The sequence below is a fragment of the Rhopalosiphum padi genome, chromosome 3, assembly GCF_020882245.1.
Source record: "Rhopalosiphum padi isolate XX-2018 chromosome 3, ASM2088224v1, whole genome shotgun sequence".
NCBI lineage: Eukaryota > Metazoa > Arthropoda > Insecta > Hemiptera > Aphididae > Rhopalosiphum > Rhopalosiphum padi.
The window spans coordinates 2,059,577-2,131,665 of record NC_083599.1 but is presented as its reverse complement, the minus strand read 5'-3'; the positions used below and the strand labels follow the sequence as shown (position 1 = coordinate 2,131,665).

Genomic DNA, 72,089 nt, shown 5'->3' with positions numbered 1-72,089 from the left:
AATAATGCAGTGTAATTTCTTAAGTAAATATAATTTTTGTAAATATTATGCTAATATATCTCCAAATGAAATACCTAATATTAAATTCCAAATGTTTTCATCGTAGGTGCAGAATAATGGTGTTCAAAAATAAGATAACAAAGCCATATTATGAACTTCACAAGTATTAATTTTTTTTTTTATTTTACTAATTTTGGTTAATAAATGTATAAAAATTAAAATTAATAAAACACTTTTAAATTAATGGATATATTCTTATTATTTTAAAATTTGCCCTTGGTTTTTTTACATAATGCATATTTGTAGTGCATAATTTAAAAATGTTAGGGCTTATAAATGCATATTTCCAAACTTTTTAGTGCTTATTTATGCATTTTTTAGTGCATGAACTTACGAGCCCTGCATTAAGCATTAAAATCTTCTATCAATTTAACTGCCCTTTCTGCAGTATCATTGGTTATTGTTAGTGAATTTATTATATTTTTTCCATTTATGAAAGTAGTATTTGATTCCCAAGATGTTGGATCGTTTTTTAGGAATCCATCGTCAATTTTAAATTGAGAAAATAGTTTCAAGCTACTTCTTGATATAAATGCATCAATATTTTTTTCTGAAAGGAAGGACAATTGATTGTTTATTGCTTTATATTAATTTTTAAATCTATTTAATAAACTAAAGGTTTTACTTACCTAAAAATGTATCATCGATTTGGTTTGTTTGAATAATCAATCGTTTGGTTGGATTTTTGGATGGTTTTTTTTTTAAAGCTTTTACCATTTCACGCTTTATCTCATGTGGTATAGAATCGTCAAAAAAAGACAATGCAACAGTTTCTTCGGTTAAGTACCATAAATGGTAACATATTTTTTTTGTCGATACTTTAGATATGTCTTTATCCATTGTTTCCAATCTTTTATAAATTGTAAATCTTGATTAGGAGCTTTTGCTGGTAATGAGCAATTAAACCAAGCTTTAACATAAAATAAAAAAAACACAAATCTCTCCAAGTGCTTTTTTAGTAGACTAGGCAATATTATAATAATTTCTAAACAAAAATATTTTCAAGCAATAAATTGCCCGTGCCATCCACCGAGCTTGATGCATAGCACCAGGAGGATGAATTGTAATATTGTATTTCAAATCACCACCAAGAAACATTGGTACTAATTCTAAAAATTCACGGTAATCTCCACGAGAGTGATTAATTTTTAGTTTAACTTGGACAAAATTGAGAATATCTTCCCTCACATTTTCTAAAATAGCACCACATGCTTGATCTTCAATCCCACTATTATATTTATTAATATGTATTTCGTTCCATTGTTTTTGGAAGTTTTTACATAATGGAATACTTGAGCTTGTTGTAACTTGAGGTATTTTAATTTCAAAAACGGCTCTTAAAATAAGTTCGTAAATATGATGTCTACACGGAAGATATAGTAGGTCTCTACCTAATTTTTTTTCAATTAAAATACACGCTCCATTTATACGACCTGTATTGGACGCAGTTGTGTCACAATACAAAGCTTCAACAATATCGCATAGCCCCCAATCTCGTAATGCATTACACACAGCTGCAGCTTGTTCTTCGCCTGTTGATCGCTCAAGTTTTGGAACTCCTAAAATTTGTTCTATATTTAATAAATAATATATGATACTTTTTAATATAGTTTGGTTCGAGTGATATTTTTTTTTTTTGTGAACATGTCTGATTTACGGCAATGTTCCCGCGAATTTCTCGCAGAATTCATTTAACTGTATAAAAGTTTTCCTTGTTTATGGCAAGTTAAAAACAAGGATTACAGTGATAAGCATAAAAAAATTTGGCTTATGAGGAACTTATTAAAAAATTTCAAGAAGTTGATTCTTCGGCAAACAAAGAAACAGTTAGTAAAAAGATTAATTCCTTGAGAACAGTTTATAAGAAGCAGCTTGCTAAATTAAAAAATCAGCCTCCTCTGGAGCTGGAGAGGATGATATGTACAAACCGGTCTTATGGTATTTTGATCTCTTCAATTTTTTAAATGATCAAGACATTTCAAGAACACCTCGCGAAACAATTGATGACGAAGACGCTGTGTCTGTTGGAATAGACCAAGAGGTAAGTGAACGATTTAATATTTAGTAAATAAGCAATGTATTGTCTAAAGACAGATGACACTTTATTTTTATGATACAATTTTAGAAACATGAATATCATTAAGTAATCTTCATTTAATTTCTTTCCAAAAAATAGTTTAATTTAACATCTCTAATTTATGATCACATTGAACACAGTTTAGAGGGAACATTGAATGAATAAATCATGGTGTATATACTATATAAACATAATAAAATGCATAAAAAATTATTATGATTATAATTAAATTTTAATATTTTAAATTATACCTTTAATAGTCACTGTTATTTTATATTATAAAATATCGTATAGCGTATAGTTATGATTGCATAAAAAACGATATTTATACATCAACTTCTAAAGAATATAAATTAATAATAATGCTAATACAATATAAGTATGAAGATTTGTATTATTATACATTTTTTATTATTTATTCAAATTAATTAATTATTGCATATTTATATATAAAGAGTATACTCAAAAGAATGTAACAAAACTTAGGTTGCAAATTAGGAATAAAAATAAAAATACAAGTAATCATTATAATACACCATTAATATTTGTAGAAAACTGCTAAACAGAAACACTTTTTTCTTGCCATGCTACGGATCCTTCTTGATTAAAATACTTAGTAAAGTTCTCTCTCACAATCTTGGCACTTTTTAATTGTTGGCCCCTCATATTACGTTGTAGGTTATACATCCTTTCATGATCACATCTTTCTCCTAATTCCACACAATGGTCCATAATATTTTCACTGTCCATACTTCCAGGAGGGGTTTAACTTTGGGGCGATATTTTACGCAAGAAATTGTGCAAAGCACAACATGCTAGAACGACAGTCTCTATGTTTTCTACTTTCAAATTAATCGATGTGTGAAAGATGCGAAATCTTGAAGCTAAAATTCCGAAAGTGTTCTCAACTACACGGCGCGCCCTAGACAAACGGTAGTTGAAAATTCTTCTTTCCTTATTTAGAGAATTTCGGTTATAAGGTTTGAGAAGATCTGATCGCATCGCTAAAGCCTCATCACTTACGAAAACATACTCAAGAACCCGATTTGATTGTGAAAGCTGTGTAGGTTCTGGAATTTTCAAGTCGTTGTTAATGAGTTTTTCATAAAACTTTGTACGATTTAGTACACAAACATCAGAAATACGACCTACACTGTAGTAAATAAATTCACAGTTTGCATTTGCTATAGCCATCAAGACTATACTATGAGTTTTTTTATAATTGAAATAGTAAGACCCACTATCCTCGGGGGAAATTATTTGAACATGTTTCCCGTCAATTGCGCCTAAGCAATGAGGGAACTGCCACTTGTTGTCGAAATCAGCTGCAATGTCCTTAGAACTTTTAGGAAACTACAAAATAATAAAATGGTATATGTATAGGTATAGTAGGTATAGGTATTTAATTCCAATTTTAATGAACACCTAATATGTGTCTACATTTAAGGAAAACATTATACGGAATTGTTTAAAAGTAAAATAATATAAATTATTTTTTAATTTTGAAATTTCCTTTTTTTACCAACAAATATTTAAAATAACAAATATTTCTGTACGTAATGATACGACGTTTTATAGAAAAATAAGGAGGTAGTAACCAATATGTTTTTGCAAATAATGTTTTTATTTTTCAAGTGTGATGAAGTTGAGAATCAAAGTTATGAAGAAGATACTGACAATCCATCTATTCCAGCAGAAAGTTCAGCCAATTGGAGTACTTCGTCGTCTAGTGCGTATCATTCACGGGGATCATCTCGAAAGAAGCAAGCACGTATGACTAATGAAAAAGTGGAGGATGTGTTGACAAAGGCGGAGAAGCGATTAGAGTCTATCACTTCTGATGATTTATTTGACCGATATGGCAAACACATCGCTGATCGACTTAGACAGATCAGTCCGAATCAAATAAAATTTGTTCAAAAGTTGATAGGTGATGTTTTATTTGAAGGTGAAATGGAATCCCTTAATATAAACTGCAAAGTAGTTGATACGGGGGAGAAAGAGTCTCACTCCCGTCCATCTATACCTATACAGCACACTTTTCCACCTCGATTTGAACAGAATCAGTTTTCACAGTTTAATTATGTACCTCAGACATTTCAATATCAACATACTACAAACCAACTCGAAACAGGATCAGCCGTAACTAACACACCACCAGCATCATTTCAATATCAACAACCACAAACTGAATTTCCTCGTCAAGTTGTATATCCACATCTTCATACCGGAGCATTTCAACAAACTACAAAGCAACATGAAAGGATCATCCATCAATAACACACCACCAGCTACACTTGCTTCTGGTTCAGCCTTGGCAGAATATGTAACCATTTTTTCAGGTGGAAATGACTAAGGCTACTACTTTTTTGCTATGATAATATCAGGAAATATTTGTCTTACTATTATACGACCATCTAAGTATTTTTTTTTTTTTGATAAAAAATTGAATTTACTTGTAATTTGTTATTAAAAAATTAAAGTTAATACTTCTAAAGAATAAAATGTTTAGTATTTACTAACCTTTAAGTAATCTTTTTTTAGAACCTGATAGATTGCATTACATGTTTCAGGAATTTTTTTGCTTAAACTTGATTTAGATACAATGGTAGTGAACTTCAAGTCTTTATAGCTTCTCCCTGTAGCAAGGAATCTTAAAGTTGCTGAAAGCCTTTCTTGTGGTGAAATAGCTTTTCTCATACAAGTGTCATCTTTCCTTATGTATGGCGTTACCAGTTCCAACAATCGAGTGTAAGTCATAGCGTCCATACGCAAACAATTGCGCCAGTCATTATCCATAGATTCAATACTCAATTCCTTCAGTAAATTGATATGGGAGTACTGACTTCTTTTTAAAAGCCATTTCCTTGACCACTTTCTTCTATTTCTCTTTTTTTTCTTCGTAAGCTGATGCATCTGTACTAGGGATATTATGGTAAAAAACCACAACAGTGCTTCTTCCATATCGTCATAACTGAAATACAGTTGAAACTGAGATGGAAAACGATAAAACGTACAATAAGTCGTTACGTGTAAACCGTCCTTAATGCTTAAATTACTAGGCCATTCGAAATTTTGAAAAACTTCATCATTTTATTAAAATTTGAATTAATAGTTATACCTTGTTCATAATTTATATTTACATTAATATTTCTAGACATTTCTTGTTCGTAATCAAGACTTAGAACGGAATAATTTTCATTTTCATTCAAAGAGGAAGTACTAGTAGGAAGCAATGGGACATCAATTTTACATTGCAATTCTACTGTATTTGGATTATTTTCTTTTGAAGGTTTTAAAAATTTTTGAAACACACCAGTTTGACATTTCATGAACTTTTCTTTTAATTTTTGACTACCAGATTCGAATTTTCTGAATTTATCTCGATCACGACCCATTATGGCGAAATAAACTGTTGAAACAGAAACGTAAAATATATAACAATACAAATTTACGCCTCAACATGCACATTTTATTTCAAATTTGATTAAAAAAACTAATAAATAAATAAAATTGTGTGTTACAATACATTAAATTTATGTACTCATGTGTATAGATGTACAATCGTATAGTATTATCATTGACTAATGACTATATAAATTATATAATTTATACACATATATTTAATGTATATGGTATATTTACGTACAGTGAAAACTCTTTTTAACGAATTTGAAGGGACCAAGAAATTTTTTTCATTATACAGTTTTCGTAATAAATAGTTTAAAAATCAAAATTTTTATTATTAATGTATAAAGGTATGTAGGTACCTATGTATTATCATTGATTATAAATACTATAGATCGCTCACTGCAATACAAAATACGTTGCGCGGAAATTATTTCCGATAGAGAGCGTTAAGGTATTTGTCTGCAATAAAATTAAATAATTAAGTATTATGTAGGTACTTAGAATTTGAACAATCGGAATGTAAAGATCACCACATATTTATGCTGAAATTGCTTCTTGTCACTGGAATATACAAAGGATGTAAATATTTGAGTAATGATGAAAAAACCTATAAGCAAACTAATAAAATCCTAGCAAAATTAAGAATTTTAACCAATAGGTAAAATTATATGATTTTATTGATTATATCATTATATAAATATAATATCGTGTATTGTTTATTATAATATGTAATTTTTTAGTTTTAGTATTTATTTTGTGACTCAATACGAAAATATTTGATAATTCATCGGAAAATTAATTTAATGTAAAAAGTGTATAAATAATATGTTGTTTTTAATATTGTATTATATTTAAAATAATGAAATTGGTATATTGCTAGTGTACCAATAAGAATTTCAGTAATAATATTTCAGAAATAACAGTATTTATTTACTATTTGATCATAATTCAAATAGTACTCAATTTATTGCTCTTATTTTTGTACAACGGACTTAATTAACCGATTTTGAAAGAGGATAAGTTCGATTGAAACTCAATTTATCTACGCCAAAGAATTTTACTGTTATTACGTCCATAGTTATCAGTTATCACTGTTAGCGATCCACGATGATTATATATTTTTTTAAATATTGTTGGATTCGATGGTTGACGAATATGTGCGTATACTGCGAATGTGCGACGGCGGTCGACGACAATGACGATGCGGTTACGATACTAGCGCTCGGAGAGAAATCCGTCAGAACTAGGCAGGTGACGATAGCGCTGCATAGCCACTTGACGCGCAGCGTATTTTGTATTGCAGTGAGCGATCTATAGTATTTATAATCAATGGTATTATTAATTATTATTTATCATACACTTTATTATTTTTACATTACACGAGTAGTTAATTACATATTATTTATTATTTTATTAAATTATTATAAGATACGTATTTTATTTTATACAATAATTTAAATCTTTGTTTAAACTTATTTAGTCTGCCAATATTTTTTTATAAACGGTATTATTACGATGACACAAGTAGATAATGAAAGATATAATCGTAATTGTAAATTTCGGCATTTATGTCGATTTATATACTTTATAATTTATATTAGGAATTAGGATAACACGTAAATTATAATATGAAACATAAAATATTTATTAATATTTTTCTTAAAATGCCGATAAAAAAAATTTGGCTGTCCAAAAAATCTTTAAAATTTAATACAAGGTGTATTATAAGTTGTACTTATCGTAGTAAAAAAAAAAAATCAAAAATCGTTAGTCACAATTTTTGTTTATAAGCATTTAAAGTTCAAATGTTTACGAAAAAAATATCAAAATCACGAAAATTTGCAAGGAGTTTAAAATTCATAACATTTATACTTAGGTTCAAAAATCCAATACAAGGTTATCTATAAGTTTTCCTTCAAGTAACTGTAAAAATAAAATTCCAGCGTCAATATAGAAAACATTTTATGAGCGTATGAAATTTAATTTATAACACAACGCATAACGCTATTCACTACTATGGCATTTTATATAAAACTTTTTTAATTTGTATAATCATTTGTTTAGGTGAAGTTTTTAATTTTAAATCTCCATCAGTTAATGACCCTGAAAAGATAAAAAAAAAATAAATAAATAAATTAGTTATTTATGAATTTTATTTAAGATTACCATTTTTTTATGCCGGTACAGTTCATTTGGTGCATGAAAGGTCATCGAACAGTGACAAATGTTTGGTTTTTTCCGGTGTGTATCCTATTGTCATGGTCTTTTAATTGTCCACTATCACCTAGATATTTACTGCATTTCCAACAAATCAATTTTTTACATTTGCATTGTGTTGTGTGTCAATGTGATGTTTTAAATTAAACTTCAATGAAAATGATTGCCCACACTCTTCACAATCGTAGTTTTTTCCACCGAAATGTGTAATAAAATGTTGCTTTAAGTTATCATTCATCTTAAACAATTTTGGACAGTATTGACATTGGAATCATTCAATGACATCATGTGTCGATTTATGGTAATTAAACCATGATTTAAATTTGAATTTTTTTTTGACAAATGTCACATATGTAACATTTATTATAAATAGCATCTGTATTGGTATGGAAGTATTATCATCATCGTCGTCATAATCATCATCATTCGTTCCTGATTTTTGTTGTCCATGGTTTGTCGATGTTGAAAGTGATTCGGCATGAATACTAAAAACTTTAATACAAATATATTGTTATCAATGTATTTAAAACAAAGCTAGAAGTTAAATAATTTGAAATTAACGTGATGTATAAAAACGTTAGAAAAGTAATATGTTATAATATATGACGTTTTATTTATATTTATATTAAATATGTGTATGGAGTATATTATAATGGCTGAAGGTAATAATACTATTATATAAACAAAAACATAATTTTAATTTACCATATGAGTAATAATTAATGGGACAAAATTAAAAAAACAACATATAAATGAAATAGTCAAAACCACCATTCTTATATGTTCATTTAGTTTGCATGTGCGAGAAAGGCATTCACAGTTATCTATGCCTAAATAATGGCTACCATAAAACACATTTAACTCTTGGCCTTTGTGGATAGTTGATATTGCTTTGACACAGGATTCGGTCTTGGATCTACTATGCCATTGGACGTTGGGATTACAATCATGGTTAATAAAACTGATAGGACCGAGTAACGTAGTCAGTGGCGGATGATTACCTATTAGGCTCGTGAGGCTCGAGCCTAAGACGGCAAATTGTTTCATGTTATTTTATTTTTATGAACAAAAAAAAAAAAATAAAGGAATTCAAATGGGGTACTCATAATTTTTGGTATCTGAAGAAATTAATGGCTACTTGTTTCTTGTTATAACTTGCGTTATTACACAATACGCAGCCGCTAAATAAGAATAATGCAAAATTAATATCGATTTAATTTATAAACTGATCGACGTTGGCGATTCCGCGAGTAAATATAAATAAATTTATCGGCGGAAATGTTTGAATGTTCGACGTTTGACAAAAAGATAAGATTATTTCCAAACCGTATTATACAATATACATCTATACTTGACACGGCGACAATCGTAATCTTTATGACATTATTTTATAAAGTATTATTTTTTTTTTTTTGACATAAACAATCTATACAGTTTTGCACAATAAGTTTATATGATGAAAGTAATTAAAAGACATGAAAGTTGTGAATTAAGCAGCCACCCATTAGTAACTCTTGGCTATTGATTAGTTAGTTATTATTATTATTATTTTTTTTTTTTTGCCAGATACGTTAGAGTCTAACGGTTAGACATTAAAGTTTTGTAAAAGGTCACGGCACCATTTCCTTTTTAATCGGCGGTTAGGATTTCCTGGGAGAGTAAGGATGGAAAGATCTTTTATGAGAGGGTTAGGATGAGTTTGGAGTCGTTTATGAAATCGTGTGTAAAAAATGCGTGCCTCCTCGACTATTGTTTTCATATGGAGATCATTATGAAGAGCGTGGTTAGAAATATAGGGAGGAGCATTGGATAATCGTCGGAATGATATGTTTTGGAACGTTTGGATTCTATTAGTGTTGGATTTTTTTGCTGCACCCCACAGTTGAAGTCCATACGTCCAGATTGGTTTGAGAAGCGATTTGTACATTATTAGTTTGGTGTTTAGAGTGGAGAACTTATTCCTAATTAGCAGTGGTTTAAGCATACGCATGCGATTGTTTAGGGTTAGTCGTTTGGTTTTGGAGGTGTTTTTTCCATGTGAGTCTTTTGTCAAGAAATAGCCCTAAATATTTTACTGTGTCGGATTTGGGAATTATTACATTGTTAAGAGTAATGTTAGGACATATTCCTTGTTTGAGTGTGAATGTTGTGTGTATAGATTTGTTTTGATTTATTTGCACTCGCCATTTATCATACCACTCGGACAAGTGGTTAAGATGTACTTGTAAGTTTGATGAGGCAATTATAGGATCTTTATTTATAGATAAAATGACTTTGTCATCGGCATAATCCGCTACGATGGTTTGTTGCATGGTGGGTTGGTCTGCTACATAGATGTTAAACAGAAAAGGGGAAAGTATACCACCTTGTGGTACACCCGCTTTGATTGGTGCAATTTCTGATGTCGACGAATTAAATTGTACTTGAAAGTGTCTTATCAGTTAAATAAGATTTAATTAATAAGTATAGTGGGGAAGGAAGAAATTTTTTAAGTTTGAATTGGAGGCCTTCATGCCAAACCCGCTCAAACGCTTGTGCAACGTCCAGAAAAATACAAGAACAATAAAGCTTTTTTTCAAGGGATGTAGAAATAACATCAACAACTCGATGTAATTAATGTATTGTGTTATGTGAGTTGCGGAACCCGAACTGAGTATTTGGAAGTATATTGTTAGTGATAATATGTGGTATTATGCGTCTTAAAATAAGTATTTCTAAAACTTTTGAAAGGAAAGGCAAGAGACTTATTGGTCTGAATGAGGTTGGGGTATCTAGTGGTTTGTCAGGTTTAGAAAATGGAACTATTTTAGAGAATTTCCATAACATCGGAAAATATGACAATTTGAGAATAAATAGCATTAAATATATATGTTAATAGTACTATGGCTTTTTTAGGAAGGCACCTAGCTACTTCGGCCGTAATCAGATCAAAACCTGGTGACTTTTTTAGTGAGTATTTTTGGATGGTCTGTTTAACTTCATTCGGGGTGAAATATTTTTCAGGTTGATTTATTGAAGATGGTAGGTTTAGATAGGTGTTTACCTCTTCAATGTGTTCAGGTGTAAGTATATCATGATGCGGTTGAAACGTTTCGTGGAGATGAGCTTTAAAAACTTCGGCCTTATCGTCGTCAGAAAAGGCAAATGAATTATCTGGTTTTTTAAGTGGGACTGAGGGGCGTTTATATTGAAGTAATTTTTTGGTTTCGCGCCATAAGCTCCCGTCAACAGAGGAGAGTGAGGTCAGTTTTTGTTCGTACATATCAGCTTTTTTTTTAGCCAACAGTTTTTTTAACGAATTTGCTAATTTATTATATGCAATTTTATGTGAGGGTAACCGTGTGATTTGATAACATGCTCTTGCTCTACGCTTTTCGACTATTAATGAGCGGAATTGCTCAGAAACAAAAGCGTGATTATGTACTGAGTTTTTGGTGGTATTTAGGGTGTTAGACTTGGAAGCCGCTGATTGAATAAGCGTTGTCAAGTCATTAACTGCATCGTCGATCTCTTGAGCAGATTTTAAGCTTATTTTTAGGTTAATTTCTTCAGCTATGATGTTGTGAAATTTAAGTCGATTAGTCGCTGCCGTAAAAAGTTTGGGACTTGATTGTACGCGCTTGAGGAGTGACATCGATATTGAGAATGACGGACGAATGGTCGGAATTAAGATCCAGAATATTATTAATAGAATAATGTAAGTTACTAGGAATTTTTGTGACAAAGATGTCTAGGATGTCAGGTTTTTTCCTTACTGAGGTTGGCCAATATGTTGGCCCAGGAGGTGCAAGGATTTTTTCATATTGGTGAAATTATAAAGCAAGTTTCCACATTGGTGACTCGGCAACCCCAACTTTGGTGTTTCGCGTTATAATCACCACCGATAATAAAGTTATTGGCCGTTGAGTCAAAAAAGTCGGTAACGTTATCAATAGTTAGATTATGTTTAGGTGGACTATAGATTGCAGCGATAGTAACAGGGATATTATTAATTATTTATTTATTTATTTTATTTGTTAACGGGCTGGGCCCTATTCAACAGTTTAACATAATACAATAATACATAATTTAAAATAATTAATACAATGACATAATTAAATTTAAATAAGATAATAATTACAGAATAATAAGTATAATAATGATAATAAAACAAATATAAAAATATATAATAATAAATGTATCAGTTTTGATGAACGCACCGTCATTGGCCAGCCGCATCATGCGGTCTAACGGATTATTTCTGCCATAATTGGTAGCGTGCGCAGGAACAACGAAAGGAGCATGGTATCTAGTAGTTCGGGAAGGAACTTTGAAATTGACTATCGAGAGAAGTGAAGGAGCATCTATACGGCCATCAACCAGTTTATTCAGAAACTCTATGTTAGCGTTAACTCGCCTGTCGGCCAGTGAAATGAGGCTGAGTTCCTGCATAACTAAGAAATAGTCGTGGGGAGGATAATTTATTTTTAAGACAAAAGCTGCGCAAGATAAGAACCGTTTCTGAACACGTTCTAATTGACATGAGTCAGATACCGTATAAGGGTCCCATAGGACCGATGCATACTCTAAAAGTGAACGGACCAATGAGCAGTATATAGTTTTTAATGAAGAAGATAGATTGAACTCCTTTGATATGCGCATTACAAACCCAATCGTTTTTAAGGCTTTGCAGCATATCACTTCAGTGTGGGATTGAAAATTGAGATCGGAATTAAAGATAATACCTAGGTCTTTCTTACTACAAACCGATGTTACACTTGAACCATTGATGGAGTAAGTATAGTTAATAGGGGAGCGGTGTTTTAAAAATGACATGGAATGACATTTATTTACATTAAACTGAAGACCAATATTATTAAACCAGGAGACCAGGTTGTTGAGATCATTCTGGAGCGTAGAGCAGTCAGATAAGTTATCAATTTTCCTAAGTCGTCGGCAAACATGAGTAGTTCACAGTTTTTGACAATTTCCTTGATGCCATTTACATACAAAGAAAACAATATTGGAGATAAATGTCCTCCTTGAGGAACTCCAGAAGAGACCTTTGAGTTGGATGATTTGCATCCGAACATTTTTACCCACTGGACTCTGTCTGACAAATAAGATTTGAACCAAGACAACAATGGTTCACCGAACCCAGTTTTGTATAGGGTCTCGATTAGGCGGCCATGGTCGACTCTATCGAAGGCTTTAGTAAAGTCTGTGAAAATAACATCAACTTGGATGTGCTTCTCGACAGCCTTCATAACAAAATTGTTAAAAACGAGTAAATTAGTAGTGGTCGAGCGACCAGGTCTAAACCCATGTTGCTCGTCGATTAGAATAGAGTTAATTGGCGATTGAATACTTCTCAATACTAGAAGTTCAAACAGTTTGGATATGTGGCTCAAAATAGAGACAGGTCTATAATTTTTGACATCAGCTTTATCACCAGATTTAAAAATAGGAGTGACAGAGCTAATCTTGAAAGAAGAGGGAAAAACTCCGCTATCGATTGAACGCTTAAAAAGCAGCCACAGTGGAAAACATAATGAAGATTTCACTTTGTATAAGAATATACCTGACAAGCCGTCGGGGCCTACGGACTTAATATTTTTTAGTGCGTCTAAACCAGCGTCAACATCATCGATGTCGAATGAACAAGTGCTAGGTAGGTCATGGAACAAAAAAGGAGACGAATGGTCATTAGACAAAGGAGGAACATAGACTGTATTGAAGTAATGGGAAAATAAGTTAGAGACAGACTCTGTACCCGAGCTTTGTAAATTCTCAAAATGTACTGAGTGGGGAATTTCGTTGCTAGATTTATTAACTCGGACAAAGTCCCAAAACGACCTGGGGTTAGATTTTAGCATAGACTCAGTGCGAGACAGGTAGACAGTATGACATCTCTTGTATTCTGCCTTGTAGGAGGCACGAAGTGCGGAAAATTCCGCATAATCAAGGGGACAGCGTGAAGCTTTAAACTTGGTATGCGCCCTTTTCTTGCTTAAAACAATATGCTTAAGATTTTTTGAAAACCATTTCGGGAATGTCGAAGGTATATAAGACACTTCCGGAACAAAGTTTAAAATGCAAAAGTGCAAGGCGTCATAAATTGCCTTAGCCGCTTCATCAACGTCGAGAGATATTATGGTCTCCAACCAATTAAATGGATTTAGGAATTCGCATATTTTTGAATAGGGAGCACGGCGGAAGTCATAATAATTATGGGAACGATCAAGTAAAGGGGAGAGTTTATCCAACTTTATCATAATATCAAGAGCCGGGTGGTACGGATCACAAGGTACTGCTGAAGTTACGGCTTTAGAGATATAGATTCTGTTATCATTGGAGAATACAAGGTCCATGACTACACCAAAAGAGTTTTGAATATCATTTAGTTGGAAAAAGTTAAAGAACGCAAATGCATCAGGGATACATTGAACTCTGGGATTAGAAACCGTATTGTAAAGTAAACCAAAATCATCGTTGGACCATATAATATCTGGCAAATTGAAGTCACCACAAAAAATGAATACACATTCTGGATGAAGGAGAAGAACAGATTGTACAGCGGAAATAAAAGACTCATAAGCAGAAAGCGGGCAATTAGTAGGAAAGTACACTGAGCACACTACTTAGTTGATGTTATTATAACTAAGTTTAACAAATAGATGTTCAACATTGGTAGCTGGAGTGTAAATTAAATTAGATACTATGTCACTACGAATGGCAATGAGAGCGCCGCCACCTCTAGAAAAATTACTTGTTAAACTATTTCTATCACATCTATAAATGATGTAGTTGGATAGACCAAGTTCACTATCATAGAAGCTGTCACATAGCCATGTTTCAGTGAAACAGATAAAAACATAATCAAAAACAGCGACATTACATTTTAAATTACTTAGTTTGGTTCTTAACCCGCGGCAATTTTGATAAAAACCTAAGAGAATATGGTTACAAGTACATAAATCACTACATAAACAATAATCCTTACTATTATAATTATAAGCGTGTATATCAACAGGAGGATCACAGATAGGCGTACATGAAGAAATTAGTTTTTTGGAGTGTCGCTTAGAATCATCTCGGGCGTAAGACGACCCCAAAAGCGTTTGACCATTACGCCATCAGGCCAGAATGTAGGTTCGAGGACTTCATCAAGCTTCTCCGCAGGCAGGCGCACATGGAATGAAGAATATGATGGGTATTTTGTCACTAATTTATTTATGGTCACATCTGAGTAGCTATTGGACAATTCAGATTCAAGCATAGTGGTCGTTACACGTGGCTCAAGTCTTGAGACAAAGATATCAATATGCCTCCGCACTGGCACTGAAGACAACTTGGAGGATACACTTTTATGAGAGCCAACGATAAATTTTGATTTTATGGACGCGGATAAACTAGTAGTCGATTGGATTGCAGGCTGTCTAGAATGAGTATCCGCATTCGGCTTGGAGAGTAAAGTAGCTGGTAGATTGTTTGAACCAGTATTTAAATTAGGAGAAGTGGTAACCTTAGCAGTCGTATTGAGACGGTTTAGCTTATCATGTAACTTAGAGTTACTAAGTGCTACAGATTTGAGCTCATCGACAACAGATTGAAGAATAGTGGCCACATTTAATGAGTTCTCAGAAGATAGCGATGTAGGGTTAGAAGAAGATCCTTTTAAGAATGTTGACAATTCCTCACTCAATTTCACCCCAGTAGGCAGTGGCGTATTTTGTATGCTTTTTAGGGGGGTGTCCAGTTAATATAGGTAATAGGTATATACTTATTTGTTAATTGGTGGCAATATTTCTCTGTTTTACGTCTAATACTACTAAGTTCATAATATACTCATCAAATATTGTAATGAAACATTTTTTATTTATTTAATTAAAAGTAGTAAATAGTAAGTTAATAAAAATAAAAGCAAATAAAAATAATTTTTAAAATAGAAAATAATAAATACACTTAAAATTATTATATAAATTAATATTTAAATAATAAATTCAAGACGCCTTTTTTTTAAGCTCAATTCCTTCATAACATCATCAGTAGTAATTTGTTCATTTCTGTGAATCGATAACATGGCCAAACCATTTAATCTCTTCTATAATAACATTTAAAATATATTAGTTTTAAATAAATAAAATAAACTATTCATAAATTATATTTACTTGAGATATCGTGTTTCGTAAGTAAGTCTTTATTCTTTTTAAATTTGAAAAGGTTCTCTCATTCGATGATGAAGAAACTGGTAATGTTGCAAAGATTTGTAGCAATTTAAAAACATTTGGATATATTTCTTGATTGCATAGTATTATTGCTTCCATTGCGTTTTTTGGTAAATTACAAGTCTCAACATTTTTTAAACGTCTTTGCCATAGTTTATATTCTGATAATAAAATAGAATCTTGACATTCACTTAAATCAGTCGTGTAAGTTTTTGCCAACTTCAAAAATGTCGTTTCATTTTGTTCAACAGATATTAGCGATTTAAAATCTAAAATTGTATTTTTGTGGTCGATGAATCTTGATTTTAGTTGTTCGATGAATGTATCTAAATAAGGTATAAATACGCTTATTCGAAAATAGGTTTCTGGTGATTCAGTGACAATATTAACTCTATTTTTTTGTCTGCCTGTTATTCTTGGCATAGATATATCTACATTAAATGTATTTGCTAAACCTTTTGAATCTTCAAAAATAGCATGAAATTCAATATCTACATTTGTTCGTAATGTCTGAAATTCTTTTAAGGTATCTTCGGCAAGGCTCATAGCTTCTACTAAATCTATATTTATCCGTTGTAATTGTTTTGATAATGGCAGTCCAAGACCAAATCCTTTAGCTACAATATGTAAACAGATAATAAATTCACCTTGTAATATGGAAGAACGCAAATTACTCGCTTGTGTAGATGTGTCTGAATCCGCCCAGTTAGAAATTAAGTCCAATGATTTAATAATACACTCAAAAAGTTCTAGAAAATCATTTACAGCATGATACCGTTCTATCCACCGAGTAGAGCATAGTCGTTTTAAAGATTTTTTTGTAATATTATACTCTTTAAATTCTTCAATTGCATTATTTAAAACATCTTTACGCTTCGGATAAATAAAAAAATCTCTAGTTTTTGAAATTGTCCCTAAACAATTCCTTATTCCTTGTACTGAGCAGGAATTAGATACAGAAAGATTTAATACATGTGCTGCGCAATGAATGTACAAGGCAAGTGGATAACTTTTGCGAATTACCGCTTGAACTCCATTGAATGCACCAGACATTGTAGAGGCACCATCGTATCCTTGTCCCCTCATATATTTCAAATCAATTCCAAATGCATGTAAACTATTTAATATTATGTTTGCTAAACCTATACCGGTCATGTCTGTTGTAGGGACAAATTGAAGAAAATCTTCATGGAGTACCTTAGTTTCAATATTTAAATATCTTACACATAAAGAAATCTGTTCTATGCCAGAGATATCTGCTGTTTCATCGGCAAGAATAGTGAAACATTTTTGAGAATTTACTCTTGTGACAATTTTTTTTAAAATAATATGATTGCAAGATTCTATTATTTCATTTTGAATTATAGGACTTATATACTTAATATTACCAGAAGATTCTAAAAATGATTTTAAGTCTGGATCTCCTTGTGCTCTATATCGAAGTATTTCTCGGAAGTTACCTTCATTTTTGTCAAGATGGACATTGTCAGCTTCTTCAATAGTTATTTTCCCTGAATCTCTATGACCTCTAAGGGAAATATTTTGTTTACCACATAATATAATTGTTTGAATTATTGGAATTATATTCTTTCGATTCTTTTCAATTTGATGTACTCTGCCTGTTTCTAATTTAGAAATTATAGATTGAGAAGGATTTTTTTGAACTTCAAGAAAATGATCAGCGCTACATACACAAGTTTTATGATATTCCCGATTTGAGTGTTCTTTGAAATCTTCTATTGCCTTTCTCCAGTTATTATATTTATTTTTTACTAGAGCACCTAATCCCTGAGAATTATGTCCATCAGACTTAGAGAAACTTACACATATTTTACAGTAAGCTCCGTTTTCTTTAGCTGAATATACCAGCCAAGGAAATTTTAAAAGCCAGGAATATTGAAATTTTAAATGTTTTGTTTTATTTTGTACAATGTATGATTTTGATGGAAATTTGTAATCTATTTGTGGAACCCAAATTTGTGTCAATACAATAGCTATTTCTTTTTCGGTTAATGTTCGATTAATATAGAATCCAATATCACGACAATTATAATCAGTATCAATGGTTAATTGGGAATCATAACTTAATGGGTTAATATTTGGAACAGTTAATGATTGTTCATTGGAATCCATTATTTTAGACGACTTTTTAAACTCACTTGATACAGTAGACGGTGATAGTTCTCGTTTGGACTGTATCTTAAAGAAAGAAGTTATAGAATTTTGATTTTTTTGTGACATTTCAATTAATATTTAATTCAATCTCTATTCTCTTTACTTTATATCTGAAATAATTATAATACAAAAATTGTATTTTCTAGGTCATAATAGTTTTATAATTAAAAATGCATGATGGATGGTTATTCTAAGTCTAACGCTCATGTGAATATGTGATCCTAGTCTTAATACTTAAATAATAATAAAGCAACGAGAAAAAATGACTTAAAAATATTACGATTCTATATAATTTAGATAAAGAACATCATATAATATGCCTATTATTAGTTTGAAAAATACTTAATTATAATGTTTTAATTTTAATGAATATTAATTTACGAATTATGTGCACTTGTGAAAAATAAATATTACAAATAATATACTCACCAATGACAATAATATGATAATATTACTATTTCACTGTATATTTTATCTGCATTGTTTCTTCGACGACGATTAAATGAAAAATGATTCAAATTCAATTGATAAATAATAATATGTTTTAAAATAAATGTACATGGACATTTAAAATCCAACGTATTAATATATATTAAAAAAAAACATCATTGTAATATATTTATATCTAAATATACACAAAAAACAAGTAACACAGACGCTTGAAGGCACGGGCCACGGAGCCGCAAGATAAAAATATAAATTGCATGTATAAAAATAACATAATATCATTTAAACATATTAATATACATTAGTACCTATATAGTAATCATCATCGATCACAATAATTTAATAATTATTACTATATATTTTGTTTGTTACATTCGATATCAGTGGTGCTATAAAAATAACAGTTTTATAAATAATTAAAACTATAATAGGATAATAAGTACATTATTTAAAACTAAATTTATTTTTTTCCGAATTAGTTTAGGACTTTATATAATATTAAAATAGTTCATAACGAATCACATATTTTTATTTGTCAAATTCCCTTTAAAATTTATCAAAATTAAAGATTGAATTTTTTTTTTTTTTTTGGTTTGGGGGGTGTCCAGACACCGTGGACACCCCCCCAAAATACGCCACTGCCAGTAGGTAGTGATTGAGTAATAATGAAGTCAACGAGCATGCTTTTTGTCCACTTATTCAGCTCAGTAGAAAGTAGATCATTACTTTGGGCCATTGCGTTAAACAACTAATAGCTTAACTAATAAGCAAATAATCAAAATTAATTAAAATAAAATAAGACGCCTTTGAAAATGTAGATAGGCCAATTAAATTACACCCGTCGCTAAAAGCAGCTATATGTGTTGGCCTTGACACGTGCCGTGTTCTAATCAAGAAAAATTCAGACGCGGGACGCCACTACTTAACGTTAGTCGATAAGCCGTAATTAACTGATAAAGTGAATTTATTTGGTATTACCTTTTCACGTTCACGTAGTATAACAGAATTAAAAAACTAACATTAAGTGAAGAAATATTAGGAAGACTGACTCAACAACGACACCAGTCATTCGCGCGCTTTTTTAAACTTAACGAGCTAAAAAACGTAAAAAACGGTTAATTATTTCCAAAGGAAACAAGAAGCGAACACAGAGCGTAATAGATTATAAACTAATTATGGCATAAATAATTATGATTGAGATGGCGCATGATTGGAAATGATTTTGAGAGTACTTGACAAGTGAGTAGTATTTAAGACTGGATTTTATGAGTATGGCTGCTCCGCCATGAGCTGTACCATCTGTATGGTTGGATTTGATTAGGCTATAACTAGGAATAGAAATGTACGAATACTCAGTGAAATGGGTTTCAGAGATTAGAGCGATGTCTATGCGTTTATCGAATAGCACACTCTGTAGTTGATTTACGTGATTTTTTAAACCATTTGCATTAAATAATAATTGATAATGAATTGTTGGTGTATGAATTATTCATTTTTTTTATTTAGAAGGGAAGTAATTACTTGAGTTAGGAGCGCGATCAACGGATTGATGAGTGACTTAAGTTCGTCCACAAAGGAAGATATGGTTACAGTTAGATCAGAAGGGGGGGTTGAAGGAGAAGACTGTGATGGTTGGCTAGAAGTGGCATGAGCATAAGTTTAAGAGGGGGCAGCTGAATTATTTCCAGATGAGGTTGGTAATGGGTGGTTAGCTTTTACATTATAATTGTTTACATTGTGTTTAATATTATCATATAAAAAGTTACTTTTTGGGGTTGGTGTCTTACGACGTTGTAATTCTTTGAAGACACTGCATCCTCTGTAGTTGGCTAGGTGGTCGCCAGAACATAAGGCACATTTGGCTGCTGTTTCACGAGTTTTGGTACATTCTGAAGATGGATGGAATGCGCTGCAGCGAACACAGCGTACAGGGTATCCGCAGTAAGCTCTTGTGTGGCCATAGTCTTGGCAGTTCAAGCATTGGCTTATTACTTTCGGTTTGTAAGGCTCTTCAACTTTGATTTTCGTATGGAGAAAAGAAGAGAGTTTGAAGATCTCATTTGAGTGGTCAGTGGGCTCGAGATCGACAAAGAACAGAGGTAATGGTGATTTACTGGTCTTATGTAGGACGTTAGTAACCTTTCTTACTTCGAATAGGCGCAATTTGAGTTCGCTTTTTATTAGTTCAGTGGATGTAGTACTGTAGTAGGGTGTAAGTTTCGCAAGACGACACGAGTAGGCTTGTCCTCCCTTAATTGGTACGTGTGAAATTGGGCATTTTGATCTCTCAGAAAATGGATCAATGTTCTATATGCATCGGGATTGGCGGTTTGAATTTTTAGACTATCTGCCAACGATTTGCAGAAAAAGTTGTCGACTCCAATTTTTTCAATTAGTGCTGCACACAGATCTGGAAAGTTCACTATGCCTTTCACAAAAATTGGTGGTGGTGGTTTGATTGGATTGACATAGTTTGGAGTTTCTGAGGTAGAGTTTTGCGTTTCAGTGGTAAGGTTTTGTGTGATTTGAGGTTCGACTTGCAATAGTTCGTACCGATTTTTAGTTATAAATAATTTTTTATTTTTATTTATATTAGGATCAGGAGAGCGTGGATCGGATGAATCTGATAAGTTTCTTTTGTTAGGCATATGTGTCCACTCGCCATTTGAAGTGTCATCTATGTTGTCATAAGGTGAACTCGGGTTGGCGGCATTGAGTGTAATATTATTTATATTATGTTGCTTGTTTAGGCGACCGACCTGTATATTCGCATTTTTATTTTTATTGTTATTTTTGTTTGGAGATTGGGACATGTTTATCAAGGGCAGAGGTCGTGCCACGCCGTTCAACGGCGATAACGCGACGTGTATTATATAACGGCACTGGTGGTTTTGCGCACTGAATTTATTTACATTATGAAAGAAGCGGTTTTTAGACGCACTGAGTTATAACAATTTTGTTAATTAGAGCACTGGTGAATGTGTTTTATTTTTTTCTTTATATATGTATAACATTTAAAATTTTCGGATAAAAAGTCAAAGCGAGATCACAAAAATTTTGCGGAGCGTTATAATACGTGTGCATCGAACAGTGTATTTTATAAAATATAAAAATTAAATTTATTACCACCCTAAAATTATAGGAAAATTAACCTACGCAAGTATCCTTCGACGCTTTTCAGCGAAATCAAGCTGTGCCATATTAAAGTTCAAACGTGCACCGTCACCGAAGAAACAGCTATAGTTTATTTCTTCATTCGTCTTCTTTACGCTTCGGAATGAAATTATTGAAATATTTTATGAAAATGAGAGTACTTGTCATGTACTGAAGGCTGTTGTTTGACGACTGTTCAATAAAATTATTAGAATGGTTAATCGTCTCCTACAAATGACGACGATTGTCGATTGCCACGGATGATAAATATTTTAATAATATGATAGATCATGTGTGTTTTTTTATAGAAGTCTACTATACTGATTTTAAAATAATCAATTTTTTTTTTTTTTTTTTTTATTTAATGATTATCAATCCCTTTTAAGCTAAGCTTGTGTTAGGGATTGAGAGTATACAGTGTTAAAAGAAATTAACAACAATTTTTAAATTATGTACATTAAAAAATTAAAAATAAAATATATACAGTCGAAAAGATTAAGTAATAAAAAACAAAACAAGTTGTCATATATACAATAACAAATTCTTGAGTATAATTACTTACTATTTAACATACAATAAAAATGAGGCATAAATATAAAATCAAATTAAAAATTTAGACTAATTCTAAAAATAACCAGTTATAAATAATATTTTTAACATTACCTTAACTTCCAGTCAAGTGCCACTAGTGGGTGGCTTCTTACTCACGTACTAATGTATTATTGTAACCCTTATCAAATATGCTAATTGTGCAAAATTGTACAGATTGTATATTAATATTGTGTAAAATAATAAAAAGAAAAACATTACCTTGATGTAAGTGAATATTTTTTTTTTGCTTCATATAAGGCATTAAATTAAAATAGGTGGGCCCCAGATAGTCAACAAATGATTGACCAAAAGATTTTTTTGAATACTTAATAGGAATGTCATAGACTCTATTTTCTCTTTTGTGTTATAGAAAGGTATACTGTTTTTTTTTATTAGACGTTTATAAATGAACATAATTACAATTTTTTTAATAAGTGATCGAATATGTAATACGCCCAAATCTAAGTAATTTTGTCTAGTTGATCCTTCCAGAGTACATTTATTTAAACAAATTCGTACTATATTATTTTGATTGACTTGCAACTGTCTTAAAACGCCATCTCCCATTCCACACAATACTAATAGACCATATTGATATATTGATTGATACAAGGCAAAATATATCATACGTATAGTTTTTTTTGGTATCAAGTTTTTGAGTTTATTAAATTTATATGTTATTGCGCGTAGCTTCCCTACAACATTATGTGAATGAAGATTCCATCATAGGTTGTTATCAAAAATAATCCCTAAGTACCTTATTCTTGAGACTTCTTTAATACGTTTGCAAGTGTGTACATTGCATATTTCACTATTAGTGCAACTATGTATTGTTATTGCGTTCATATTTGTAAGAGTTTTATTTATGGAAAAAGTCATGAACATAGTTTTTTCATCATTTAATATTAGATTTTTTTCACTAAGGCATTTATGAACTTCGTTTATATCAATTGTGGCTTTAAAATGAACTCCTTCCCACGTTTTGTTCCTGAAAAGTAGACACGTATCATCAGCATATGAGACTACCCGACCATCCAAATTAAGATCACATACCGAGAAGAGTTTTGTGATTTACTGTATCAAAGGCTTTAGCTATATAAGCTGTGTCGTACTATAAAGGGCGTCATCAGTACCTAAGCCAGGTCTAAAGCCAAATTGGTTATTAGATAACAGTTGATTTTCCTCCAAAAAAGTATTAGTCTAGCTTTAATTAGTTTCTCTAAAATTTTGGAAAAACTAGTCAGGAAGGATATTGGCCTATAATTGTTTATATTTTTACAATCACCACCCTTTAAAAGAGGCTGAACTACCGCAACCTTAAAATAATCAGGAAAAGTACTTTGTTTTATACTTAAGTCATAAATGTAAGCTAGTGGATTTACTATCAAATCAATACTATTTTTTAATAATTTAATTGTTACTCTGTCAAAGCCTGCTGCAGTGTCATCTTTAAAGTTATCGACAATTTTTAGAATATCTGAGTTCTCAATCTTTTTATTAATTAAATTGTCGAAAGAAAAATTGTGATTAACATTTGAAAATTCTTTGCTCAGCCCATAACCGGAGCTCTCAGCTAGTTGTTTTCCGATGTTAATAAAAAATTTATTAAAAATATCTGATACTACTTTCGGCACTATATTTGCATTATATACCTTATCATTACTTATTATAGTTTCAAATTTATCTTTACATTTAGTTATAGACCTCGTTACTTCGTTTATAAGTTGCCATGTCAATTTTGGATTAGAGGAGATATTTTTAAATCTCTTTTCATAGAATTTTTCTTTTGATAGCCTTAAAATGTTTGTGTAATTATTTTTATATTTTTTATAGTGTAATGCCAATTTTAAGTTATTTGGATTTTGTTTACATTTTAATGAGAGAGCTTGCTTGTGACGTGTTGTTGAACCTATAGATTCTAATGGCTAGTAATCATTTACTATCGATAACTTCTATATCCAAATACTTTAAAGAAAACTTAAAACAATTTAAATTTACTCCATGCGAGTATGTCCGGAGATCATAAATTTATGATCAATAATTTTAATTGTCTCTTGTTGTTCTAAAAAAGCTAAACACATAGCCATAAAAATAGAATTTTTATTTTGACCTGCACAATTATCACTGTACATGACAACATGGGTTATATTTGATGGCAAGTTTGCTAAATAATGAAAAACACAAGACCCAATATCATTGGCCCCACGTTTTGCAATGGTCTCATTCCATATATAGCATGATGCATTTGAAGTTAGTATATTATGAACTGTGAGATTGAAGGTCCACAGTTGTCTTTTATAAAATGCAACAGATGATTCCAAACTTGGAGTGGGCAGACATTGTTGTAGGTCAAAAGCTATCACACATTTATTGACATCATTTGTTTTTGAATCTTTTCTTTTGGCTTCATATGTTTCTTCTGCTTCATCATGATGCTTATTCTTTTTTATAAGTAAAGCAGCCTTTTCTTCACTTGAAGAAATATTGTTGGAAATCTGTATTTTAAAACTGTCACAGAGTGCACATGTGTCTTTTTTGGGATTTTTTATTTTTAAGCCGGCTTGTTTAAAATATTTTCTATAAACAGTAATACTAACAGGATCATTAACAGCTTTTACATAATCATCATAAACTAATTTCAAAGTGAAATGAGCTGGTAAGTATTTTTTCGTAGTCTCTTTACGACAATAGTGACTTTCATAAGATGGGAGCATTCTTATATGATCTAAGACTAAATTAATACTGTTTTGACTCTTTTTATTTTTGGCTGTGCTTTTACCTCTTTTATCGGGTGTCATTTTTTGGATGGGTGATTGAACTTTTTGTGTGCAGATTTTTTGAATAAATTTAGGTGTTTCTCCAAATATATTTAAAAAACACAATTTGCAGACAACAATCAATTCATTATTATTAGAAATAAAATATTTGTAAGTAATCTGTCGATTTTTTTGCTTCTCAGGTGTATCAGTTCTTTTCCTATTAGCAACTTTCTTGGTAGAAACTATAAGATTTGCTATGTAAGAAATTCGTCTATCATAAGATTTCAAGGACCAATACGCATCAAATAGAGTTTGTTGTAAATTGCGGTCAATTTTTTGCTTACATTTAGATCTACAGTCAGTTGATGGTTTTAACATCCTTGCTGGAACAAGCTTTCCTTTTTGTGTAATATATTCTTTACCACTATTCCTTTTTGCTTTAATATTTTGTCTAAATTGTCTAGTAATTCCTTTTATGCTAATCCGCTTTTTTTTATCAACACTCATAACAACATCTAAGATTTAAAAAAATATATAATATTAAGACTTACCTAACAACCTTTAAGATTTTCATACTATATTTTTAACATTAATACCTGATTGAACATGTTCAGGTGTTCTAATATAATACTAATATCATCATGATTGTCATGCTGCATTAATACATTATTAAAATCATTATTAATATTACTATAATTATTGCTAGTATTATCAACATCCATAACAGTAACTAGGATTAAAAAAATATGTATTATTTAGACTTACTTAACAATCTTTAAAGGACCATGAAACAAAAAAAAAATGATTTTTTTTTTATACCTTTATATAATATTAGAAATGAAAACTAAATTGTTCGTCTTTTCAAAAAAATTATCCGATCACTCCTTCTGTGTTAATTAGCGATCGTACGTATACGCGTGACGTCACTGGTGCGCACGGATTTGTGCCGCCGTATTATTTCAAGCGGTATTTTACATGGCGTTTTATAAACACTTATTTAAAATGAAAACTACTACTCCTAAAATGGCGAAGAAAATATTAAGTATTAAGTTAACATTTATTGAAATATATTAATGCATTATTACAATGAGTATTTGAGTTTTACAGTTTACATTTAGTATAGACAGAATAGTATAAATTTAAAATGGTGTACTATATTTCAACAATTAAATTATTTAAAAATACTTAACTATTAGTTTATATTTTTAGAATCTTGTGAATTTTTTTTTCATTAAATCGTCGTAACTAGGTTTTGGTTGAAGAACTATATTGTTAGGTAACGCGGGTAAACTGAATTTTTCTGATATTATTGAATTATTTTCTTTCATATGAACATGGACTTCTTGCATAATATTTTTGCGCCACTCATCAGTTTTATTTAATTCATATTTTTTTTTTTATGACATATCTACTGGCTGGTTTGGAAAATACTATTTTCTCTCCGACTTCCTTTTTATTTACATTGTTATTATGATCTAGTATAGCAATGATACTTCTCATATACATACCTTTGTATTTTAAGTGAATACGTTTTGGCATATATTTTAATCGTAAATTGTGATACGACTCTAATCTACCAGTATGTACAAAATGAGTAGCATGTGTCAAATCCTTTAAAAAGTCTTTTGCCATGATAATTTTTTCATAGCGTAATATGATTCGCTTTCTGGGTCTATCCACAGTTTATTTCGTATTTCATTTTCATTTAATTTTTCATGCTCGCATCTCTTTTTTACACCATTATCTTCCCACTCATGCTCATTTGATATGTGTTTTAATATAGATGTAAATTTATCAATGAGTTTTTCTTCATCTCCTTCACATGTCTGTGCTGACCACCAAAGATGATTGTTAATTGACGATTTCCATAAAAAAGCATCAGGGTATTTCTTTTCGAGTGGTTTTAATCATTTCATTAAACTCTTACTTAAATGCCAAATATCGAATTCATGTTTAATATTTGGATGCTGTGTACGGATAAATGCACGTATACCTTTATGTCTATCTGTTAAAAACAACTCGATTTTACAATTACTACTATTAGTTAAATCCATTAGTAATTGTTCACAGGCTTGCCTTTCTAAATCCCCTTTAAATTGGCCCTTTTGAACTAATTTAAAATCTATGATTTTTCCCGTGTTGATATCCATAACTGAATTTATGAAGCACTACGAGTAAATCCAATACAAACAATAAACTATGTGGGAAGAACTGCAATACACCCAAGAAATTGGTGTTTGTGTAAAAAGTGTCCTATTCTGCAAACTGACAAAGAATGTATTTGTTGTTTTGAGTTCGAAAATACATCGAAATTGCATTCTAATATTAAATGCGTGACAGAATTATCATCTTTTAAAAAAATTATTATGGACGAAGAAGTTTTGAACATTACTAGGCAACAAATGATTTTGAAAACTAATGATGTAAAACGAAAAAAAATGCTTTCAACATTAAATCCGGAAAACAAAACTTGGAGATTTATATGTTACAAACAATTTACGCATTGGATAAATTCATGGACTGCAATAGGAAAAGGTAATTTATCTATATTTATTATTAATTAGTAATTATTAATTGTATCGTTAATACTTAATTTTATAGGAAATCGTGTATGTATTCCAGCATGTGTTGTACAAGCTATTCGAAATAAGTACCCTGAAAATAATGGAATATACGTAGGTTTAAAGAAAACTACAGCAAATAAGAAACTTGAATAAATTTGAACTCTAAATTAATTGTAATAAATAAGTTTGAATAAGATTAGTGTAACTCAGTATTCATTTTATACTTTATTATTTTTTATTATTCATAAAAACCTACATTATGATTATGTAAGTACGTCTATAATCACATATAATATACTAATAGGTACTATAGTATATTTAGTTATTTAAAATAATGAATAAATATCTAATACTAAATTTGTATTATATTATAATAGGTACTTTTATTTTTTAATCGATGGTTTATGTAGTTATTAATTATATTTATTTAAATGCTATAGTATTTTAAATCATAAATGAGCATTCAAAACTATTTTATTTATTATAGTTAAGTTATGTTATACTAAAAATAATTAATTTAAATAACTTACCTCTAGCCTCTAATTATAATTTAATAGCAACTAAAAGCAACTGCGAATGACGGCTGAAGAATGACAAATGACAATTAATAATATCCTCTAGATCCTAGTTTGTTATTCATGTTATTAAATAGGAATTATCTAATACGATATAAATAACTTTTAATGTCAATAATAATAAATGATAATGATATTATATCGTTACAGAAATTAATTCAGTCTAATATTTTGTATATTTTAATGCATCATATAAAATATCTACTACGTAAAATAATACGGCCGCACAAATCCGTGCGCACCAGTGACGTCACGCGTATACGTACGATCGCTATTTAACACAGAAGGAGTGATCGGATAATTTTTTTGAAAAGACGAACAATTTAGTTTTCATTTCTAATATTATATAAAGGTATAAAAAAAAAATCATTTTTTTTGTTTCATGGTCCTTTAAGTTATTTATATTTATATTTTTAACATTAATACCTGAACATAAATGTTCATGTGTTCCTAATAAAACACTAATAATATCATTATAGTTCTGTTCTTGTATCACAATCTCATAGTTCTCTCCATTTAGCATTACTACATTATTATTATTTTGACTATTATCAGGATTAGAATCACATTGGTTTACTCATTCCTAGCCACAACAATATATCAAAAGATTATAATTATAACAAGTTAATATTTTCATGTCAAATAAGTTACGGTATAAATGCAGTTTAGTTCTCACTCGATTTTTTCGATTTTTTTTCTTCCTAAAATGTGTGTTTTAAAACACCGAATACAAAAGTCTAATTCAAAAATTCTCGTAAATCATTATTTTGGAAGTTCTTTCTTTCCAAAGTTTACGATTTTACGTATTTACGCATCCATACTCAAAACGCTGTATACTTTGCTTTCCTACGTCTTCGTATTAATATTTATGTTTATTAATACATATTTTAATATTTACCCTGTTACCTAAATGAGGTGGTTTTGCATAACAAGTCGAGGGATATTTTCGATTTGCGCCGAGGAGCGTAGCGACGAGTGCCGATACATGCGTAGTCACTGCCTAGGGATATTGCAGTGGCGTAGCAAGGATTTTTTTCAGGAAGGGCTGATCAATTTTTGGAATTATGTACAATTTAAGTTTTTTGTAATGATTATTTTCATATTTTCATATTAAAAATTAAAATAATTTTTAAATTTTCTTGATATTTCGGGGGGAGGGGGTGCAGCCCCTTCAGCCCACCCCCTAGTTACGCTATTGGGATATCGAGTTGAGATATTGTGTTAATTTGTTATTATTAAGGATTTATTCACGAAAATAAAACATTATTATTTATCAGTCTTATTGCCTTTTGAAAGTCGTTAAATATAATAATCTAAGTATAATCTAAATTTTTCATCAAAACTACTTTAGATAATAATATTATAACAAGAAAAAAATTAATAAGAGCCAAAAGGCGACAATCAAATACGAAAACGTAGGAGAGTAAAGTATACAGCGTTTCGCGCATGCATGCGTAAATGCGTAAAATCGTAAACATTGGTAAGATAAAATTTCCAAAATAATGATTTGCGAGAATTTTTGAATTAGACTTTTGTTATTCAGTGCTTTAAAACAAATATTTTGGGAGAAAAAATCTTAGGGAACTAAACTGCATTTGTTCCTAAGTTACAATCAATAAGTTTCTATTAACCTGTACATATTTTTTTTTTGAAGTATCAATCTCATGACAATTTTCGGTTTGTTTGATGTATTGAATTACATTTTTCTGGTTATAAATAGAACAATAATATTTTGGTTAAAATTTAATCAGCGAAGTTAGATACTTTTATTTTAAAATAAATAACTATTGTTAAAGTACAAGAAATATAAAATGAGAAATCTCACTTTCACATATTCTTGAGAAGTAGCATTAAACTCATTAATTAAATTGCGACGCATTGGCACAGTGACATTTAAAGAATCATTTATATTAACATCTAAAATATAAATAAAAAAATTATAACTTTACTAAATTATGTCTACAAATAAAATATCATATTATGATTATAGTAAATAAAATATTTTAATTTAATATTGGATAGATTACTTTAAATAATATTATTTAAACTAATATTAATATCATTGAATTCAAAACTCTTAACTTACTTTGGGCCATATTTAAAAGTTTTGCAGTTCTTTTAGAAGTCATCTTGCTAGTATTTTGCATCAGTATTATAAAAATTATTATTAATTAAATAATTTTATTATAACCAAAAATTACGTCTATACAAAAAAACCCAATAACACACACAAAATCTACTATAAAATTGACTTATACCCTTTTTCACAAACTTTTTTTTCACATCATGATTTATGTCTTATCACACGTGCAATTTACATAATATTTAAAACATAGAGACTTTTTTCAGGGCCACCATTAGATCCGGCGTGAAATTTCCTACAAAATTGATGCATAATGTCAAAAAGACAAAAAAATGACTTATACCCTTTTTCACGAACGCCGTCCATATAACATTTTAAAGTAAATGTTAATTATTCATGTAATTATGAGTGCTGTGACTTATAAATTATATCCTGATTTGGGTTGTATTTTTTACAAATTATGCAAATATAAATAATAAACTAGATTTATTATCAACATAAACAAGTGTGTTATTTAATTAAAATTATAATTATATCCCAATCAGTTGATAAAAACATGAAACTTAAACTTAAATATGTTATAGGAATATTATAATAAAGAAAAATTAGTATATTATACAATTTTACAAAAGTTTAAAATTCAATTAACATGTAGGTCAGGGCTTAAAACCGTTTTTAAAATAAGAGGAACATTTTTTACTAACCGGTTACCAGTTTTATTGTTCCAAGAAGTGTTGTTAACCAGTTATCGGTTACCTTACGGCTTACACCAGATTAATATAATAGTTACTGGTTACCAATTTTTAACGGTTTATGATATATTTAAATAACCACTTACCGACTTAACCGGTATAAATACCGCTTTTCACAAAACATTATTTTTTTTTTAACTTAACAATTATGAACTATTTATAATGATGTGTTTACACCACAGACTAAGATAAAATATAAATCTCAGTACATAATATTATCTAATCTCTATTCTGTCTTAACTCTTAGTCCGCAGTTTATAATTTTTATACACCTTTTTATAAATTAACAAAAAACAAAAACTGTAAGTACCAATTATAATTTATTATAATTTTATAAAATGTAAATTGTAAATTATACAACATTGAAAATTAGTTATAACTATCTAAATGAGAGGATGTGGATGATCTTAGATCTTTGCAAATAAACTTTAATCCGGAAAATGTCCTTTCTACAGTCACCTATAAAATATACATATACAATGTACATTAAGTATTATTGTTCAATAGGTGTCATAAATTTCATATTATTACCTGCGTACACGGAACAGCCATAACAACTTGTGTTAACTGAAATAATTCTGGTTTTATAATTTTATTCTCTGACCAATATTTTAGAACACAGCTTTTATGATGAAGTCGAGGCACATTATCAAATTCTTCAATTATAACTCTAATTGAACGATTATCATTATTTTCCACTTCAAGGCACAGTGTACTGCTTTTAGAACTTAAAAATATTTCAATTTATCTATTTCACCATTAGTATCATTAATAATTAATTGGTGGTTGTCTCACTAACATCATTATTTACAATTGTTTCAAAAGCAAGTTTCATTGCATTCCATGTTTTGTATAAGTGATTTTTAGCAATTGACTTTTGTTCTATACTGAGCATTCTTTGAAATCGAGGATCTAAAAAAAATTACTGGAAATAAAAGTTGTACATCTTAATTTTTTAAACTATTACTTCCGATAATATTAAAACAGAACAATAACATTACAAACCAGAAAAAAATATAGGTTCTTCAAACAATAATTTACTTCTCCTGTCCATAGAAATTACTATTGCTTGTGATAATGAACTATCTACTTTTTGTAACTTTGATAATATATTCCATCAAATTGCAAAGAAATCCCCAATGATAATATCACTTTTTTGTAAAGAAACAAGCCCTATTTTTGCAGGTTCTAGTGAAGCCACCTGCAACATAATAAAATATTTTATGTTTTTGTAATTTCATTTTACAAAATAATACGAGTAGTTACTCGAAATTGGTTATTAATTGATATTACACAATAATAGACAATATTAATTTTATTACCATTTTTTCAATATTATCCCAATCGGGTAAAGATAGTTTTAAATTGTTCATGGTATCTTGAAATTTTAAACAGAAATCTTTGCGTTCAAGAAGTCTATATAACATGTCATACACAGATGACCATCGGGTTTCCACATCGCGAATGGCTAGTTTTTTATTTTCCTGTTTAAGTAGTCCTGCATAGATTGGAGTTCGTAATTTCTTAACAACCAAAAATTAGTTAATTAATATAAAACAATCAGAAGTTAAATATTTTAAATTAATTACTGTTCTTGCTCGTGCAAGAGCACCACGGATACTTTGAATTTTCAGTCCCTCTTAAATTGCCAAATTTAAAGTTTGTGCTGCACATCTTACTTTTGAAATAATTGCTTCTGGACAAATAGCATCAATTACCTCATTTTTAAGCTCTATTGGTTCATTATCCACTATCAAGTCTTCAGCTAATTCATGAAAAATTGGAAAATAATTTTTATTAAAAAAAAAAAACATATTTCATATAAAATATTATATACATAATATAACAACATAGTATATCCAAATATATAACCTGTACAGGGTACATTATTTATTATGATTGGTATAAAACTTTTAAAAATATCTAAATCATTAAATTACCTATTTCTTGATCTGGATTATGTATAATATTACTTTGACTTATATTTGAATTATTCTTTATGCTTTCAATTTTCGACTAGAAGTATCTTTAGTTTTGTCATTCAGTAATTTCATAATTTTTGATGATGTATCTTCAAACGTATTCATCAAATTTGGGATATTAGGATACAATGTATTGAAATCAATGTCAACCTAGAAAATGCATTATGGTTTTATATGAAGTAACTTAAAAATAAAAATACAATAATAATGAAATTCTGTTAAATAATCAAGTGTACCAGTCTGTATCAAAGAGGTTTTGTGTACCAGTTCCAATTTTCAAGTATGTTACTAGTATTCAAAGCGTTTTGGATTTCATTAAGTCTAAACTTTGTAGTTGCTTTCCAGTTTCTTTCCATGTCAGGAAATGGACAGTTGGTATCATGCCTAATTTGGTCAAGGATATAATTGATATCCGTTTCTGGATCTGTGACAGATTACAAACAATACATTAAACCAAAATAATATGTTATAAATTATAACAATTATAACATAAACAAATTCTTACCAAAATGTGTATTATGTTTTCGATTATTTAATCTCTTAGGAATTCTGATACGTGAACTAGAATATATTAGGCCACTTGATTTTAAAGTTCTCATAGAGTTATAAAACTTTGCATAGAGTTTTCCTTTTGGATTTTTATTCGATTCATATTTCATAAAGTATGTATCCTAAAATTAAGGTTTCAAATAGGTTATTAACAAACGTTATAATTTTTATTTTATAAATTCATTCAAAATGGTACACTAAATACACTAAATTATCATAAACTAACAAATCATATAAAGATATAAAGATATAAAGTCCTATAGTGTTAAATAAAAATAATTGGAGAAATAATTGTGAATTTTAGAGGCAAAAGGGCCAGTGTTATAAAAAAAATATATGAATAAATGATAGTAAATGCGGAGGAAATAATTAAATAAAAGATAGTAATTTTCTTTTACATATATGACGACCTATGGGTATATAAAAATAAATGTATGAATATGGATAGGGAACACGAAAAAGAGACGAGACTAACGATTACAGCGATACTTCGAAGGAAGAAATCGATGATAGCAAAACTAAAGAAATAGGCGTAGAGTTAAATAAAAATAAGAAAAAAATAGATATCGTATTAAATACAGCGGAAGGTCACGAATATACACGGGAATTTATTAAAGAAGAGTATTTAAGTGAAATAAAACAAAAAAATGTATTATATATAACTTTTAGTTCAACTTTAGATAGCAAAAAAAGGGTTATAGGTACGCGCGTAAAAGCAAATAATATAATAAGTACATTCAGAGTTACCGCCACCAACGAGTAAACCTAGAGTAAAAATGGGCGAGGAAAACTCCACGGTGCGTTGTAAGCCTATAATCGAATATGATTTTTAATTAATTTCGAGTTCTGAAAATCTCGAGCGAGCCTGACCATCCGCGTGTGGACAAGCGTCACCGGATGTCATAAGATATGGATTTATCATCGCACGTGCATCCTGAAACGTGTATTAGCATGAGAACGAATGACGCACTTAGGAATAGGCCAGAAGAGACATGGGTAGTAGGCAGTGGCGGCTCGTAGTAGTTTAGCACAGAAGTGCGATGAAAAAATTAAAGAACTAATATATCATACAAAAAATTTAAATGATAAAATAATACAAAATAAAACACGTCGCCGTCCAATTTGAGCGACAAAATTCTCCACACATCATAAGCCGCCACGCCGCCGCGATGATATTATTACTTGTATAATATTATTAAGAGACCGCAACACTCGCATGTTAGGTTAGGTTACAAGTACGTCTTACAAGTACGTAATATAACAAATCTATGCTCAGCAGATCACGTTTAGCTCCGTTAGTTTAAAAATTAGAGTTAATTGACCTACCATGAAACTTGATGGTGAGAACATTATCTGTATTTTTATGTTGGTTTTTTTACGATTATTAAGTTTTTAAGTGAGTTATGAGCATTTTTAATTTACGCTATGTTATATACGCATAAATTTCTAAAAAATTGGACTATCGTAAAAAACCAACATACAAACACAGATAATTTTCTTACCATCAAGTTTCATAATAGGTCGATTCACTCTAATTTTTAAACTGACGGAGCTATAGGTGATCTGCTGAGCATAAATTTGCCATGTTATGCACTTATAAGACAGAGACAACACATGCGGGTGTGACGCCCTCTTAAACCTACAGTTTATAAGGGAAACCGGTATTTTTATGTATGATTCACAATGTCGCACAAGCTCCATATGATCATATTATACCCGTATAATAACATCGCGAGTTCATAACGATATTATAATAAACTATGAAAATAATTTTAATAATAATTAAAAATGTATGATGTATAGGTAATGTTAATGTATAATATACTAAAATATGTAATTATTTATTTTGTAAATATATTAATTATACTACAAATTGTTCATTTCTGTAGGGAGTGCACATATGCACGAGTCGCCATTGGTAGTAGGTCGAGGGGCACTGACTATATAAGGGGGCCCTGGAGAGGACTCCGATAGACGTGATTTACCAGAGTTAGCGCAAGCACCTTCACGTCAGTCTACGTCAGAATTTAATTATTTGGACTTAAAAAAAATTTTCAATTAAAAAAACATTTGGAATATTTTTCAATTAAATTAATAAACGACACTTAGGAATATTTTGGCACTTATATTATTTCGACAACCAGTTGTTGGCCCACTACAATAGCATTAATAATAATAATAATAATAGTGTAACGCCGATAACTTGCAGTTATTGTAGCATATTGATAGTGCTATTTGTTACAGTAGGCAAAGAGATGAGTGCAATAATGTAAATCAGTCGAGAAACGGGCAAACTTCGAACGGAAACGCCGCAACGGCATCCGTTCGATAAGCCAAATAGTAACCGAAAGACGTACTACGGTCTACGACTACCACGGTTTTGGCTCACTATAATATAATATTTTCTATGGTCGTAACGGATCCAGAGAACGCGGTCGGTTTGTTTCGTGCGATCAGCAGTCAACAAAATGAGAACCACTAAAAATTGAACGTATTTGTACATAATTATTACCAAATAATATTATAGTAACGTCGCCGCAGTCCCGCCGACGACACTGTAACCGCCGCCGCCGCCGCCGCCGCCGCAGTACCGCCGACAACACTGTAACCGCCGCCGCCGCCGCCGCCGCCGACTCCCACCATGTAACAGATGGCTTGGAATGCCTGTCTACACAGTACACTTCTACAGCGCTGCAACTACACCAGTCTGGCGTCGATCTTTTGTTCACTTCTTGCTTGTTGTATGTATCGCGTACTGTTGAACGTCCATTTTATGTTCTCACCATTTCCGAGCCCACAGCAAATGTCAGCAATCGCTTTCCGTGGGATTCACCGTCTCGGTCGTCGTAACGTTAATAATAGGTATGTAGTTATAATATATTTTTACTGTTTATAATGTCCATCGACGCAGATGTCGATTTCGCGTCTAGTAAACACATGTGTTAGTGTGCCTATTGTTTATTTTATCTGTCGTTTATGATAGGTGTCGGTCCCATTTTCAGTTCCTACAGGTTTTCGTTTCGATGGTGAGAACTTCTTGATTCATTACTGGGTGATTGTAGAACAGTCTCGTCATGAAAGCCGGAGCGGCTGCGTTGAACACTGATCCCATCCAGAGCAAGGACGATAGTTGTTTGTCGTGCAGAGTATCCGGATCTGTTACTTTCCTACTAGTTGCTGCATATTTTGTTTTGGTTGCAAGCACGTGAAACTCATGTATTACTTTGGAACTCCAAGTATGTATAACACTACATTATACTATTTTTCATGATGTTTGAATGCTTTAAATAGTAGCCTGTGAAAAGATAGGTAATGCAAACTGTTAATGTTTCCATATCATATTGTCAACCTATCAATCATATTCGCAATGTTTTAAATTTATATTTTTTTTTTACAGGTATGATATATCTAGCTGTGGCAAGAGAAATAGATTTGACACCTTTTAGCGGTTAACATTTCAATACCAACTATGTGTTCAGCATTTACATTATGGTTACAAAGATTCACTATTAGGTAAATTGCATAAAGTAGAATACCTATTGTATTTTTATAATACTTTGATCTTGCTATACAATATTGCTTGGATTGTACAATTCAATTAATACAATTGATTTATTTTTACGTATCATGATGTATGATATACATAATTAGGTATCAATTTAGTATTTTTTTAAAGTTTATAGTTATTAATAGATTGTGTTAGAGTTAATGAACCATATTAATTTTAGGTTACTATGTATTCCATAATTATTGTTGTAGAAGTGTGTGTATAACTTAGTAGGACGTTAGTCCAGGGCTCGGAAGTTATAGCACTAAAAAAATTAATTTATAGCGCTTAAATATGCACATAAAAACATTAATATCAGCGCTTTAAATAGCACTAAAAATTGGAAAATATGCAAAATAAAATTTTCAACAAATTTTTTTAAACATGAAATTTAAGATATATTCAATTTTACAGATTTTTAATGTTTTTCATAGAATATGATGGCAGGTATCGATAGGTTAAGGTTAGGTTATCGTTATCAGAAACGAACGAAATTGTCTGATTTAATCGACGATAACAACGGTCTAAGGCCGTTTATTTCGGATGCTTATCATCTTAAAATAAAAAAATTTGTTTTCGTTCACATATTCATAGGTAGCTGTTTAGTAGGTTAACTAAATTTAGTTTTTAAAAATATGCCCATAAACAGCATTTATAACTCCAAATTAGCAATATAGCTCCAATAATATGTATTTATGTGAAAATATACCCAAAAATAGCACTAAAAACTTTAAATTAGCAAAATAGCTGTAAAAACCGTAAATATGCAAAAAATAGCAAAATAAAATTTTGTGTAGACATCAGAGAAATGTGAAACATATTTGAGGGGTTGAGTGCAATAGTGGCCTATTCCATCAAATGGTTAATGTGAGTAATACACGTTTTCAATTTCTCTGAAAATTTGATTAAAAAAATCAATATTTAAAAACGAATTAAATTTAACTATTGTTTCATATTAAATATTAATACATCTAAGACATAATTCTAAGAGTTATTTGGGAACAAAACATACAAAATTCCCCAAATTTTTGTTGGATAGGCCACTTTTGCGCTCATGCATAGTTATATTTTACCATAAAACATGTTCTTAGGCCAGCTGATATTGTAATAAAAATAATTACAATATATAATAATATAATCCAATTTGAACCTTTTGTCAAAATAATATGTTATTACAAATAGGTATCTAATAAATAATAAACAATGTATATTTTTTTATTGTTTTAAAATAAAATCACAATATTTTTTAAAATTAAATAATAGTAACTTAATTTTAGTATCACTTTAAAAAATATGACTTATAACAAAAAAAAAAACAATTCAGCCTTTTAATAGTTAACAAAAACTTTAAAAATTATGACTAACAAATAAAAATAACTTCCGTTAATATTATAATATGAAAAAAAAAACAATTCAGCCTTTTAATAGTTTTATTACAACTGTAAAATCACAACATTCTTAAAAATTACTTATTAATAGTTAAAAAACACTTATAAAAATATGACTTATATTTTTGAATTACCAAGTACATAAAAAAAGTTCAAATTAATAATAGTCTAAAAAATACATTTTTAAAAAAGTAACAATATTATATTTTTTTTAGATTTTTATAGAATTCATGATGTATTGGAGGAATAAACTGTAATAATTCCATGAGGTCATTATATTTTTCATTACTAATTGCCAGCCCATTGGGATAAAGTTGTTCTAATTCTTTTGGTTTTGCCATCAAACGTTTGGAAAAATTGACAGAAATAAATGCAACAAACTCATTAGAATATTTAAAAAACATTTTGTAAGGTTTATCTTTTACAAAGTACAACCATTGCATTTTCATCCATTCTACTTTTTCTCCATCAGCATTAACTTTTCTATTGGTAATATCTTTTTCAAGTAATATAGTAGATTTGAAATCTTCTTGTCTCATCTGAATAACCTTAAACGAATTTTTTTTTCGAGCACTTTCAATAACTTTTATCCAGTCATTTGGTACATAAATTTCAGAGTGATACCTTTTTTCTTTTTCAATCACTCCAATATCCCTATCACAGGCTAAGTAAGAGTGTCCTGAAACTAGAAACTTATGATGTATTTCAGTGGGTAAATAGTCATTTGAGCCAACTACAAAATTGCAAATTAAGGCCATTTTTATATTCTGGTTTTGTCCTCCGCATTGATCACTATACATAATAAGTTGTTCTGTATGTACATAGTTTTTTATGAAATGTAACAAGCATGATCCAATTTCTTGTGGTCCACGTGATGCCATGGATTCATTCCAGACATACATATAAGCATCGTTCGTAGTTAAATTATGTATACCTAAATTGTATGTACTTAACTGTCTTTTATAATAAGCCACTCCAACAGAAAGGGATGGAGTAGAGAGAGTTTTCATTAGATCAAAAGCTATAACAGTGACTTTATTAGGATCAGTTTTACATAATTCTACATCATTATTCATTCCATTCCGAGCTGATTCTGCTTTTCTAAGGTGTAACTCATGGTCAGCATTTAATTGTATTTTTTCATTTTCAGGAGCTACTTTAATTTGGTTTTTATACATGTCACACCTTTTACAACTGTCTGAGACAGGTGGATGAAACGATAAATTAAAATCTCTGTTAAATGTTTTTCTAAATGTAAACATAGAAACTGGTTCATTATTTTCTTGTTTGTACAAATTGTACATAATAGAAATATTTAAATTAGGACTTAAATAGTTCTTGTTCATATTATCATTTCTAGAGTAATGCGATGTAGAAGTTGGAAATTTCTTAATGAATTCTCTAACTTCAGAAATTTTATCAATAGGAACTTTATTCACAGCATCTCCTCTACCACGGCGATCCGAAGGTGGAGTAGTTCCTTCAAGTTTACCAACTAAGGCTCTAGAGTCTAGTAATACGACCATCTGATATGTTAAATGATTTTTAAAAAATATCTTTACATGCTTTTATAGTAATGCCCGTCTCTAATGGCAAATAATATATACGACTAAACTCTTTACGTGAATCACTACCATTCTTAACATAACTTATTTTTTTTTTAATAACATTGATGAGATTACATAGATATGAAGTTTGTTGATCGTGACTTCCTAAGGAGTAGTATAAATCAAATTTTTTTTTTTTTGATCAAATGTAAGTAAATCGTGACATTTTTCATTACATAAGCACTGAATATCTTTATATTGTTTTGCTGGAATTATTTTACCCCTACTGCTAATATATTGTTTACCTGAATTTCTTAACGATTTTCTTATATTTCTTTTCCATTTGGTTTCGTTTTTAAGTCTTTTCCGGCCTTTGTTTTCGCCATCACTAGGTTCATTTTGTACATCATCAGCTTGAATCTCACTTTCAGAACTTGTGTCATTTGATTTCGATGGCACATAATATGATGTTGACGAATATTCATCTTCGGAATCCGTGAATTGAATATTTAGATCTGTTAAGTTTTAATATTAACATTATTGTATTATTTTTATGAACAGTACATTCAATAATATTTTATTACCTTTAGACATTGTGAAGGTTGCTCTTTAATCTTGAACGGACTCACACTTAAAAAAATGTAGGTAACTACTAACTAGATTATTAATTACGATAACACGAATAATTGAATGGCGTTATACAGAAAGCAACCATCCCACTAATGTTCTATATGGATATAATTGATGTTTTAGAAAAATATATTTTTTAAATTTGTTTACAGCTCATATGATTTAAAACCAAAATATCTTATTAATTGAATGTATTTATTATTTTAATGACTTACTAATATATTCCTAATACAATCAATACTCACTATTATTTTAATATTTGTGGTTGGTTGTCTTGTGATAAATGTAAAAATGTGGTATGGTTGCTTTATGTCGGTTGGTTGTTTTATGATTAATGTAAAAATGTGGTATAGTTGGTTGTTTTCAATGTATGCTATAACATATTTTTTAATCTTTAATAAAATACACTTATGTGATTAACTTTGGTAGTTAACAATTTTATTCATCAAACATAATTTCTTAAACTTAAATAGTAACGTTTATCTCAGTCTTTGAGTTATTTCATTAAAAAACAATATGTGTAACAACAAAATTAATAAAAAGTCTTAAAACAAAAACAAATACAACAACCTTTTTTAGTATCATAAAAATAATAATTATAAACTTAACAGCATTTAATATATCTCAGTCTGAGTTATAATAATTAAATAGTTAAATAGTGTAATTCAAAATTTTAAAAAAAGTATTATTAATCAATATTATTAGTTTCTATGTCAAAATCTAAATTCTCATTGAAACCATTAACATCTTCTACAATGATACCATTTCCTGTAAAATGTGTATAAAATTCTTGAGCATCAGCAGGTATGAGATGCATTATTGACTTAATATCATCAAGTTTTGCTTGGTTGATCTCTTTCCCATTAGGCCATAGTTTAATTAGTAGGGTTTCACATGGAAATAATATGTCATTTGATATTCTACCACAACCACGTTTTTCAATATTTATATCTAAAAAGTTTTCATCCGATAAGGTTGTACTCATTAACAATGAAAATGGTTGATTACGGCATAATTTAATTTGTCTTGCTTGTAGCCTAATTGATCCTATAGGACATCCTATAACCTAACCTAATTGATTTTGTCACCAGAGACAGATACCTTTTGATTAGTAGTTTTTTTCTCCAACATTTCTGAGCTAACAAAGTCTTCATCATTCATTTGAATAACTATTAATAACCATTGTCGCCAAGGCTGTAGCCAGAAAAAAATTTTGGGGGTTTAAAGTATAAATATGTTATATTATACAAGTTTTAAGTATATTAGTAATTTAAACATATTCAATCTTATTTCAAGAAAAAATTTGGGGGGATCTGAACCCTCACCCCCCTGGCAACACCCTTGATTATCGGTTAAGAGATCTGCACTAAAATGATCTCCACAAACTTAATATAGCGGTAAACATAACAAACTTAATAAAAAGATAGAATAAATATAAGATAGTTTAATTAGAATTAAATTAAAATTAATTTATTAATTTAAATATTTTAATATCACATTACACGCCTCAGAATCTTACATCAGTATTATTATATTAATTATTAAATTTCATTTATAACTAACATAGAAAAAGGAAAGTATACCACTGTTGGGGTTGTTAATTCATTACAATTATTGTTTAATTGCAAACTTGGTGTAGACATTCAATTACTAATAATGTTTAAAATATTTAGGGTGTTTAGAATTTATACTTAAAAAAATTTATCTCTGTTACATGTTTCAGGGAATGACCAGTTACATATAAAATATCTATAGAGAGTCATGGGACCCTGTGGATATAATTAACGTAGCTGTTTTAGATCTAAAACATATTTTAATTGGTACCTAGGACTTAATAATAATAATTATTTTTAAATTGCTTACTAAATACTTATGATAATCAATACTTACAATGCATGTAGCTTCAAGTTTTATAATGGTAGGTGGCTGAATTATAGTTGTATAGAGTCCTGTAGTAGGTAATGTGTTGAGGTCTAATGTGTACAGCAAACTGTTGCTTTTACAAACTATGTATTAGCAAAAGGCCTTACAGTTAATTGTGCATGAGTGTCATGAAAAATAATTAATACATTATCCTTATTTATTATCTGAAATTGATTATTAAATTAAATTATATGTTTGTCGTGCAGTGTATCCGGATCTGTTACTTTCCTACTAGTTGCTGCATATTTTGTTTTGGTTGCAAGCACGTGAAACTCATGTATTACTTTGGAACTCCAAGTATGTATAACACTACATCATACTATTTTTCATGATGTTTGAATGCTTTAAATAGTAGCCTGTGAAAAGATAGGTAATGCAAACTGTTAATGTTTCCATATCATATTGTCAACCTATCAATCATATTCGCAATGTTTTAAATTTATATTTTTTTTTTACAGGTATGATATATCTAGCTGTGGCAAGAGAAATAGATTTGACACCTTTTAGCGGTTAACATTTCAATACCAACTATGTGTTCAGCATTTACATTATGGTTACAAAGATTCACTATTAGGTAAATTGCATAAAGTAGAATACCTATTGTATTTTTATAATACTTTGATCTTGCTATACAATATTGCTTGGATTGCACAATTCAATTAATACAATTGATTTATTTTTACGTATCATGATGTATGATATATATAATTAGGTATCAATTTAGTATTTTTTTAAAGTTTATAGTTATTAATAGATTGTGTTAGAGTTAATGAACCATATTAATTTTAGGTTACTATGTATTCCATAATTATTGTTGTAGAAGTGTGTGTATAACTTAGTAGGACATTACTGTTTCTTTGAATAGGTACATGTAATTTTTTTAAGCGTTCTATTATTATTTTATTCTCTGATAGTTTATTATTGTATATTTAAATCTTTTGGTTTATTTTCACATATATTATTTCTTTGGAACAATAGATAATTTTTTAATAATATAAATTATTAAATTTCATTCATAACTAACATAGAAAAAGGAAAGTATACCACTTTTGGGGTTGATAATTCATTACAATTATTGTTTAATTTTATGAATTTGATGGAATTAAAAAGCAATTAACTTCACTTTGACGAGAAATTCATTGTGATTATGGAATAATAGATAATTTTTTAAATAAATAACATAGAAAAAGGAAAGTATACCACTTTTGGGGTTGTTAATTTATTACAATTATTGTTTAATTTTATGAATTTGATGGAATTAAAAAGCAACTAACTTCACTTTGACGAGAAATTCATTGTGATTATCGAATAATAGATAATTTTATAATAATATAAAGTATTAAATTTCATTCATAAATAACATAGAAAAAGGAAAGTATACTACTGTTGGGGTTGTTAATTCATTCCAATTATTGTTTAATTTTATGAATTTGATGGAATTAAAAAGCAATTAACTTCACTTTGACGAGAAATTCATTGTGATTATGGAATAATAGATAATTTTTTAAATAAATAACATAGAAAAAGGAAAGTATACCACTTTTGGGGTTGTTAATTTATTACAATTATTGTTTAATTTTATGAATTTGATGGAATTAAAAAGCAATTAACTTCAATTTGACGAGAAATTCATTGTGATTATGGAATAATAGATAATTTTTCAAATAAATAACATAGAAAAAGGAAAGTATACCACTGTTGGGGTTGTTAATTTATTACAATTATTGTTTAATTTTATGAATTTGATGGAATTAAAAAGCAATTAACTTCAATTTGACGAGAAATTCATTGTGATTATCGAATAATAGATAATTTTATAATAATATAAAGTATTAAATTTCATTCATAAATAACATGGAAAAAGGAAAGTATACTACTGTTGGGGTTGTTAATTCATTCCAATTATTGTTTAATTTTATGAATTTGATGGAATTAAAAAGCAACTAACTTCACCTTGACGAGAAATTCATTGTGATTATCGAATAATAGATAATTTTATAATAATATAAAGTATTAAATTTCATTCATAAATAACATAGAAAAAGGAAAGTATACTACTGTTGGGGTTGTTAATTCATTCCAATTATTGTTTAATTTTATGAATTTGATGGAATTAAAAAGCAATTAACTTCACTTTGACGAGAAATTCATTGTGATTATGGAATAATAGATAATTTTTTAAATAAATAACATAGAAAAAGGAAAGTATACCACTTTTGGGGTTGTTAATTTATTACAATTATTGTTTAATTTTATGAATTTGATGGAATTAAAAAGCAATTAACTTCAATTTGACGAGAAATTCATTGTGATTATCGAATAATAGATAATTTTATAATAATATAAAGTATTAAATTTCATTCATAAAGAACATGGAAAAAGGAAAGTATACTACTGTTGGGGTTGTTAATTCATTCCAATTATTGTTTAATTTTATGAATTTGATGGAATTAAAAAGCAACTAACTTCACCTTGACGAGAAATTCATTGTGATTATGGAATAATAGATAATTATTTAACCCTTAACTTGGCAAGCATAAAAATATTTGAATGAAAATTTTAAAGTAGATATTTTTAAACTAATTTAAGGTCGCTGAATTCAAAAATGTTATCAAAAAAAATATTGGACTTGAAAGTTCAAAGTTATGAATTGTATCTTAAAAGATACATTGCCATAACCCAATACTAATATTCATGTAGCTAAAAAGATACATTGCCAGAAATCACGTAAAAAAAAACAAGTATAAAATTATGTAATTTTAACATAAAAGTAACTTTTATTATTTAACATTTCAGGAACTTAAAACTTAAACTTTTAACATAACAATACAGACTTATGTTGTCACAGAACAGTATCACATTTATTTAATTATCACATTAGTTTTTTATTAATACTAACATAGAAATATTTAAAAAATCAAAACTAATATTATCAATATGAAGATAAAATATTACAAATATAAAATATAACACATTTTTACAGCAATTTCTTTTTGCTAAATTTAAAATAAAAATCTTATAAAATGTAAAAATAACAGCTGATATTATTCAGTTATAAATAATCAACAAAATTAAGTCTCAATCTTTAAATAATAAAAAAATAATAATCAACAAATTAAAAACAAAGTTATACATGTATATTGTATAGATAAAATAACATATTTTTATAGCAATTTCTTTTTGCCTAATTAACAATAAAAATAAAATAAATAATAAAAAGTAATGATAACTCAGTCTTATATATAATATAAAATTTATTTTTTGGTATGGAAATCATTGAAACAGTCTCTATTTTTCAGTGTGCATAAACGTGTATCACATTTTGTACAGATGTAGACTGTCTGACCTTTTTTACAGTGGCGGCATCGACCTTTTGATACACGAGTTGGAAAATGATCAAATCTATCAAATTTTATGTCACTAATAGGTCTAGGAATCACAGTTCGCCTGATCTTTTGTACATGTTCCATTTGATTATTTTTGTTAGGTTTTCTACCCACTTTAGGTTTTTCTTTTCCAGATAGTGCTATGGCTACATGTATACGAAATTCTTTTAAACGCATAATCTTTTTTTCTTTTAATTGGTTACAATCCCTTCGATATGTCAACCAAGCATTATTGATACATATGTCAAGTAATTGGGAAAATACAGCCATATACCACTTATGTGTTTTCAGCCCGGTTCTATACAACGCCACCAACATGTCTGATAAGTCAACACCACCCATGTGGGTGTTATATTCCTCAACAATTTTTGGCATTGGTACATCAACTCGACTTTTCTTTTCTTTAGAATATCTTTTTATGCTCTTAATAGGGTCAGCGGATACATAAGAACTTATTAAACATACTGGTTTGTTATCTAACCATTTTAAAGTTAGAACTTTTTTTTTTCTGTCACACATGTAGCTAAAACTACCTCTTCCTTTTTTTTTTAGTTGTTTTTCCTCTAATAATGGACAATGTCGAAGTCGATTTTGTTGAACAGTTCCTAGACTCAATGTTCCATATTTTTCCCTCAAATAATAAACCAATTCAGGAGAACTGAAAAAATTGTCAAAATAAACGATACTTAAGATTTTGTCTGGAATTGTTGACACTAATGCAAGGATAACTTTTGGTCCAAGTCCAAAAAACTTCTCTTCATAATCACTAAAATTGTAATTATTGAATGTATTTTCTCCACAGTAAGGAAAAAAATCATAAACCAGACCGTTGATACCTGAGCGAACAAAAAATTTAAATCCCCATTTTTTTGGTTTCGATTTTATATATTGCCGTCGAGAGCCAGCTTTTTTCCCTTTATAAGGTACCATCATTTCATCAATTGAGAAACGTTTGCCTTGTTCTTGATTCAAGCAATTTCGACGAATAATGTCGATAAGAGGTCTTACCTTATAAAATTTATCATTTTCATTATACTCGGCGTTATTATTAAAATGTATATTTTTTAGAATTTTTTGATATTTTTTAAGTGGCATTATGTTTGAAACTTTTTCATAACTCATTAGATGAGACCAGTAGTCAGTATAGGCTGGTAACTTAGCCACTCCCATCCATAATTCTATACTTAAAAAATCCTGAAGTTCATTTACAGTTAAATTAATTGACTTACCACTTTTTGCTACTGAATAGAGATTTGTTTGTTCTACAATCAGTTCAAATAAATCATCAGAAAAAAAACTTTTAAAATACTCAACAGGAGTCAGTACATGATCATGTTGTGTATGAAATTCATATTCAGGAACATTAACTTCAAAATTCATTTTTTTCCCGGCTACCCAATTAAATTGCATGTGGTCAATTTTTCTAATTTTTTTCCTTTGGTTAGGTAGTATATTAATATTCTCAATGTCAGGTGACATACATGGTAATGGAATTGGAGGCGTTTCTGCATTTCTCAACAAACGTTTAGACCTTCTTGCAGATTCGGATGATAAAACTGTTTTTTTTTTACTAACTGATGAAGATATATTATTCATAAGAGTAGGAGTATGTGGCTCTATATTTTGTGGTATTTCTATTTCTATTATATCAGCAACAGCATTATCACTTGTAATAGATTGTAAATCTTCAAAATCTTCTAAAAACTAAATATAAAACATAAATTTAGATATTGTAAGTATTTGGTATTATATTACAGTGTAAATAAAATAACCTCATCAATTGGATTTAACTCAATATCTCTGAGAAGTTCATCTACATCATTCTCTATTGCCTCAATAGGTAATGGTGATTCACATAATATTTCTCCAATTGAATGATATGATTCAACTGAATCATCATCAGAACTTTCACTACTATCCTTACCAGGGGGAAGCATAGTTAAAATTTTTTCTGCTCTACGGCGTTGCATTTCTATAAAGATTTCTAAAAAAAATATTTCTTTTTGTAGCAATAATTGATATAAATAATAAATAATATAATACTTATTGTATAAATTTAGTGACATTTTCTAAATTACATTATAAAGAAATCAAGCAATGTCACTTTTAAGATACAACAGAGTAAAATAGTCATTCACAGCAATGTATCTTTTTAGGTACATATAAAATAATTATATTAAACAATGATTCTAGCAATGTATCTTTTTGGATACATACTTTTAGGATTGATATAAAATCAACATTAAGGCATATATTATTAAATATTTTGCATAAAAATGAATGTTATACTCACCTGAACTAAGTTAATGCAAATTTGACACTTGTAACACATTTAAATGTGATGAACTCGGCAGTTGAAGTCAACGAGTTTGATTAAAATTTATTTTCTTAAAATGATAACAGAAAACAGCGATTATCACTCCTAATCGTCGTAGAAACGTTATCATACTGTACTCACGTGAAACATATGACATTTATCAGTGTGTACAAATAATACAAATAAAAATATGTTAAATCAAATTCCGTATAAAAATTGACAAACTTTGTGTATCCAAAAAGATACAACACCAAGTTAAGGGTTAATAATATAAATTATTACATTTCATTCATAACTAACATAGAAAAAGGAAAATATACCACTTTTGGGGTTGATAATTAATTACAATTATTGTTTAATTGCAAACTTGGTGTAGACATCCAATTACTTATAACGTTTAAAATATTTATGGTATTTAGAATTTATATTTAAAAAAATTTATCACTGTTAAATGTTTGAGGGAATGACCAGTTACATATAAAATATCTATAGAGAGTCATGGGACCCTGTGGATATAATTAACGTAGCCGTTTTAGATCTAAAACATATTTTAATTGGTAACTAGCTTTTTGTGAGTTTTCGGTTTAATCAGAAATAACAAAATATATAATACAACTTGATTTTACGAAGGTCTTATTGTCTAAAAAATGTTAATCCATTTATAATAATTAAACTTTTAACTGAAAATTGAATAATAAATTTAGGTAACTACACATTGTTTGCCGTTAAGGCAATCAAGACATCTTTCTTCTTCTGGCAAGTCCACAATCTAACTTCACTAATATTAATCTTCATTAATTTTAATCGATGGTCAACCTAGCACATTGTTATGTTTCTTAACATATTTTTTTGCAGATAGGTCACTTTTACAAATGGCGTCTTAATCTATTTTCATTATTACAAAATTGTTTTCTTTGTTAGTCATAGAAATTTTCATTTAATTTATGAATAGTGTTCATTGCTATATCAAGTAAAAACAATTTTATGTTTGATGATATTGATATATCATTTGTAAATTTTAAGATATATTAGTAACATATTTATATTTATTGTAAAAATTAATGTATGATATAATTTAGCTCTAATATAACTAAATTTTTTATATCAACTTAATTTAAAATATTTGTTTCTAAATCAAAATGTTAGAAAATGTATATTATTGTATACATTATGATTAAACAATTATATATACTTCTAATAGCTATATGTTCTTATATACCACAATTGCTTTAACAATGATAATATATATTTGTTTTTAACAAAAAAAAAAAAAAAAATATGTTATGCATGTAGGTAATGTGTTTATGTTGTTTGTAAGTTTACCATTCAACTTATGATTGGTCAAATAACCTATGGTATTATATGATATATTCAGTAAATGTGCATATATGAGCCCCTGGCGCAGTCTAATGATTCGTAAGCTCAAAGATGTATAATTGAATGAATATTTTAAATTACAGTCCATAGTCATTTCAAACATAAATGTTTGGTTGTATTGGCTAATTTGTATATGTAATAAAAATATAGTTATTGTATGTACACAATAAGTATATTGTATGCCTACATGCAACGGAATTTTAAAAACATAATACACTAAAAGTTATAATCAAATGTTAAGAAAAGAATATTTAACAAATAGTTGTTATAAAGTATATATAATTAATTTTATTTTTATTATGTACTTAAAAATAATTTACTTATCAAACAAGTTCTATGTAACTTAACTTATTATTGTAATTAATAATTTATATGGTAAATATGTAAATAACCATCTATAAATATAAATTATATTGCTAGGAAAATAGTTCATTGAAAAAATTTAAAAAAATAAAAATTGCTTGTGTTATATTGTTAATATTAAAAAAATATTTATATAAATATTTATATATTTTTAAATATTATATCATACATTTTTTTAACAATATGTTTTATAAAAAAAGGGTTTTGAAAAGACAAAATTTAATGTTATCTTTTATAAAAATATGATCAACATAAAATATATTTTTTGTCTTGATATTTTCTTAATAAAATGTACATCAGACCATTAGTTTTGTTTTAAATTATTCTCTTCTAATTATCATAAACAAAAGTAATTAATTTTTACGGTATATTTGTGTTAGGTTAATCATCGTCCTAACAAATTATATGGAACATAGTAAAATATCCAAACAAGTTTTTATAAGCGTTTTTTTTTTTAATTTAAATTATTCAGTGTTTTTGTGAGTTGAATTTTTCTTAAGTCTAATTCATTAAATCTTGATATAGACTGACAAGAAAGTGCTTGCGTCAACTTTGGTTCAAATTACATCTGAAAAAGTCCTATCTAGAACTCTACTATATTGTAGTGGGCTGTAGTGTGCCAACAACTGGACGTTGATAAGTAGAGCGGATTTGAAAGCATTTACATATTTATTCTGGTTAATCATATGATATGCTTAGTGAGAACAATATTTGTTTCATGATATTTTCATGGTCTACTATTTTAATGACACCTATGTTAGTAATCACTTTTCTTTGTGCGATTTAAAATTAATATTTTCATGTCTACTATTTTAATGATACCTATGTTAGTAATCGTTTTTCTTTGTGCGATTTAAAATTAATATTTTCATGTCTACTAATTAACACGTTGACTGCGTATGTCTTTTTGCATTTCCCGCCCAGTGCGTACGTTACTTTTTTCATCAAATTTAATTTTGGTACTAAGAAAAAAGTTTTTAAATGTGTTCAATAATACATATTAACCTTTTTTTTCAACTTTGAGCTTTTGAACTTTCATGACGCCACTGAATTTTTTTTTCAACAGTGCGCATGGACGCCAATTGGCGTCTTAGTTATTTTCGTTGATTTTTTTTTAGAAATTCAAGGAAGTATATATATATAATTAAATAAACAATATACAAGTATTACAAAACCATTAATAAAATTGATTTTTATTATCTGAAAACTAAAAATTAAAAAAAAAAAAATTATTGTGTGTGAAACGATATAAAAAAATATGAATAGTATTAATTATTATTGATTACTTATACAGGTATGTAAAAATTTAAAATTTAAAAAAAAATGCAATTTATTCTGTATGAAATTTTTGAAAACATGTTGTTATACACAAACTTGGTTTTGTAGGGCAAGCGTCGCAGTAGTATGTACTATCTTTTCTAATACCATTTTTGTAGCACAGCTGACATCTTTTTCGCAAATTTCTCCCATTTCCACCCATTCCATGCGTAGATGGTATATGTTTTTCGATGCTCAACGATTTCGAAGGTTTTTCCGGCTTAGGTAATATTTTACTTAGAACAATTATGCGAAAATCATATAAACTTAATGTTTTACCGATATTATATTGATTATACAAATTATACGAGTTCAAGAGTAGCATTTGTATAATATGTATGCCTAGCTTTTTGTACCACCTGATCGTTTTTCTTGTAAAAGGGTAATAACTATTCATCTGGTCCTGTCTGTCGATACCACTCATAAACTTGTTGTATTTTTTAATTGGTAATGGTTTAAGAGTTTCTCTACCCTTACGATTAGTCGTTGGCACCATATCATTTTCAAACTCAGATGAGATGTACGTCACCTCCCTTTTGTCTTTCCACTTTCCTATCATAACATTGTTTGAATATTTTGAAACTGTTTCTCCAACTTTGAGTTTAGCAGTTACTACGTCCTTTGGAGTATTTAGTCTATTCGCCCTCAACGTGCCGGTACAATAGGTATTTTTTTCGAGCAATTTTTGAGCCAAATCATAACTATTATAAAAATTGTCCATGAAAATTGAGTGACCTGTGTTTAATTTTTCGTCCATCAGGTGTAAAACAACATTTGCCGCATGCCCTTTTCCACCCAAATCATCAGAAGCCCCAGTATATACTGCAAATTTAATTATAATACCATTAGGCTCAGTAAGCATGTATAATTTTATACCGTATTTATGACGTTTATTCTGAATAAACTGCCTGAATAAAAGACGTCCTCGCCATAGTACCATTGATTCGTCTAATGAGAGCTCTTTACCGGGGTAATACACATTATTAATTTTGTTATTGAAGTAATCAATCAAAGGTCTTATTTTAAAAAGTCTATCGGAATCATTTGAATCTACAGAGTTATCAGAAAAATGTAGATTTCGCATAATAAGAAAATAACGATCTCTACCCATATAGTTTGAAAAACAAGTTAAATTAAAAAGATGATGTTTTTTCCAATAGTCATTTATTCGGTTTAATTGTATTGTTCCCGTATGGATAGTGAGACCTATAAATGTCAACATTTCTTCAGGAGTAACTGGTTTCCAAAGTGATATACGACTTCTTGGGTTCGCAGAAAGTCTAAGAAATTCATACTCGGCATATTTGTTAGTTTCGTTCACCAATAAATTCAAAAATGTGTCGTCCAAAAGTAATCTAAAAAAAATCATACGGATTTCCTTCTCCTGGTATAGGTACAAGAAGTTGTTTTTGTTTAGTAAATGGAAATTGTTGCAAATTTGGATTATCTTGCCAAAAAATTTGAGGGGGTCGAGTAACACAATTAGAAACATCATCGAAACTATTAGGCACTTCAACTTCATCTTCGCTTTCAGATGAGTTTTCGTCACATAAAATCCCTACACTACATTCGCTACCAGAATCGTCAAAATCAAAAAGATTGTCTTCTTCGTCGGAGTCTAAAAGCAGCTGAATTTCACGTTCATTAGGGAATTTACCAACACACGCCCTTTTAGGTCGTGACGGACCAGCCTGATCTCTATCCATGATAATTAACAATATAATACCTACCAAAGAAAAATATCAATTTCAAACTTTGTATTTGTCATATCGTATAGCGAAATATAAGAAATAACTTACCAGAGGAGCAGCTAACGTCCACCACTGACGATAAATAAATCGAAAATAATAATATTTATACGCTGTCAATAAAGTCGAGATTTATTATAATATGGTCTATCAATAATAAGATAATTTGTAATTGTGTCGGGATATGCATAAAAAAATAAACAGATAAAGATATGTCCAATAATATCGATTAAACTAAAAAACAATAGTATTCTAAAAATAACAAAGAAACTGCTCCTATATGGTCATACATCCAAACGGCGTATGAATACATATTTTAAAACATGCGTTTAATCACGCTAAATAATAAAAAAACCACATTAAGCAACGCGTAACGAGTAATAAACCATTTACTTTTAATATATTGTGGACGCCATTTGGAGTCAAACGCGTTGCTGATTGATACTCATGACACCAATTGGCGTCAGTACGCAGTCAACGTGTTAAATGATACCTATGTTAGTAATCACTTTTCTTTGTGCGATTTAAAATTAATATTTCCATGGTCTACTATTTTATAATCGTTCTTCTTTGTGCGATTTAAAATTAATATTTTCATGGTCTACTATTTTAATAATACCTCAGTTAGTAATCAATTTTCTTTGTGCGATTTAAAATTAATATATTCATTGTATACTATTTTATGATACTTCAGTTATTAATCACTTTTCTTTGTGCGATTTAAAATTAATATATTCATTGTATACTAATTTAATGATACTTATTTTAGTAATCGCTTTTCTTTGTGCGATTTAAAATTAATATTTTCTCGGTCTACTAATTTAATGATACTTATTTTAGTAATCGCTTTTCTTTGTGCGATTTAAAATTAATATATTTATTGAATACTATTTTATGATACATCAGTTATAAATCACTTTTCTTTGTGCGATTTAAAATTAATATATTCATTGTATACTAATTTAAAGATACCTATGTTAGTAATCACTTTTCATTGTGCGATTTAAAATTAATATATTCATTGTATACTAATTTAATGATACCTATGTTAGTAATCACTTTTCATTGTGCGATTTAAAATTAATATATTCATTGTATACTAATTTAATGATACCTATGTTAGTAATCACTTTTCTTTGTGCGATTTAAAATTAATATTTCCATGGTCTACTATTTTATAATCTTTCTTCTTTGTGCGATTTAAAATTAATATTTTCATTGTAAACTCATTTAATGATACCTATTTTAGTAATCACTTTTCTTTGTGCGATTTAAAATTAATATTTTCATTGTATACTAATTTAATGATTCCTATGTTAGTAATCAATTTTCTTTGTGCGATTTAAAATTAATATATTCATCGTATACTATTTTATGATACTTCAGTTATTAATCACTTTTCTTTGAGCGATTTAAAATTAATATTTTCTCGGTCTACTAATTTAATGATACTTATTTTAGTAATCGCTTTTCTTTGTGCGATTTAAAATTAATATTTCATTGATACCTATGTTAGTAATCACTTTTCTTTGTGCGATTTAAAATTAATATATTCATTGTATACTAATTTAATGATACCTATGTTAGTAATCACTTTTCTTTGAGCGATTTAAAATTCATATTTTCTCGGTCTACTAATTTAATGATACATCAGTTAGTGATCGTTTTTCTTTGTGCGATTTAAAATTAATATTTTCATTGTCTACTATTTTAAAGATAGCTCAGTTAGTAATCGTTTTTCTTTGTGCGATTTAAAATTAATATTTTCATGGTCTACTATTTTATGATACTTCAGTTAGTAATCACTTTTCTTTGTGCGATTTAAAATTAATATTTTCTTTGTAAACTAATTTAATGATACCTATTTTAGTAATCGCTTTTCTTTGTGCGATTTAAAATTAATATTTTCTTGGTCTACTATTCTAATGATACCTATGTTAGTTATTGCTTTTCTTTGTGCGATTTAAAATTAATATTTTCATTGTAAACTAATTTAATGATACCTATTTTAGTAATCGCTTTTCTTTGTGCGATTTAAAATTAATATATTCATTGTATACTAATTTAATGATACCTATGTTAGTAATCACTTTTCATTGTGCGATTTAAAATTAATATATTCATTGTATACTAATTTAATGATACCTATGTTAGTAATCACTTTTCATTGTGCGATTTAAAATTAATATATTCATTGTATACTAATTTAATGATACCTATGTTAGTAATCACTTTTCTTTGTGCGATTTAAAATTAATATTTCCATGGTCTACTATTTTATAATCTTTCTTCTTTGTGCGATTTAAAATTAATATTTTCATTGTAAACTCATTTAATGATACCTATTTTAGTAATCACTTTTCTTTGTGCGATTTAAAATTAATATTTTCATTGTATACTAATTTAATGATACCTATGTTAGTAATCAATTTTCTTTGTGCGATTTAAAATTAATATATTCATTCTATACTATTTTATGATACATCAGTTATTAATCACTTATCTTTGTGCGATTTAAAATTAATATTTTCATTGTATACTATTTTATAATCTTTCTTCTTTGTGCGATTTAAATTTAATATATTCATGGTCTACTGATTTTATGATACATCAGTTATTAATCACTTTTCTTTGTGCGATTTAAAATTAATATTTTCATTGTATACTAATTTAATGATTCCTATGTTAGTAATCAATTTTCTTTGTGCGATTTAAAATTAATATATTCATTGTATACTATTTTATGATACTTCAGTTATTAATCACTTTTCTTTGAGCGATTTAAAATTAATATTTTCTCGGTCTACTAATTTAATGATACTTATTTTAGTAATCGCTTTTCTTTGTGCGATTTAAAATTAATATTTCAATGATACCTATGTTAGTAATCACTTTTCTTTGTGCGATTTAAAATTAATATATTCATTGTATACTAATTTAATGATACCTATGTTAGTAATCACTTTTCTTTGAGCGATTTAAAATTAATATTTTCTCGGTCTACTAATTTAATGATACATCAGTTAGTGATCGTTTTTCTTTGTGCGATTTAAAATTAATATTTTCATTGTCTACTATTTTAAAGATACCTCAGTTAGTAATCGTTTTTCTTTGTGCGATTTAAAATTAATATTTTCATGGTCTACTATTTTATGATACTTCAGTTAGTAATCACTTTTCTTTGTGCGATTTAAAATTAATATTTTCTTTGTAAACTAATTTAATGATACCTATTTTAGTAATCGCTTTTCTTTGTGCGATTTAAAATTCATATTTTCTCGGTCTACTAATTTAATGATACATCAGTTAGTGATCGTTTTTCTTTGTGCGATTTAAAATTAATATATTCATTGTATACTAATTTAATGATACCTATGTTAGTAATCACTTTTCTTTGAGCGATTTAAAATTCATATTTTCTCGGTCTACTAATTTAATGATACATCAGTTAGTGATCGTTTTTCTTTGTGCGATTTAAAATTAATATTTTCATTGTCTACTATTTTAAAGATAGCTCAGTTAGTAATCGTTTTTCTTTGTGCGATTTAAAATTAATATTTTCATGGTCTACTATTTTATGATACTTCAGTTAGTAATCACTTTTCTTTGTGCGATTTAAAATTAATATTTTCTTTGTAAACTAATTTAATGATACCTATTTTAGTAATCGCTTTTCTTTGTGCGATTTAAAATTAATATATTCATTGTATACTAATTTAATGATACCTATGTTAGTAATCACTTTTCATTGTGCGATTTAAAATTAATATTTTCATTGTAAACTAATTTAATGATACCTATTTTAGTAATCGCTTTTCTTTGTGCGATTTAAAATTAATATATTCATTGTATACTAATTTAATGATACCTATGTTAGTAATCACTTTTCATTGTGCGATTTAAAATTAATATATTCATTGTATACTAATTTAATGATACCTATGTTAGTAATCACTTTTCATTGTGCGATTTAAAATTAATATATTCATTGTATACTAATTTAATGATACCTATGTTAGTAATCACTTTTCTTTGTGCGATTTAAAATTAATATTTCCATGGTCTACTATTTTATAATCTTTCTTCTTTGTGCGATTTAAAATTAATATTTTCATTGTAAACTCATTTAATGATACCTATTTTAGTAATCACTTTTCTTTGTGCGATTTAAAATTAATATTTTCATTGTATACTAATTTAATGATTCCTATGTTAGTAATCAATTTTCTTTGTGCGATTTAAAATTAATATATTCATTGTATACTATTTTATGATACATCAGTTATTAATCACTTTTCTTTGTGCGATTTAAATTTAATATATTCATTGTATACTAATTTAATGATACCTATGTTAGTAATCACTTTTCTTTGAGCGATTTAAAATTAATATTTTCTCGGTCTACTATTTTAATGATACTTATTTTAGTAATCGCTTTTCTTTGTGCGATTTAAAATTAATATATTTTCAATGATACCTATGTTAGTAATCACTTATCTTTGTGCGATTTAAAATTAATATTTTCATTGTATACTAATTTAATGATACTTATTTTAGTAATCGCTTTTCTTTGTGCGATTTAAAATTAATATTTTCATGGTCTACTATTTTAATGATACCTATGTTAGTAAACGCTTTTCTTTGTGCGATTTAAAATTAATATATTTATTGTATACTAATTTAATAATAACTCAGTTAGTAATCAATTTTCTTTGTGCGATTTAAAATTAATATATTCATTGTATACTATTTTATGATACTTCAGTTATTAATCACTTTTCATTGAGCTATTTAAAATTAATATTTTCTCGGTCTACTATTTTAATGATACTTATTTTAGTAATCGCTTTTCTTTGTGCGATTTAAAATTAATATATTTTCAATGATACCTATGTTAGTAATCACTTATCTTTGTGCGATTTAAAATTAATATTTTCATGGTCTACTATTTTATGATACTTCAGTTAGTAATCACTTTTCTTTGTGCGATTTAAAATTAATATATTCATTGTATACTAATTTAATGATACTTATTTTAGTAATCGCTTTTCTTTGTGCGATTTAAAATTAATATTTTCATGGTCTACTATTTTAATGATACTTATTTTAGTAATCGCTTTTCTTTGTGCGATTTAAAATTAATATATTTTCAATGATACCTATGTTAGTAATCGCTTTTCTTTGTGCGATTTAAAATTAATATATTCATTGTATACTATTTTAATGATACCTATGTTAGTAAACGCTTTTCTTTGTGCGATTTAAAATTAATATTTCCATGGTCTACTATTTTATAATCTTTCTTCTTTGTGCGATTTAAAATTAATATTTTCATTGTAAACTCATTTAATGATACCTATTTTAGTAATCGCTTTTCTTTGTGCGATTTAAAATTAATATTTTCATTGTATACTAATTTAATAATACCTCAGTTAGTAATCAATTTTCTTTGTGCGATTTAAAATTAATATATTCATTGTATACTATTTTATGATACTTCAGTTATTAATCACTTTTCTTTGTGCGATTTAAAATTAATATATTCATTGTATACTAATTTAATGATACCTATGTTAGTAATCACTTTTCTTTGAGCTATTTAAAATTAATATTTTCTCGGTCTACTATTTTAATGATACTTATTTCAGTAATCGCTTTTCTTTGTGCGATTTAAAATTAATATATTTTCAATGATACCTATGTTAGTAATCACTTATCTTTGTGCGATTTAAAATTAATATTTTCATGGTCTACTATTTTATGATACTTCAGTTAGTAATCACTTTTCTTTGTGCGATTTAAAATTAATATATTCATTGTATACTAATTTAATGATACTTATTTTAGTAATCGCTTTTCTTTGTGCGATTTAAAATTAATATTTTCATGGTCTACTATTTTAATGATACTTATTTTAGTAATCGCTTTTCTTTGTGCGATTTAAAATTAATATATTTTCAATGATACCTATGTTAGTAATCGCTTTTCTTTGTGCGATTTAAAATTAATATATTCATTGTATACTAATTTAATGATACTTATTTTAGTAATCGCTTTTCTTTGTGCGATTTAAAATTAATATATTTTCAATGATACCTATGTTAGTAATCACTTATCTTTGTGCGATTTAAAATTAATATTTTCATGGTCTACTATTTTATGATACTTCAGTTAGTAATCACTTTTCTTTGTGCGATTTAAAATTAATATATTCATTGTATACTAATTTAATGATACTTATTTTAGTAATCGCTTTTCTTTGTGCGATTTAAAATTAATATTTTCATGGTCTACTATTTTAATGATACCTATGTTAGTAAACGCTTTTCTTTATGCGATTTAAAATTAATATATTCATTGTATACTAATTTAATGATACCTATGTTAGTAATCAATTTTCTTTGTGCGATTTAAAATTAATATATTCATTGTATACTAATTTAATGATACTTATTTTAGTAATCGCTTTTCTTTGTGCGATATAAAATTAATATATTTTCAATGATACCTATTTTAGTAATCGCTTTTCTTTGTGCGATTTAAAATTAATATTTTCATTGTATACTAATTTAATAATACCTCAGTTAGTAATCAATTTTCTTTGTGCGATTTAAAATTAATATATTCATTGTATACTATTTTATGATACTTCAGTTATTAATCACTTTTCTTTGTGCGATTTAAAATTAATATATTCATTGTATACTAATTTAATGATACCTATGTTAGTAATCACTTTTCATTGTGCGATTTAAAATTAATATATTCATTGTATACTAATTTAATGATACCTATGTTAGTAATCACTTTTCATTGTGCGATTTAAAATTAATATATTCATTGTATACTAATTTAATGATACCTATGTTAGTAATCACTTTTCTTTGTGCGATTTAAAATTAATATTTCCATGGTCTACTATTTTATAATCTTTCTTCTTTGTGCGATTTAAAATTAATATTTTCATTGTAAACTCATTTAATGATACCTATTTTAGTAATCACTTTTCTTTGTGCGATTTAAAATTAATATTTTCATTGTATACTAATTTAATGATTCCTATGTTAGTAATCAATTTTCTTTGTGCGATTTAAAATTAATATATTCATTGTATACTATTTTATGATACATCAGTTATTAATCACTTTTCTTTGTGCGATTTAAATTTAATATATTCATTGTATACTAATTTAATGATACCTATGTTAGTAATCACTTTTCTTTGAGCGATTTAAAATTAATATTTTCTCGGTCTACTATTTTAATGATACTTATTTTAGTAATCGCTTTTCTTTGTGCGATTTAAAATTAATATATTTTCAATGATACCTATGTTAGTAATCACTTATCTTTGTGCGATTTAAAATTAATATTTTCATTGTATACTAATTTAATGATACTTATTTTAGTAATCGCTTTTCTTTGTGCGATTTAAAATTAATATTTTCATGGTCTACTATTTTAATGATACCTATGTTAGTAAACGCTTTTCTTTGTGCGATTTAAAATTAATATATTCATTGTATACTAATTTAATAATAACTCAGTTAGTAATCAATTTTCTTTGTGCGATTTAAAATTAATATATTCATTGTATACTATTTTATGATACTTCAGTTATTAATCACTTTTCTTTGTGCGATTTAAAATTAATATATTCATTGTATACTAATTTAATGATACTTCAGTTATTAATCACTTTTCTTTGAGCGATTTAAAATTAATATTTTCTCGGTCTACTAATTTAATGATACTTATTTTAGTAATCGCTTTTCTTTGTGCGATTTACAATTAATATTTCATTGATACCTATGTTAGTAATCACTTTTCTTTGTGCGATTTAAAATTAATATATTCATTGTATACTAATTTAATGATACCTATGTTAGTAATCACTTTTCTTTGAGCGATTTAAAATTCATATTTTCTCGGTCTACTAATTTAATGATACATCAGTTAGTGATCATTTTTCTTTGTGCGATTTAAAATTAATATTTTCATTGTCTACTATTTTAAAGATAGCTCAGTTAGTAATCGTTTTTCTTTGTGCGATTTAAAATTAATATTTTCATGGTCTACTATTTTATGATACTTCAGTTAGTAATCACTTTTCTTTGTGCGATTTAAAATTAATATTTTCTTTGTAAACTAATTTAATGATACCTATTTTAGTAATCGCTTTTCTTTGTGCGATTTAAAATTAATATTTTCTTGGTCTACTATTCTAATGATACCTATGTTAGTTATTGCTTTTCTTTGTGCGATTTAAAATTAATATTTTCATTGTGAACTAATTTAATGATACCTATTTTAGTAATCGCTTTTCTTTGTGCGATTTAAAATTAATATATTCATTGTATACTAATTTAATGATACCTATGTTAGTAATCACTTTTCATTGTGCGATTTAAAATTAATATATTCATTGTATACTAATTTAATGATACCTATGTTAGTAATCACTTTTCATTGTGCGATTTAAAATTAATATATTCATTGTATACTAATTTAATGATACCTATGTTAGTAATCACTTTTCTTTGTGCGATTTAAAATTAATATTTCCATGGTCTACTATTTTATAATTTTTCTTCTTTGTGCGATTTAAAATTAATATTTTCATTGTAAACTCATTTAATGATACCTATTTTAGTAATCACTTTTCTTTGTGCGATTTAAAATTAATATTTTCATTGTATACTAATTTAATAATACCTATGTTAGTAATCAATTTTCTTTGTGCGATTTAAAATTAATATATTCATTGTATACTATTTTATGATACATCAGTTATTAATCACTTTTCTTTGTGCGATTTAAATTTAATATATTCATTGTATACTAATTTAATGATACCTATGTTAGTAATCACTTTTCTTTGAGCGATTTAAAATTAATATTTTCTCGGTCTACTATTTTAATGATACTTATTTTAGTAATCGTTTTTCTTTGTGCGATTTAAAATTAATATTTTCATGGTCTACTATTTTATGATACTTCAGTTAGTAATCACTTTTCTTTGTGCGATTTAAAATTAATATTTTCTTTGTAAACTAATTTAATGATACCTATTTTAGTAATCGCTTTTCTTTGTGCGATTTAAAATTAATATTTTCTTGGTCTACTATTCTAATGATACCTATGTTAGTTATTGCTTTTCTTTGTGCGATTTAAAATTAATATTTTCATTGTGAACTAATTTAATGATACCTATTTTAGTAATCGCTTTTCTTTGTGCGATTTAAATTTAATATATTCATTGTATACTAATTTTATGATACCTATGTTAGTAATCACTTTTCTTTGAGCGATTTAAAATTAATATTTTCTCGGTCTACTATTTTAATGATACTTATTTTAGTAATCGCTTTTCTTTGTGCGATTTAAAATTAATATATTTTCAATGATACCTATGTTAGTAATCACTTATCTTTGTGCGATTTAAAATTAATATTTTCATGGTCTACTATTTTATGATACTTCAGTTAGTAATCACTTTTCTTTGTGCGATTTAAAATTAATATATTCATTGTATACTAATTTAATGATACTTATTTTAGTAATCGCTTTTCTTTGTGCGATTTAAAATTAATATTTTCATGGTCTACTATTTTAATGATACTTATTTTAGTAATCGCTTTCTTTGTGCGATTTAAAATTAATATATTTTCAATGATACCTATGTTAGTAATCGCTTTTCTTTGTGCGATTTAAAATTAATATATTTTCAATGATACCTATGTTAGTAATCACTTATCTTTGTGCGATTTAAAATTAATATTTTCATGGTCTACTATTTTATGATACTTCAGTTAGTAATCACTTTTCTTTGTGCGATTTAAAATTAATATATTCATTGTATACTAATTTAATGATACTTATTTTAGTAATCGCTTTTCTTTGTGCGATTTAAAATTAATATTTTCATGGTCTACTATTTTAATGATACCTATGTTAGTAAACGCTTTTCTTTATGCGATTTAAAATTAATATGTTCATTGTATACTAATTTAATGATACCTATGTTAGTAATCAATTTTCTTTGTGCGATTTAAAATTAATATATTCATTGTATACTAATTTAATGATACTTATTTTAGTAATCGCTTTTCTTTGTGCGATTTAAAATTAATATATTTTCAATGATACCTATGTTAGTAATCACTTATCTTTGTGCGATTTAAAATTAATATTTTCATGGTCAACTATTTTATGATACTTTAGTTATTAATCACTTTTCTTTGTGCGATTTAAAATTAATATATTCATTGTATACTAATTTAATGATACTTATTTTAGTAATCGCTTTTCTTTGTGCGATTTAATATTAATATTTTCATGGTCTACTATTTTAATGATACCTATGTTAGTAAACGCTTTTCTTTATGCGATTTAAAATTAATATATTCATTGTATACTAATTTAATGATACCTATGTTAGTAATCACTTTTCATTGAGCTATTTAAAATTAATATTTTCTCGGTCTACTATTTTAATGATACTTATTTTAGTAATCGCTTTTCTTTGTGCGATTTAAAATTAATATATTTTCAATGATACCTATGTTAGTAATCACTTATCTTTGTGCGATTTAAAATTAATATTTTCATGGTCTACTATTTTATGATACTTCAGTTAGTAATCACTTTTCTTTGTGCAATTTAAAATTAATATATTCATTGTATACTAATTTAATGATACTTATTTTAGTAATCGCTTTTCTTTGTGCGATTTAAAATTAATATTTTCATGGTCTACTATTTTAATGATACTTATTTTAGTAATCGCTTTTCTTTGTGCGATTTAAAATTAATATATTTTCAATGATACCTATGTTAGTAATCGCTTTTCTTTGTGCGATTTAAAATTAATATTTTCATGGTCTACTATTTTATGATACTTCAGTTATTAATCGCTTTTCTTTGTGCGATTTAAAATTAATATTTTCCTTGTATACTAATTTAATGATACCTATGTTAGTAATCATTTTTCTTTGTGCGATTTAAAATTAATATATTCATTGTATACTAATTTAATGATACTTATTTTAGTAATCGCTTTTCTTTGTGCGATTTAAAATTAATATATTTTCAATGATACCTATGTTAGTAATCACTTATCTTTGTGCGATTTAAAATTAATATTTTCATGGTCTACTATTTTATGATACTTCAGTTAGTAATCACTTTTCTTTGTGCGATTTAAAATAAATATATTCATTGTATACTAATTTAATGATACTTATTTTAGTAATCGCTTTTCTTTGTGCGATTTAAAATTAATATTTTCATGGTCTACTATTTTAATGATACCTATGTTAGTAAACGCTTTTCTTTATGCGATTTAAAATTAATATATTCATTGTATACTAATTTAATGATACCTATGTTTGTAATCAATTTTCTTTGTGCGATTTAAAATTAATATATTCATTGTATACTAATTTAATGATACTTATTTTAGTAATAGCTTTTCTTTGTGCGATTTAAAATTAATATATTTATTGTATACTATTTTATGATACATCAGTTATAAATCACTTTTTTTTGTGCGATTTAAAATTAATATTTTCATGGTCTACTATTTTAATGATACCTATGTTAGTAAACGCTTTTCTTTATGCGATTTAAAATTAATATATTCATTGTATACTATTTTAATGATACCTATGTTAGTAATCACTTATCTTTGTGCGATTTAAAATTAATATTTTCATGGTCTACTATTTTATGATACTTCAGTTAGTAATCACTTTTCTTTGTGCGATTTAAAATTAATATATTCATTGTATACTAATTTAATGATACTTATTTTAGTAATCGCTTTTCTTTGTGCGATTTAATATTAATATTTTCATGGTCTACTATTTTAATGATACCTATGTTAGTAAACGCTTTTCTTTATGCGATTTAAAATTAATATATTCATTGTATACTAATTTAATGATACCTATGTTAGTAATCACTTTTCATTGAGCTATTTAAAATTAATATTTTCTCGGTCTACTATTTTAATGATACTTATTTTAGTAATCGCTTTTCTTTGTGCGATTTAAAATTAATATATTTTCAATGATACCTATGTTAGTAATCACTTATCTTTGTGCGATTTAAAATTAATATTTTCATGGTCTACTATTTTATGATACTTCAGTTAGTAATCACTTTTCTTTGTGCGATTTAAAATTAATATATTCATTGTATACTAATTTAATGATACTTATTTTAGTAATCGCTTTTCTTTGTGCGATTTAAAATTAATATTTTCATGGTCTACTATTTTAATGATACTTATTTTAGTAATCGCTTTTCTTTGTGCGATTTAAAATTAATATATTTTCAATGATACCTATGTTAGTAATCGCTTTTCTTTGTGCGATTTAAAATTAATATATTCATTGTATACTAATTTAATGATACCTATGTTTGTAATCAATTTTCTTTGTGCGATTTAAAATTAATATATTTATTGTATACTATTTTATGATACATCAGTTATAAATCACTTTTTTTTGTGCGATTTAAAATTAATATTTTCATGGTCTACTATTTTAATGATACCTATGTTAGTAAACGCTTTTCTTTATGCGATTTAAAATTAATATATTCATTGTATACTATTTTAATGATACCTATGTTAGTAAACGCTTTTCTTTGTGCGATTTAAAATTAATATTTCCATGGTCTACTATTTTATAATCTTTCTTCTTTGTGCGATTTAAAATTAATATTTTCATTGTAAACTCATTTAATGATACCTATTTTAGTAATCGCTTTTCTTTGTGCGATTTAAAATTAATATTTTCATTGTATACTAATTTAATAATACCTCAGTTAGTAATCAATTTTCTTTGTGCGATTTAAAATTAATATATTCATTGTATACTATTTTATGATACTTCAGTTATTAATCACTTTTCTTTGTGCGATTTAAAATTAATATATTCATTGTATACTAATTTAATGATACCTATGTTAGTAATCACTTTTCTTTGAGCTATTTAAAATTAATATTTTCTCGGTCTACTATTTTAATGATACTTATTTCAGTAATCGCTTTTCTTTGTGCGATTTAAAATTAATATATTTTCAATGATACCTATGTTAGTAATCACTTATCTTTGTGCGATTTAAAATTAATATTTTCATGGTCTACTATTTTATGATACTTCAGTTAGTAATCACTTTTCTTTGTGCGATTTAAAATTAATATATTCATTGTATACTAATTTAATGATACTTATTTTAGTAATCGCTTTTCTTTGTGCGATTTAAAATTAATATTTTCATGGTCTACTATTTTAATGATACTTATTTTAGTAATCGCTTTTCTTTGTGCGATTTAAAATTAATATATTTTCAATGATACCTATGTTAGTAATCGCTTTTCTTTGTGCGATTTAAAATTAATATATTCATTGTATACTAATTTAATGATACTTATTTTAGTAATCGCTTTTCTTTGTGCGATTTAAAATTAATATATTTTCAATGATACCTATGTTAGTAATCACTTATCTTTGTGCGATTTAAAATTAATATTTTCATGGTCTACTATTTTATGATACTTCAGTTAGTAATCACTTTTCTTTGTGCGATTTAAAATTAATATATTCATTGTATACTAATTTAATGATACTTATTTTAGTAATCGCTTTTCTTTGTGCGATTTAAAATTAATATTTTCATGGTCTACTATTTTAATGATACCTATGTTAGTAATCACTTTTCATTGTGCGATTTAAAATTAATATATTCATTGTATACTAATTTAATGATACCTATGTTAGTAATCACTTTTCATTGTGCGATTTAAAATTAATATATTCATTGTATACTAATTTAATGATACCTATGTTAGTAATCACTTTTCTTTGTGCGATTTAAAATTAATATTTCCATGGTCTACTATTTTATAATCTTTCTTCTTTGTGCGATTTAAAATTAATATTTTCATTGTAAACTCATTTAATGATACCTATTTTAGTAATCACTTTTCTTTGTGCGATTTAAAATTAATATTTTCATTGTATACTAATTTAATGATTCCTATGTTAGTAATCAATTTTCTTTGTGCGATTTAAAATTAATATATTCATTGTATACTATTTTATGATACATCAGTTATTAATCACTTTTCTTTGTGCGATTTAAATTTAATATATTCATTGTATACTAATTTAATGATACCTATGTTAGTAATCACTTTTCTTTGAGCGATTTAAAATTAATATTTTCTCGGTCTACTATTTTAATGATACTTATTTTAGTAATCGCTTTTCTTTGTGCGATTTAAAATTAATATATTTTCAATGATACCTATGTTAGTAATCACTTATCTTTGTGCGATTTAAAATTAATATTTTCATTGTATACTAATTTAATGATACTTATTTTAGTAATCGCTTTTCTTTGTGCGATTTAAAATTAATATTTTCATGGTCTACTATTTTAATGATACCTATGTTAGTAAACGCTTTTCTTTGTGCGATTTAAAATTAATATATTCATTGTATACTAATTTAATAATAACTCAGTTAGTAATCAATTTTCTTTGTGCGATTTAAAATTAATATATTCATTGTATACTATTTTATGATACTTCAGTTATTAATCACTTTTCTTTGTGCGATTTAAAATTAATATATTCATTGTATACTAATTTAATGATACTTCAGTTATTAATCACTTTTCTTTGAGCGATTTAAAATTAATATTTTCTCGGTCTACTAATTTAATGATACTTATTTTAGTAATCGCTTTTCTTTGTGCGATTTACAATTAATATTTCATTGATACCTATGTTAGTAATCACTTTTCTTTGTGCGATTTAAAATTAATATATTCATTGTATACTAATTTAATGATACCTATGTTAGTAATCACTTTTCTTTGAGCGATTTAAAATTCATATTTTCTCGGTCTACTAATTTAATGATACATCAGTTAGTGATCATTTTTCTTTGTGCGATTTAAAATTAATATTTTCATTGTCTACTATTTTAAAGATAGCTCAGTTAGTAATCGTTTTTCTTTGTGCGATTTAAAATTAATATTTTCATGGTCTACTATTTTATGATACTTCAGTTAGTAATCACTTTTCTTTGTGCGATTTAAAATTAATATTTTCTTTGTAAACTAATTTAATGATACCTATTTTAGTAATCGCTTTTCTTTGTGCGATTTAAAATTAATATTTTCTTGGTCTACTATTCTAATGATACCTATGTTAGTTATTGCTTTTCTTTGTGCGATTTAAAATTAATATTTTCATTGTGAACTAATTTAATGATACCTATTTTAGTAATCGCTTTTCTTTGTGCGATTTAAAATTAATATATTCATTGTATACTAATTTAATGATACCTATGTTAGTAATCACTTTTCATTGTGCGATTTAAAATTAATATATTCATTGTATACTAATTTAATGATACCTATGTTAGTAATCACTTTTCATTGTGCGATTTAAAATTAATATATTCATTGTATACTAATTTAATGATACCTATGTTAGTAATCACTTTTCTTTGTGCGATTTAAAATTAATATTTCCATGGTCTACTATTTTATAATTTTTCTTCTTTGTGCGATTTAAAATTAATATTTTCATTGTAAACTCATTTAATGATACCTATTTTAGTAATCACTTTTCTTTGTGCGATTTAAAATTAATATTTTCATTGTATACTAATTTAATAATACCTATGTTAGTAATCAATTTTCTTTGTGCGATTTAAAATTAATATATTCATTGTATACTATTTTATGATACATCAGTTATTAATCACTTTTCTTTGTGCGATTTAAATTTAATATATTCATTGTATACTAATTTAATGATACCTATGTTAGTAATCACTTTTCTTTGAGCGATTTAAAATTAATATTTTCTCGGTCTACTATTTTAATGATACTTATTTTAGTAATCGTTTTTCTTTGTGCGATTTAAAATTAATATTTTCATGGTCTACTATTTTATGATACTTCAGTTAGTAATCACTTTTCTTTGTGCGATTTAAAATTAATATTTTCTTTGTAAACTAATTTAATGATACCTATTTTAGTAATCGCTTTTCTTTGTGCGATTTAAAATTAATATTTTCTTGGTCTACTATTCTAATGATACCTATGTTAGTTATTGCTTTTCTTTGTGCGATTTAAAATTAATATTTTCATTGTGAACTAATTTAATGATACCTATTTTAGTAATCGCTTTTCTTTGTGCGATTTAAATTTAATATATTCATTGTATACTAATTTTATGATACCTATGTTAGTAATCACTTTTCTTTGAGCGATTTAAAATTAATATTTTCTCGGTCTACTATTTTAATGATACTTATTTTAGTAATCGCTTTTCTTTGTGCGATTTAAAATTAATATATTTTCAATGATACCTATGTTAGTAATCACTTATCTTTGTGCGATTTAAAATTAATATTTTCATGGTCTACTATTTTATGATACTTCAGTTAGTAATCACTTTTCTTTGTGCGATTTAAAATTAATATATTCATTGTATACTAATTTAATGATACTTATTTTAGTAATCGCTTTTCTTTGTGCGATTTAAAATTAATATTTTCATGGTCTACTATTTTAATGATACTTATTTTAGTAATCGCTTTCTTTGTGCGATTTAAAATTAATATATTTTCAATGATACCTATGTTAGTAATCGCTTTTCTTTGTGCGATTTAAAATTAATATATTTTCAATGATACCTATGTTAGTAATCACTTATCTTTGTGCGATTTAAAATTAATATTTTCATGGTCTACTATTTTATGATACTTCAGTTAGTAATCACTTTTCTTTGTGCGATTTAAAATTAATATATTCATTGTATTCTAATTTAATGATACTTATTTTAGTAATCGCTTTTCTTTGTGCGATTTAAAATTAATATTTTCATGGTCTACTATTTTAATGATACCTATGTTAGTAAACGCTTTTCTTTATGCGATTTAAAATTAATATGTTCATTGTATACTAATTTAATGATACCTATGTTAGTAATCAATTTTCTTTGTGCGATTTAAAATTAATATATTCATTGTATACTAATTTAATGATACTTATTTTAGTAATCGCTTTTCTTTGTGCGATTTAAAATTAATATATTTTCAATGATACCTATGTTAGTAATCACTTATCTTTGTGCGATTTAAAATTAATATTTTCATGGTCAACTATTTTATGATACTTTAGTTATTAATCACTTTTCTTTGTGCGATTTAAAATTAATATATTCATTGTATACTAATTTAATGATACTTATTTTAGTAATCCCTTTTCTTTGTGCGATTTAATATTAATATTTTCATGGTCTACTATTTTAATGATACCTATGTTAGTAAACGCTTTTCTTTATGCGATTTAAAATTAATATATTCATTGTATACTAATTTAATGATACCTATGTTAGTAATCACTTTTCATTGAGCTATTTAAAATTAATATTTTCTCGGTCTACTATTTTAATGATACTTATTTTAGTAATCGCTTTTCTTTGTGCGATTTAAAATTAATATATTTTCAATGATACCTATGTTAGTAATCACTTATCTTTGTGCGATTTAAAATTAATATTTTCATGGTCTACTATTTTATGATACTTCAGTTAGTAATCACTTTTCTTTGTGCAATTTAAAATTAATATATTCATTGTATACTAATTTAATGATACTTATTTTAGTAATCGCTTTTCTTTGTGCGATTTAAAATTAATATTTTCATGGTCTACTATTTTAATGATACTTATTTTAGTAATCGCTTTTCTTTGTGCGATTTAAAATTAATATATTTTCAATGATACCTATGTTAGTAATCGCTTTTCTTTGTGCGATTTAAAATTAATATTTTCATGGTCTACTATTTTATGATACTTCAGTTATTAATCGCTTTTCTTTGTGCGATTTAAAATTAATATTTTCCTTGTATACTAATTTAATGATACCTATGTTAGTAATCATTTTTCTTTGTGCGATTTAAAATTAATATATTCATTGTATACTAATTTAATGATACTTATTTTAGTAATCGCTTTTCTTTGTGCGATTTAAAATTAATATATTTTCAATGATACCTATGTTAGTAATCACTTATCTTTGTGCGATTTAAAATTAATATTTTCATGGTCTACTATTTTATGATACTTCAGTTAGTAATCACTTTTCTTTGTGCGATTTAAAATAAATATATTCATTGTATACTAATTTAATGATACTTATTTTAGTAATCGCTTTTCTTTGTGCGATTTAAAATTAATATTTTCATGGTCTACTATTTTAATGATACCTATGTTAGTAAACGCTTTTCTTTATGCGATTTAAAATTAATATATTCATTGTATACTAATTTAATGATACCTATGTTTGTAATCAATTTTCTTTGTGCGATTTAAAATTAATATATTCATTGTATACTAATTTAATGATACTTATTTTAGTAATAGCTTTTCTTTGTGCGATTTAAAATTAATATATTTATTGTATACTATTTTATGATACATCAGTTATAAATCACTTTTTTTTGTGCGATTTAAAATTAATATTTTCATGGTCTACTATTTTAATGATACCTATGTTAGTAAACGCTTTTCTTTATGCGATTTAAAATTAATATATTCATTGTATACTATTTTAATGATACCTATGTTAGTAATCACTTATCTTTGTGCGATTTAAAATTAATATTTTCATGGTCTACTATTTTATGATACTTCAGTTAGTAATCACTTTTCTTTGTGCGATTTAAAATTAATATATTCATTGTATACTAATTTAATGATACTTATTTTAGTAATCGCTTTTCTTTGTGCGATTTAATATTAATATTTTCATGGTCTACTATTTTAATGATACCTATGTTAGTAAACGCTTTTCTTTATGCGATTTAAAATTAATATATTCATTGTATACTAATTTAATGATACCTAT

At 27.4% G+C, this 72,089-nt stretch overlaps 4 protein-coding genes and 1 long non-coding RNA gene across 6 annotated transcripts; 2 read left to right on the top strand and 3 right to left on the bottom strand.

Moving 5' to 3' along the window:
* Positions 1-4,299: 4,299 nt before the first annotated feature.
* Positions 4,300-5,504, bottom strand: LOC132927954 (uncharacterized). The gene has a single exon (XM_060992519.1). The coding sequence runs from the start codon at positions 5,099-5,101 to the stop codon at positions 4,646-4,648; it is 456 nt and encodes a 151-aa protein (XP_060848502.1). The 5' UTR covers positions 5,102-5,504; the 3' UTR covers positions 4,300-4,645.
* Positions 5,505-15,734: 10,230 nt separating this feature from the next.
* Positions 15,735-16,679, bottom strand: LOC132923949 (52 kDa repressor of the inhibitor of the protein kinase-like). The gene is made up of 2 exons (XM_060987965.1): positions 15,916-16,679; positions 15,735-15,848 (listed from the first exon to the last, which is right to left on the bottom strand). Exons 1-2 carry the CDS (start codon positions 16,516-16,518, stop codon positions 15,735-15,737), a joined length of 717 nt encoding a protein of 238 aa, XP_060843948.1. The 5' UTR covers positions 16,519-16,679.
* A 10,577-nt stretch (positions 16,680-27,256) lies between these two features.
* LOC132924006 (uncharacterized) lies at positions 27,257-27,814 on the top strand (the record flags this gene model as incomplete). Its single annotated transcript, XM_060988059.1, has 2 exons — positions 27,257-27,632; positions 27,699-27,814. Coding segments are annotated over 2 exons (492 nt in total), but the record flags the coding sequence as incomplete, so codon positions are not given.
* An 8,394-nt stretch (positions 27,815-36,208) lies between these two features.
* LOC132927783 (uncharacterized) lies at positions 36,209-53,850 on the top strand. Of its 2 annotated transcripts, XR_009661839.1 has the most exons (6): positions 36,209-36,464; positions 36,586-36,838; positions 37,000-37,115; positions 42,844-42,934; positions 43,096-43,211; positions 50,606-53,850. It is a non-coding gene; the product is annotated as an uncharacterized LOC132927783 (long non-coding RNA). The 2 variants fall into 2 exon arrangements; XR_009661840.1 differs by lacking the exon at positions 50,606-53,850 and having other exon boundaries at positions 36,213-36,464; positions 43,096-43,599.
* On the bottom strand, positions 45,892-48,439 carry LOC132923799 (piggyBac transposable element-derived protein 3-like). The gene is made up of 4 exons (XM_060987770.1): positions 48,317-48,439; positions 47,796-48,007; positions 47,065-47,727; positions 45,892-47,031 (listed from the first exon to the last, which is right to left on the bottom strand). Exons 2-4 carry the CDS (start codon positions 47,991-47,993, stop codon positions 45,892-45,894), a joined length of 2,001 nt encoding a protein of 666 aa, XP_060843753.1. The 5' UTR covers positions 47,994-48,007; positions 48,317-48,439.
* Positions 53,851-72,089: the final 18,239 nt, after the last annotated feature.

Coding starts and splice junctions, on each gene's coding strand:
- LOC132927954 (XM_060992519.1), bottom strand. CDS start 5,101: ATGGAAGAAGCACTGTTGTGGTTTTTTACCATAATATCCCTAGTACAG.
- LOC132923949 (XM_060987965.1), bottom strand. CDS start 16,518: ATGAGCCTTGCCGAAGATACCTTAAAAGAATTTCAGACATTACGAACA. Junction 15,849..15,915: donor TACGAAACACGATATCTCAA/GTAAATATAATT, acceptor ATGTTATTATAG/AAGAGATTAAATGGTTTGGC.
- LOC132923799 (XM_060987770.1), bottom strand. CDS start 47,993: ATGCAACGCCGTAGAGCAGAAAAAATTTTAACTATGCTTCCCCCTGGT. Junction 47,728..47,795: donor AGTTAAATCCAATTGATGAG/GTTATTTTATTT, acceptor TTTTATATTTAG/TTTTTAGAAGATTTTGAAGA. Junction 47,032..47,064: donor ATATACATTTTAATAATAAC/GCCGAGTATAAT, acceptor AAATTTTATAAG/GTAAGACCTCTTATCGACAT.